This window comes from Quercus suber, unplaced genomic scaffold, assembly GCF_002906115.3.
Source record: "Quercus suber isolate HL8 unplaced genomic scaffold, Cork oak 2.0 scaffold_28, whole genome shotgun sequence".
Lineage (NCBI taxonomy): Eukaryota > Viridiplantae > Streptophyta > Magnoliopsida > Fagales > Fagaceae > Quercus > Quercus suber.
In genome coordinates this window covers 261,228-333,316 of record NW_027069493.1, presented here as the reverse complement: position 1 = coordinate 333,316, position 72,089 = coordinate 261,228, and the positions used below count along the sequence as shown (strand labels likewise).

The 72,089-nt window shown below is 34.2% G+C and overlaps 5 protein-coding genes across 6 annotated transcripts in view; 2 read left to right on the top strand and 3 right to left on the bottom strand.

Moving 5' to 3' along the window:
• The window catches only part of LOC136065734 (outer envelope protein 64, chloroplastic-like), a 1,632-nt gene extending 1,396 nt beyond the window's left edge, over positions 1-236 (top strand). The window contains exon 3 of the mRNA XM_065769296.1: positions 72-236. Within this exon, the coding sequence (XP_065625368.1) occupies positions 72-217 (146 nt within the window). The 3' untranslated portion in view covers positions 218-236. The remainder of the gene's footprint in view (positions 1-71) is intronic.
• LOC111992814 (outer envelope protein 64, chloroplastic) overlaps positions 1-7,013 on the bottom strand; it is a 15,249-nt gene extending 8,236 nt beyond the window's left edge. Inside the window, exons 1-2 of the mRNA XM_065770076.1 lie at positions 6,609-7,013; positions 4,030-4,265 (exon numbers count right to left, since the gene is read on the bottom strand). Of these exons, the coding sequence (XP_065626148.1) occupies positions 4,030-4,265; positions 6,609-6,813 (441 nt within the window). The 5' untranslated portion in view covers positions 6,814-7,013. The remainder of the gene's footprint in view (positions 1-4,029; positions 4,266-6,608) is intronic.
• Positions 7,014-25,445: 18,432 nt separating this feature from the next.
• On the bottom strand, positions 25,446-32,694 carry LOC111992816 (uncharacterized). Of its 2 annotated transcripts, none has more exons than XM_024024675.2 (6): positions 32,232-32,694; positions 31,437-31,571; positions 31,260-31,347; positions 30,475-30,569; positions 28,248-28,316; positions 25,446-25,927 (listed from the first exon to the last, which is right to left on the bottom strand). In XM_024024675.2, the coding sequence occupies exons 1-6, from the start codon at positions 32,572-32,574 to the stop codon at positions 25,767-25,769; spliced, it is 891 nt and encodes a 296-aa protein (XP_023880443.1). In that variant the 5' UTR covers positions 32,575-32,694; the 3' UTR covers positions 25,446-25,766. The 2 variants fall into 2 exon arrangements, with proteins under 2 accessions (XP_023880443.1, XP_023880442.1); XM_024024674.2 differs by having other exon boundaries at positions 28,248-28,415; positions 32,232-32,693.
• A 9,377-nt stretch (positions 32,695-42,071) lies between these two features.
• Positions 42,072-54,642, top strand: LOC111992791 (zinc finger protein VAR3, chloroplastic). The gene is given in 10 exon segments (XM_065770072.1): positions 42,072-42,519; positions 43,338-43,360; positions 43,363-43,454; positions 43,625-43,970; positions 48,539-48,621; positions 48,738-48,808; positions 50,512-50,628; positions 52,868-52,984; positions 53,873-53,971; positions 54,095-54,642. Coding segments are annotated over 10 exon segments (1,404 nt in total). The 5' UTR covers positions 42,072-42,181; the 3' UTR covers positions 54,213-54,642.
• A 3,233-nt stretch (positions 54,643-57,875) lies between these two features.
• Positions 57,876-61,759, bottom strand: LOC111992801 (TMV resistance protein N-like). Its single transcript, XM_065770063.1, has 4 exons — positions 60,912-61,759; positions 60,427-60,816; positions 58,413-60,392; positions 57,876-58,243 (listed from the first exon to the last, which is right to left on the bottom strand). Exons 1-3 carry the CDS (start codon positions 61,683-61,685, stop codon positions 58,464-58,466), a joined length of 3,093 nt encoding a protein of 1,030 aa, XP_065626135.1. The 5' UTR covers positions 61,686-61,759; the 3' UTR covers positions 57,876-58,243; positions 58,413-58,463.
• Positions 61,760-72,089: the final 10,330 nt, after the last annotated feature.

Below are 72,089 nucleotides of genomic sequence, written 5' to 3'. Positions count from 1 at the left end.
TTTGTTTTTTTAATTAATACAACCATCCATTCTGTATTTTCTTTAAACTATGTCTCATTGAACTTCTTCAGGACAAGCATTGAAGCATGAAAATGTCGAGAACTATCTCAAGTCAAAGGTTCCAAGCTTGAAAGAGTTTCACAGCAAGAAATCTAATGGTGAATTTAAAACTTCAACACGATTACTTGCAAATGTTATGCAGTTTATTCAAAGGTGAGGTTGCTTCTTTATGATTTAAAATGGTATTATAGATCATTTTTCATTCTTGAAGATCTTCATCGTTCTTTTTTTTTTTTTTTTTTGGGGGGCGGGGGTTTGTGTGAATGCATGTGCCACAGTTTTCTGATTTAATGTGACAAAGTATAGGAACAAGTAGAAAATGATTAGCATCAAATGGAGAATTGATGTTGGAGAAATATGCAGTTAGTGCTGAGTAAATATTACTATTAGGTTGTCAGATGTATTTAGAGGTGCTATATCTGGGGGGCAATATTTGACATGACTGCAAACACGTTTTTTTGCAGGTTAGTATTTAGTGTAAAAGGGTTTGTGTCAAAGTGGGTCAACCTGCTTTAACAGGATTAATAAATGGTCAATTCCATATTGACCTGCTTGTTCTGATAAAGACTTATTTGTTTCAAGTTGGGTTGACCCCTTTTGACACGAACCCATTTAACCTGCATAAATACATTTCATTTTTATCCAACATAAATTTGATTTTTAAATATAGAATTGAGTTACTAAAATAACTTTAACAGTTTTATTATATATTCTTTGTTGAAACTCTAAAATCTTAACCCAGTTACCTAAAGAAGGAAGGTAGACCCTTTGAGACTTAAAGACTTGATTCTTGGAAATCAATGTGGATGAAGCTATATTGCATTGGCTCTTTATGCTAGTGTTAAGTAATAGTGCTATACTGTTACGTCTATGAACAAGCTCATGTCATTTAGTTTACACTTGTGCTTTTGCAGCATGATTTTGGTATATTCTTAAGTTTCAGCTTTGCATTATACTGAGGTAAGAACGTGGGAAGGCTTGTCTCTTTGTCCCTTTGCACTTCCCTTTTTAATACAATTAAGCTCTTAAAAAATTATGTGATGTATTCAAACCCTGGGTGTGTTATCTTCCCTAGCTTAAATGAACCTTTTTCCTCTTGTACGAATAGGGTGGAGGGGGATGTCATGTGTTCAAGACTCATTAAGATCTGTGGACATTGAGAATTAGGACTCAATAGACATTTACTACTAATCCAAAAATAGAATTACTCAAAACCACAAATAGTNCCCCCCCCCCCCCAAGTTATAAATATTGAATTATTAAAAAAAAATAAAAATAAAATCAAACACATGAATTTGCATTCTTGATTTCTGAAGTTTTTTTTTCTTGGCTTTTAAAACTGAATTAATCTTTTATTATAATCACCAGATTCGATATTGATGGTTATGTGACTGGATTTGGTCATCCGGAATGGGTGAAGACACATGGCAAAGCTTCTTGGACATCTCCTGTGGTTACTGCACTTGTTGAAGGAGGTGCCACTTGCATTGGGAAAACTGTTGTGGATGAACTAGCATATGGGTATCTGTCTTGTACTCATTTTTTTGCAACATTTGCTTGGGCTGCCCAAACACACACACCTTTGCAGTGTGTCCCACTCTAGCATTTGTACGGATTGGAATAATGACTATTGTTTTTGGCACGTTTATTTTCAGTATCAGTGGAGAAAATAAGCATTATGGCACACCCACCAATCCCACAACCCCTGCAAAAGTACCAGGTGGATCCTCCAGTGGAGCTGCCGTGGCAGTGGCTGCTAATCTTGTTGACTTCTCATTGGGTGAGCTTCTTATTAGATTCAACAGCTTATCCTTGTTCCCTTGAATAATTAGTCTCGACACATACATTAACTATGCTGAAAAAGTTTTATTGTTTTGATTTTCTTTTTCCTGTCCCGTCTTCCCTAAATAAAATGAAGAAAAGTGTAGATGGGCTAGTTTTTAAGTAGTTATAGGCAGAGGTAGACATGTGGTATTTATTTTTTAATTTCTGGTTGTGGTGGCCTAAGTATTTAGCTGGTTAAATTGACTGAAATTTTAGTCTATGCAGTCTATAACTTTTAGTTATGTTAAAACAATTAGAAATACCTACAGTTCATGATGTAAAAAAAAAAAAAAAAAATTTCATTTCCCATTTGGCTTTTACTATATATATATATATATATAAAAGAAATCCAACAATGACTAATCTATGTTCATATTAAAACTTGGTGAAATATCAAGTGTTAACAATGATGTTGTTCCTATATACTAGGTTTAGTTGTAACTTGAAAAAGAATGCTATACAATATTAAGAAGTAGCATGCTCATTAAATAAGCATAGTCTAAGTGAAAATGTTAAGATGGATGGATGGGGATACTAGGACATATAAGATAAGAATTAAAGACATCCATTTGAAGGTATGGGTGGCTCCTATTGAAGAAAAGATTTAAAAGTAGGGGTGGCTCCTATTAGCCAAAGATGGGGAAGATTTGCTTAATGGTTGAGCAATTAATGCACCCAAAATAATGGGTGATTTAATTCAACTTGAGAAGTTAAAAGAGGTAAAGGATGGCCTAAAATAACATGGTAGAAGTAGTGGGGTGGGGGGGGGGGAATTTGAACCATGGATGTCCCCATTGGAAACACCAAGAGGTAAATGCATAGGTATGATCTACTAAAACCAACCTAAAGGGCAATGACTAAACAATGATGAACTTCTCTTTTTACTCTTCTAAAAAACAAAGAACAAAAACAAAATAAAAGAGTGACAAACCCAATCAATATGATCTTGACCAAGACTGATAATAACTTGCTTAACAAATCCAAAATAAAATTTCCCCCTTCCTTTATAAGATTTTCACTAATCTTTCTTCTCATTCCTTCTAAAAAAAGGGCCCCTTCAGGCTTTTACCAAAGTAATACACTATTAAAAAGTTGAATTTGAGGATATGAGTGTACCCAATAATAATTAATTTCTATCAATAACCTTTAACTCTCACCCTGCTTGTTTTGGTAGAAAACTTTTTCAACATTTTATAGTTTTTAGTACAGTAGAAAATTAAATTCCATGGAAAATATTTTCACGGTCAACAGTAAAAGCACCAAAGAGAAAAAATTCCAGAATGTTAGCTACAAAACAAACTCCACACCAAAAAACATCACAATGGTAATTATCTCTTCCAAAAAGTTTAGCTCACCACCTTTAAGTACTTTTTATTAGTATATCTTGTTGATTTGCTTAATTCACATATCATTTGATATAGGGGAGTTTTGCGTTTGGAAGTTGAATGAGAATGATGGATTTTGTTATCTTAGGACACGTTTAGAACTCATTAGGGATATATGACACCCCCAAAAAAAAATACTTGACTTAAATTGCTAAATTACTCTCTCTTGGATATTTGATATTTTTGCTAATTAATGGAAGCCATAGTTTCTTTTTGCTGCCAACTTTTTTAAATTCTTTTATAGATGTCATAATGTTATAATCATGAAATGAATGTGGATCCTTTGCTCATAGCATGGCCTTTTCTTTTTTTTCTTTTTCTTTCACTATTTGTGATTAGATATGTGATCATGGCTTAATTTACTCAATTATTTTGTAGTGAACAAACTTAAAAGATAATTAGGACTTATAAGATGTGCATAATATCAGATATGTTCTAAATGTGCAATATTCAACTTCATGGAACCAAATTCCAATATTTGAAGAATGTTTACCCATCCAGTTCCTCCAACCAAACATAAGATCAATCACCTTCTTTGGTAAGACCCAGCAGATCCCAAAGGATCAAAAAACAAAGTTCCACAACTGATAAGCCTCCTTGAAATGAAGCAAAAGGTGATCCAGCACCTCCCCACTATATCAGCACATGTAGAACCAATCTACTATAGTGTAGCCTCTCTCCCTAAGATTATCACAAGTGAGTATCTTCCCCCACACCACTGTCCAAACAAAAAAGAAGACCCTCTGTGGGGCCTTCACACCCCGAATGCCTTTACAAAGGAAATTGACAGAATTGGACCCCTCAAAGCATTATAGAAAGAATGAATATCATACTCCACATTATTCTTCAACCTCCACCTCACCCAATCTCCATCCTCTTTAAGAGGAATATGAAAATCCAGAAGATGATGAAAAGCAGCCAGCAAATCCAACTCACAATCATTAACAGTCCCAGATGAATCTATCATCCCAACTCCACCGCTCCCCCTCAAACTGCCTGAACAACAAATACTCCACTGAAGCATTCTGGTGGAAGTGGAACCAACGTACAAGGCAAGAAAAGCCACTCTCAGGGGTTGGTCACCACAACAACAATCATGCCAAAATCAAATTCAGTTGCCAACTCCAACCTCTAAAATTAATACGCTAAAGTAACCTCTCCCAACCCATCCTAAGACTCTTCAAAAGACCATGACCATAGGTACCCCGGCCTAACAGCCACTTCCTTAAGAGAGCCTGATTAAAGAAGACAAGCTTCCCCAATCCTCCATTAACAATAGGAGTGTAGACCTTATCCCATCCTACCAAATGGTGTTTAAACTCATCCTCCATTCCTTCCCATTAATAAAACCCCTCTCCTCTGTTTTATTCAGCCTCCTACTCAAGACCCACATGACCAATATATAGAGAAAAGGAGGTAGCTAGTTACCCTGTCTTAATCCCTGCGAACTAAGAAGCTACTAAGAGATCCATTGATCAAAACTGAGAACCGAACATTACAAATACTGGCATGAATCCAACCCTTCCATTTCTTCCCTAAATCTATCCTCTCCAACAGATAAAAACCCAAATCCCAATTAACATGATTGTAAGCCTTTTCAATATCCAACTTACAAATTACCCTAGGAATAGGACTCTTAATTCTACAATCCATGCATTCATTTTCAATTAGGACTAAATCAAGAATTTTCCTACCACAAACAAAGACATTTTGGTAATCAAAAATGAGCTTGTCTAACACCATTTTCATCCTATTAGCTAGCACCTTTGCCAATAATTTATACACACTTCCCATCAAGCTAATAGGATTGAAATTGCTAATATTGATGACATTACTCTTCTTCATAATTAAAGCAATAAGAGAAACATTACGGGATTTTTAAAACTCACAGTACCTATGAAACTCCACAAAAACAGCCATCACATCAGATTCATCCACCCTCAAACAATGTTGATAGAATGTCATAGTAAATCTGTTTGAGCCTGAAAAGCTTATCACCTTGCAAGTCCTTCAAAACATGTAGGACCTCATCCTTTATTAAATTCCTGCTCTAACATTGTTTATCATGCTCATCAATACTTGCAAACTCAGCCCATCTACAGGTGGTTTCCAATCCCTTGTTTCTATGTATAACTGTAAAACGACATGTAGAATTGCACCACTTGCTCTTGAACCTTAAACTCCTCATAAACCTACTTTCCACCTCCAGTCCACTCACATAATTTCTTTTTCTATGTGGATTAGCCAACCTATGGAAAAAAACTAGTGTTGTTACCCCCCTCCTTCAACCATAAAGCTCTCGATTTTTTACACCAAGTCTCCTCATGTGTTGCTAGCTGTTCTATCGCAGCACGTTCCTCCCATGTTAAGCTTTGATCACCTTCTTTCACATCTAAACTCAACAGCTCACACATCAAGCTTTTCTTCTTAAAAGCGACAAACTCGAACTCATGCTTATTCAATTGCTACAAGTCCTCCTGTGGAGCCTTCATTATAGGACTAAAATAAAGCTAGAGGATCAAATAAAAGAATACCCATTCCACCAAGCTATAGGGTGGATTAGATTGAAACAACCCTTAAACAATAGGGTTTAAAATGTAATTTCCCTTACTTTCAAATCATGTTTATGCAGAAGGTTGAACTTGAATTTCACTTTTTTGAATATGGAAGCATGTTGAACTGTTTTAAATGGTTTGATATATGTTTTTTTTTTCTATAAGTAGTTTGATATATGTTGTTTGATACCATAGTTTTTTGTTTGGAAGCATATAGCTTACAGTTTTTCTTCTATGTTAAAAATGGTATGTCCTTTGATTTTTTAGTTGCTCGACATAATTTTCATATTCAAATGAAAGTTAGAAATTACACATTCACCAACGGTTTTCGAACCCACAGCCTCACCCTCGTTGTTGCTTTTAAAAGGAGAGGGAACCATTTGAGAGCTACAGAGCTAGAGCTCATAAGGAATTTACGAAATAATATCAACGATTTTTCATGGTAGCCAAACAAACAAAGGGAAATGTTTTCCATCTCATTTTCAGCATCACAGTCAAACACAGGAAAACAATTTACTTTTTTTTTTTTTTACAAGCTGCAAACAATTAATTGGAACTCGAAAACCAAAATCCTGGATTCAATCAATCAAGTAAACCACTCCAACCCTTTCCATTTGAATTCAAACAACAGCAACACAAAATACTAACAAACAGTCACTCAAGTTAGCCCATCTATACTGTAATCAACATTAAAAAAAACACTGCATATTCATATATTTACTAGACCGAACATATCTCGGGAAACAAACAGAATTTAAGAGAAAGAAACTGAGAGCGAGGGCTTACACGTCGGAAACGGCGAAAGTGAGGCCGGTGAGAGGATGAGGAGCTTTGGGAGGAGGCGGCGGAGGAGGAGGAAGCAACTGAAACTTCTCGATAAACGCACCGAAGTCTTCTCTTATAGCCTTCTTCAGCTTCCTCGTCATAATCAGAATTCCGGCCAAGCCTAAGCCCAGCAAAACCCACAGATTCGCCGATTGAGACCCCATCTCTTTCTCAGAACCAAACCCTAGGTTTTTTTTATTTTATTTGAACTGAGAATTGAGAGAGAAAGAGGGTTTTAAGGCTTTATAGGTTGGGACTTGGAAGAGAAGATGGGAATGAGGGGAGGATAATACAGTGAAAACGAGAGACACTTGAGTCTCAAACCAGTTTTTGTTGTTGTAAACTTAACTGGAACACTACATATATTATCTATCCACTATAACTAGTATAATGTACGGTAAAATATGATGAAGCCCGAACTCCCAGGCCCGTGGGCTGTGGTCCTGTGTGCGCAGACCCCGCCGGGAGTGAGCTGGACTTCCAACTTGTAAAAGTTTTTAGATTTTTATGCTTTTTTTTTTTTTTCATCTTCAATTCATTTCCATATAGTTGGACTTGTATCTTAATGGCTCAATTTTCTAGTATTTTCAATAAAGAGATTTATTGTTCAAATCATTCAACTTTGTTGTAACTATCAAATTATTAAAAATTTAAAATTTATATTAAAAATACTCAATTTTATACATAAACTTTCAATTATTATCTTTGAATTAAAATAAAATTGTTAAGGTTTCATCTAGAATAAATGTTTTTTTTTTCTCTTTTTGGTGTAAGGTATGTAACCTTCTAATTTCATTTTAATTTAATTCTAAGATGTGAAATTGAAATAATTGAAAGTTTTGTAAACAAACTAAAAAGTGTCAAAATAAGTTTTGTCATATCGGAGAAATTTCATTTTAATTTAAATTTATGGTCCGTTTGAATTGAGGGGGAGTAGAGTAAAGTTGACCCAAAATTTTTCTATTTTCAACTAACTCTACTATACTCCCTTCCACTCCCTCTCCCCTCAATCTAAACAGGATCTTAATCCAGTCTACTTTCTCATTCCCTATGAGAGTTAATGTAATATAATCCAAAAACCATTGTCTATTTGACATCAACTTTTTTTTTATTGCTTTTGCTAAATGTAAGTTAAAGTATACTTATACTTAAAAAAATGTGAGATTTTTAAAAATTGCACATAAACAAAATAAGATAAAAGTTTTTTTTTAATTCAATAGTTGAATATCTCCATTAGAGACACTAAAAGTCGTTAACTAATAAAGTTACAAGATTCTTGACAAAATAAATTAAAAGTTAAATGGAAAAGTTATGACAAATGAACAATTATCATTTCCTTGTCTTATGAAACTAATTTCTAATACATTTATAATAAAGCAGACTTTTTAATACCAATTATATTTCATAGAAGACATTTGGCATTCAAAATGTGATTTTCGAAAGCATTTGAAAAACTAAGGATATAATAACAATAATTTGATGATTGTAATTTCTAGTCAACTCAATCATAAATTAATTTGTCTTAACTTGATTATAAAGAATAATTATTATAAAATGAACATTATAGTTTGAAATTCTATTGTGTTTATTAAAAAACAATAATTTGATAATTAAAGTAAGAAAATAAATATTTAATTTCCAGTAACCATTTCTCTTATTATACCTTCTTCCACATGTACCATAAATCTCTACAATAAACATCGGACTTTCTCTCTCTTCTCCAAGTTAGTTCACTATGTAATCTTTGTTTTATTTCATGATTAAAATTTTTATTTGGGCGTTGCCAATACATTCATTTGGTTCAAGAGCTCTAGATCTTTAAACTTTATTTAAAAGGCCGAATAGTGATATATGATGTCCTACTCCTAAGTCCTAATAGCAATGTTAACAACCAACTAGAAAGCCATGGTGATGGTTGGGTGCATGAGTGTTCCTTTGTTTTAAACATTTGTTACAGAGACAAGCCAAATATATGCAAACGCAAAACCAAATCTCTGATCTGTGACTGCAAAATATAAAGGATTTGTTCATAATTTAGTTAAACCTATGAAAAAAAATTTAAATGCAATAACAATAATAATTGGCATTCACTTCAAACCACATTAGAAAAAAGCATTGATCATTAAATTGCAACCATGAAATTCTCAGACATTATTAATATTCATTGACAACACACCCATTCCATTCAGTTTTGCTTTAAGGAGTTCATCCAGCCAAAGATTACCAAAATGCATGCACAGCCAGAAGTGGAGGAAATTGTGGCATGTTCAATTAATTCCAATCCAAACCTAACAATCATAATGTAGAATAGTAAATGTTTTACAAATTGGATATCATCAGAATAACTGCAACTCTGCCAGAGTATCACAATCCAAACCCGACGTTCTATTATTTTGTATTATTGCCTAACATTACCTATGGTAACATATATCATTTCAGTTTCCATATAATCAATTGTAATAGCAAAATTTAGCTTACAAGAAATCTTTGCCACAAAACAGAAAAATCTTCTAATTGAAAGGATGAAGAATGTTTCTTGTAATAAATTCTTTAAGTTGTTTTCTTGTATCAAATATACTCAAGTGGTAAGCGAACCTACAAACCCTAGGTACATAAGAAAGCATGCATGATAAAGACACATGATTAGAAAGAAAGCCAATAACAAATGCCAGGTACAGAAGAAAGATGCATGTGAGCATTGAATATAGCCAAAATCACCAAGATCGACAACGTTGTCCATATGTTGTCTACGACATGAAATAACTTAGGATGATCCTGTAAAGTAGAAGGAGAGTTGATAAAAACAATTAAATTGTTATTTCTATCAAGACTTGTTCTTAGAATTGATAACGTGAGTTGATAAGAGTTAAGTTGTTGTCTGCCAATTGGTAAAACCCAATTGGTCATGTATAACTAGTCTTAAATCAGTCAACCGGAGCCATTTGATTGTATCAGCTGGTCGGAATTAATTATCATGAAAAATTTCCCTTAGAAGTTATATTTTTACTCATGATTTAATTCAATAGATGAATTTGGAAAAAAAAATACATTTTTTTTAACATACCTTGTCATAATCAAATTGGGACAAGCTAGACCACCACCTCAATGCCACTCTAAAACTAGCAAATTACAATCACGTACCATAGTTGAGTCCAATCCGGTCTTTACTTCCTATATGATTAAAAGAACTAGGCAAAGACCAACCATATATCTATATAAGAAGCAACAAATCTTATAGAAAAATTAAACAACATTTTAGTTCAACTTTCAAGCCATGGAAAACTTGTCGCAGAAAGATCAGTTATACTTAGAAAAAGAAACCCACCATGACCAAGTACAGGAAGATCATTTAATCTTCACATGCAAAATATGCATGGATCTCATACAATCAAACCAGAAATTCAAACAACAGTAACAAGTGTGTGCAGTGTGCACCCTATTTGCATGGCATGGACTGCATATCCAAATACATCGAAGTCAAGATTAAGGATAAGGTGGCCAACATTAGATGCCCTAGCAAGAACTACGAGCAATTATTGGACCCTCTCTTTGCAAGCAAATCATATCAAAATCACTGCTTGATGAGTTGTGTGATATTCTCTGCGAGTCAATCGTTCTACAGGTTGAAAAAAGGTGCTACTGCCCAAACCGTGAATGCTCTGTGATGATATTTAATTAACGAGTGCCAAACTGGGACACAATCAAAGTGTCCAATGTGCAAGAAGGACTTTTGTTTTCAATGCAAGACTCCATGGCATGCAGGGTACCGATGCAACGAAAGTGGGCAATCAAGAGATCGCAGATCAGAATGATGTTGTATTTGGAAAGCTTATTGAAGAGAAGAAGTGCATGAGTGATGTAGATATTATAATTGCAGTCAAGTAATTGAACGTGTTGATGGCTCCTACTCTCTCCATCATAAAATGCAGGTATTTGCTCTAAACAACTGAAATATTGTTGTTGGATTCTCTTCTCAACCATGTTATGCATATTGCACTACAAATCATACTCAAAAATATTTTTTTCATTAACACTTAAATGGTTTAACAATACTTGAAAAATCTAGAAGCATCGGTAACCTTTTAATGTATAATGAAATCATAAGTTCAATTTTATATAATTGTTAAGTAATAGTAATCATCATTGTAAAGTGTTTAATTTTATATAATTGTTGTAAACACTTGATTTTGCACCCATGATTTAATCAAGAAATGTGACTAAAATGACCATTCATGTACCCAAAATTCATAATTGCATTACATATATTAATTTATTCATTACATATCATAAAAATGATCTTGAGATTCTAATGGTTACGACGGTATGCCCGATTTTCAAATCGGACCGTCAGATTGAAAGTTATCACATGATCAAGTTTGCATGATCAGCAATGCATTGTGTCCAGGTAGAATCAACCATGCATGATTAATTTAAATTAATTATAATTTGGTTAAACAATTAAAATTAATTAAATAATTTTGTGATTGGTTGATATTGAGTGTCAAAAATAGGCTTGCTTCCATGGGAATAAAGGGGATAATTGGATAACACTAAAATTGTGAATAATCCAAACTTTATCAAGACTTTTAAAGTATTCATCTACAAGATAATTGTTGCTAAAAAGACCTGAATTATCCAAAAAAGAGTTTAAATTTTAGAATACAGATTAAAAACGCATCTAAATGCAAGTCATGGCTCAAAAAATCTCAAAAAAAAAAAAAAAACCAAAATGGACTTGAACTAAAATGCTGGCCTGGAGCCCAAAAGTGTCGTTCGGCACTTTCCAAGTGCCAAATGGCATAAATCCGGGCCTCAACCTGAGGGCATTTGGATTAGGTTACAGCACATCCTTTTCAACTTTTTAGAGATAAGGACGCGTTCCAGTACGTATTCTAATCATCTAGCTATTTTTTCGAGTCTCCCAACCTCTATAAATAGATACTGGATCTCAAAATTCAACACACTTTTTCACGCTCTCTGATTTCCTCTATTTCTGACTCCTTTTTCTGGTATTTTTTTTTTCTCTAACGTTAAAGACGTTCTAAAGACTTTAGTCTTAAGAGTTTCTTTTTTGTAAGCAAAGATTTTTATGTTTCAAAGATAATTACATAAATTTCTTTGAACCCTAAAATATCCCCTCAAGAAGAAGAGTGCATCCATGCAAGAGGTTGTTTCTTCTTACCCTTTTTATTCTGTTTCTCTTATTCTGATGATGTATGTTTAAATATTCTTTTAGTTTAATTTTTTTAAATATTCATATCATGTATTGTTAATATATTTTTGTTAAAACATGTTCTTGATATCTTTGCTATCATGATTTTTTTTTAGTTTCGAAAATCTGCTCATCATTACAACTTTTTCAAAATAAAAAACTGATTTGCATCTTCATTAAATGCATATCTGAATTTTTTTTCAATCAAAAAACTGATTTGCGTCTTCATTAGATGCAGATTTGAATTTTTTTCAATTAAAAAAACTAATTTGCATCTTCATTAGATGCAGATCTAAATTTTTTTTCAATCAAAAAAACTGATAGATGCAAATCTAAATTTTTTTCGATCAAAAAACTGATTTGCATCTTCATTAGATGCAAATCTGAATTTTTTTTAGTGAAAAAACTAATTTGTATCTTCCTTAGATAAAAATATGAATTTTTTAAATAAAAAAATTGATCTATATTTTCTTTAAATGTAGATCTAAATTTTTTAAACATAGCGGATTTTGAAAAAAAAAAAAAAAAAAAGGGAAATGAATATTTTTGTTTGTTTTGTTTGATGCATGTAGCATAGGTTTATTTCATGAATATAGTCCTCTTCTAAAAAATATTTTTTCTTATTTTATTTTACATAATAAACAGATCTGATTTTTTCTATATACAAATCTAAATTTTTTGTTACAAAAAATATCTAATTTTTTTAATACAAACTAAAAACCAATTTTTCTAGTTCTCAAAAAAAAAAGATCTGATATTTTTTAAATTTTATTTAATAAACATAGATCTGAATTTTTTCCTCCAAAAACTATTTTTTTTACATATACAAAATAGATTTGATTTTTCTAAACCAAATCAAATTTTTTTTATCATAAGGCAGATCTGAATTTTCTCAAAAGAAAATTCATTCATAATAGACTTATGTGACTTGGTTTAATTAAGTTTTTCATGTGTGCAACGTATCATTCATGTCATGCATAAAAAGAGTACATCGGTCACGAGAGTCTAGAAGACCAAACTCTGTCTGGGTGGAATGAGTGTATAACACCTTCTCATTCTGTAACCTAGCCTCCGAACTTAGTGTCTTCGGATAGATTAGACCTAGGCTTTATCTTTGTTTTTATTTTGGGTAAATTGTAACTAGGACAAAAAGTCATTTATTTTTAGTAGTTTGTAACTAGGACCCAAAGCCATGTAATACTCAATTAATCAAGTTTGTATTTCTTATTCAATTAATGGCAATGAAGCATTTCAATCATGTAAATTTGTATTTAATTTTTTTCTTATTTTTTTGTATAAAAAAAATAAATAAATAAGTGGCGACTCCACACCACTTACCCAAAAAGAAAGGTGTCTTGAAAAAGCACTTGAATCTCTTTTTTTAGAGCACCGAAATTTCTCTAGTATCTCACAGTGGCGACTCCACTGGGGATGCCGAGGGATAAGTTTCGTGTTAGACTTAAGTGACCAAATATGTACCCTTGTTTTGGCATGGTCTTGCATGATATTGTTGTTTGTTTGTTTATTTATGTTTGTGGAGATATTGTATGATATTTTGTTGTTTGTATTGCTTGTTAAGAGCTTTCCTTAACTGTCATAGTGTGTGTCATCAAAACAACAAACATGTATGCACCCCTTTCAACAACATGTGGTGGTAGTAATCATGGATCACCGGTCTTCATTACATTCGGGTACCTAGTGGCGAAATCACCAACTTATAACCTAAAGTCACTGGATCATTTCTTGTTAACTGTAAAGGACAGACCATGCCATTCGGACCAACGCAATGTTTATTACATTACAAGTTGGGAGGTGTAACGTCCTAGCTATGGGAAAAAATGAAACAACAAACCCACCCTACAAGGTAATAACTTAGAACCTATCCTTAGGTCAGTCCATGTTAAAATTGCATTGCATGTTGTGTGTGTTTGTTTGGTTGATTGATTGATGTAGATGGGGACCTAGCTTTGATTAACCCAACGAAGTCTGTCATTAGGGGGAAATTTGGTCAAGATCTGAAGGAAGGCTGCAAAGAGAACCAAAGGCCGACACTCAAGCCAATAGCTCTAATTCCAAGCCCATCACTCCCATTACAGTACTGAAGCCCGTAAGCATAAAAGATACTCCGCTACTGCATCATCCCAATCCCATATTTGACCTACAAGGCAGTTCAAGCCACAAGAAGTCTGAAGCTCCTAACAATATGGTAAAAAAAGGAGAACATCCGAACACCAAAGAACCTATGAACACTCAAGAGCTACTCAACACCATGGTAGCTAGTCAAATCCAACTAAGGGAGGTCATGAACCTTATGGTGCAATAGTTTCAGAGTTTGAAGAGTAACCAAGAAGAGAACAAGGCTGACCATAATCCACCAACCATGGAGTGTGAGAAGAAGATCACCAAAATAATGAACAAAATGGAAGAGATGATTAGAAGAGCTCGTAAGATGGAAGACCTCATGGATTACGAATCCCTCTCACTTTTCCCTAATGTAAGACTACCTCCCAAGTTCAAGATGCCGACCTTGGACAAGTTTGACGGGACCGGTTGCCCGTAGTCCTATATGAAGATGTATATAAGGGCTATGTAGCCCTTAGGTGCAACTGAAGAAGTACTTGTTCAAATGTTCCAAAACACTCTAATCGGAGCCGCTCTTAGATGGTTCCTCAACCTAGATGACAATAGAGTAAGAAGCTGGGAGGACATTTGCCAAAAGTTTCACAAGCAATACAAATACAACATAAAAGTGGACATAACAAGGAGAGATCTTGAGACCACGAATCAAGAGCCAAAAGAATCCTTCTCTACCTTCATTTCCAAGTTCATTCCTAGAAGGTAATTCATTCTCCTCGTCATTGCCACCACGTTGTTGTTGCTGTAAGGAGCAAAACCAGCATAGTGTGTATTACTTGTTAAGAACCTAAGAATAAGTCATTGACTCTAGATGGCTTTGAGATTGAGAAGCCTGGTTTTGAAAGAATAGAAGAAGATGAGAAGAATAAATTACCTTCCGAGAATGAACTTGGTAATGAAGGTAGAGAAGGATTCTTTTGGCTCTTGTTTTGTGGTCTCAAGATCTCTCCTTGTTATGTCCACTTCTATGTTGTATTTTTATTGCTTGTGAAACTCTCGGCAGATGTCCTTCTAGCTTCTTGCTTTAGCGTCATCTAGGTTGAGGAACCATCTAAGAGCGGCTCCAGTCAAAGTGTTTTGGAACATTTAAGCAAGTACTTCTTCAGTCATACCTAGGGGCTGCATAGCCCTCATATACATCTTTAAATGGGACTTCAGGCAACTGATCCCGTCAAACTTGTCCAAGGTCAACATCTTGAACTTGGGAGGCAGTCTCACATCAGGGAAAAGTGAGAGGGATTCGTAGTCCATGAGGTCTTCCATCTTACGAGCTCTTTTAATCATCTCCTCCATTTTATTCATTCTTTCGATGATCTTCTTCTCACTCTCCATGGTTGGTGGATTATGGTCAGCCTTGTTCTCTTCTTGGTGACTCTTCAAACTCTGAAACTATTGCACCATAAAGTTTATGTCCTCCCTCAGCTGGATTTGACTAGCTACCATGGTGTTGAGTAGCTCTTGAGTGTTCATAGGTTCTTTGGTGTTCAAACGTTCTCCCTCTTCTGCCATAGTGTTAGGAGCTTTAGACTTCTTGTGACTTGAACTGCCTTGTAGGTTGAATATGGGATTGTGATGTTGCAGCAGCTAAGTATCTTCTATGTTTACGAGCTTCAGTACCGCAATGTGAGTGATGGGCTTGGAACTAGAGCTACTGGCTTGAGTGTCGGCCTTTGGTTCTCTTTGCAGCCTTCCTTTAGATCTTAACCAAATTCTCCCCTAATGATAGGCTTGGTCAGGTTAATCAAAGCTAGGTCCCCATCTACATCAATCAATCAACCAAACAAACACACACAACATGTAATGCAATTTTAACATGGATCGACCTAAAGGTAGGTTCTAAGTCATTACACTATAGGGTGAGTTTGTTGTTTCATTGTTTCCCATTGCTAGGACGTTACACCCCCCCAACTTATAATGTAATGAACATTGTGTTGGTCCGAACGGCATGGTTTGTCCTTTACAGTCAACAAGAAATGATCTAGTGATTTTAGACTATGAGTTAGAAAGTTCGCCACTAGGTACCTGAATCTAATGAAGACCGGTGATCCATGGTTACTACCACCACATGTTGTTAAAAGGGGTGCATACATGTTTGTTGTTTCGATGACACACTATGACAGTTAGGGAAAGCTCTTAACAAGCAATACAAACAACAAAATATTATACAATATCTCAACAAACATAAACAAACAAACAAACAACAATATCATGCAAGACCATGTCAAAACAAGGGTACATATTTGGTCACTTAAATCTAACTCGAAGTTTAGCCCTCGACATCCCTAGTGGAGTCACCACTGTGAGAGATGAGAGAAATTTCGGTGCTCTCAAAAAAGAGATTCGGGTGCTTTTTCAAGACACCTCTCTTTTTTGTAAGTGATGTGGAGTCGCCACTTATTTTTTTATACAAAAAAAATAAGAAAAAAATTAAATACAAATTTACATGATTGAAATGCTTCATTGTCATTAATTGAATAAAAAATACAAACTTGATTAATTGAGTATTACATGGCTTTGGGTCCTAGTTAAAAACTACTAAAGATACATGGCTTTTTGTCATAGTTACAATCTACCCAAAATAAAAACAAAGATAAAGCCTAGGTCTAATCTATCCGAAGACACTAAGTTCGAAGGCTAGGTTACGGAATGAGAAGGTGTTAGACACCCAATCCGCCCAGACAGAGTTTGGTCTTCTAGACTCTTGTGACCGATGTACCCCTTTTATGCATGACATGAATGATATGTTGCACACATAAAAAAACTAAATTAAACTAAGTTACATAAGTCTATTTATGAATGAATTTTCTTTTGAGAAAATTCAGATATGCCTTGTGATAAAAAATAAAAAAAATTTGATTTGGTTTAGAAATATCAAATATGTTTTGTATATGTAAAAAAAAATAGTTTTTGGAGGAAAAAATTCAAATCTATGTTTATTAAATAAAATTTAAAAAATATTACATCTATTTTTGAGAACTAGAAAAAATGGTTTTTGGTTTGTATTAAAAAAATCAAATCTATTTTATGACAAAAAATTTAGATTTGTATATAGAAAAAAATTTGATATGTTTATTATGTAAAATAAAAAAAAAATAGGAAAAAAGATTTTTTAGAAGAGGACTATATTCATGAAATAAACCTATGCTATATGCATCAAAAAAAACAAACAAAACTATTCATGGCCCTTTTTTTTTCAAAATCCACTATGTTTAAAAAATTTAGATCTACATTTAAAGAAAATATAGATCAGTTTTTTTATTTTAAAAAATTAGATTTGTATCTAATGAAGATGCAAATCAGTTTTTTGGTTTAAAAAAAAAAAATTCAAATCTGCATCGAATGAAGATGCAAATCAGTTTTTTTTTATTAAAAAAATTCAAATCTGCATCTAATGAAAATGCAAATCAGTTTTTTGATTGAACAAAATTCAGATCTGCATCTAATAAAGATGCAAATTAGTTTTTTTTATTAAAAAAAATTCAGATCTACATCTAATGAAGATGCAAATCAATTTTTTTATTTTGAAAAAGTTGTAATGATGAGAAGATTTTTGGAACTAAAAAAAATCATGATAACAAAGACATCAAGAACATGTTTCAACAAAAATATATTAACAGTACATGATATGACTATTTAAAAAAAATTAAACTAAAAGAATATTTAAACATACATCATCAGAATAAGAGAAACAAAATAAAAAGGGTAAGAAGAAACAACCTCTTGCATGGATGCACTCTTCTTCTTGAGAGGATATTTTAGGGTTCAAAGAAATTTATGCAATTATCTTTGAAACCTAAATATCCTTACTTACAAAAAAGAAATTCTTAAGACTAAAGTCTCCAGAACGTCTTTAACATAAGAGAGAAAATACCAGAAAGGGGAGTCAGAAAGAGAGGAAATCTAAGAGTGCGAAAAAGTGTGCTGAATTTTGAGATCCAGCCTCTATTTATAGAGGTTGTGAGACTTGAAAAAATAGCTAGATGATCAGAATACGAACTGGGATGCGACCTTATCTCTAAAAAATTGAAAATGATGTGTTTTAACCTAATCCAAATGCCCTCGAGCCGAGACCCAAATTTGTGCCATTCAGCACTTGAAAAGTGCCATTCAAGTCCATTTTGGACTCTTTTTCTTGTAGATAAATACTTTAAAAGTCTTGATAAAGTTTGGATTATCCATAATTTTATTGTTATTTAATTATCCCCTTTATTCCCATGCAAGCAAGCCTATTTTTGACACTCACTATCAAACAACCACAAAATTAGTTAATTAATTTTAATTATTTAACCAATTATAATTAATTTAAATTAATCATGCATAGTTGATTCTACCTAGACACAATGCATGCTGATCGTACAAACTTGATCATGCGATGTCTTTCAATCCAATGGTCCGATTTGAAAATCGGGCATACCGTCATAACCATTAGAATCTCAATATTATTTTTATGATATGCAATGAACAAATTAATGCATTTAATCATGAATTTTGGGTACATGAATGGTCACTCTAGTCATCTTCCTTGATTAAATCATTGGTGCAAAATCGAGTGTCTACAATTGTTAAGTAATAGTAATCATCATTTTAAAGTGTGTAAACCTAATGCTTTTTATAAAAGTGTATCAAATTTTAGGCTTAAATACCATTTTTGGCTGATTTTCATTTTGGTCCCCAATTTCTTTTTTTCCGTTTTTGTTCCCCAAAAATGAAAAAGTGCTCTCATTTTTAGTCTTTACCGTTATCTTACTAACAGAAATTACCTACATAATACACGAAGTACACAGTTAGCACATTAGACGCTAAAGTGGTGAATAAAATAATAATTTAAAATTATGTTTGGTATTTAATAAATGCCATGTCAACATATCAAAGTCTTAATTTTTTTAATTAATTTATCAATTTAACCTCCCCCCCCTCCCAAAAAAACTGAAAACCAAAACAAACCCAAAAAAATCATAAATGAATACTGTACAAAACACAACCAATCCACATAAATAAGCCAACTTATCCAAAAGAAAAAATCAATTTAATTCCAAAATTTTAATCAATATAGTCAACCCATTGTAGCCTTCAAAACAATCAAACCACTATCTTAGATCTTCAATTTCTCAACCAAACAAACAACAACAAACAAATCCAACTCAATCCCTCAACCATACCAATAACAACAAACACAAACTCCCACCCAAATTTGAACAAAATTCTCATAAAACCCATTAACCCAGCACAACCTCCCCACCTTCACACCTCAAAACTCTCTCTCTCAATAAACCCCCTTCATTGAACCCTAAGCCCTCCTCACCAACCCAAATTTGAACAAAACCCACAATTCCTTACCTTAAGTTTAGGATTGAACAAAACCCAGATTTGAAAAAAATTGATCAACTGAAAATGGGTCTAGGTTTGCTATTGCTGTCTCAAAACTTTAAGGGTGGAGCCACTACATGAGGTGGCAACCTTGGTTAATGGTAGTGGACAAAGCTAAAGGCTTCGAACATAGTTGGGATTAGGCCAGTGAGAGAGGAAAAGAGAGAGGGTGAGATAGAGAGAGAAGGTTCTACAATAAATGGGTGAGAGAGTTTGACAGTGGGTTGATCTTTAGGCTTGGTCGATCATGGTGGCTTAGAGAAAGAAAGAGAGAGATTTTGAGACAAAAGAGACTGAGTTTGAGATGAAGAAGAAAGAGAATTTGAGATGAGAGAGAGAGGGATAGGAGAAATTTAATTTGGTTTTGTGGGTTTGATTTTCTAGGTTCTTTGATTTAATGGGAAGAACATGAAAAGTTATCTTCTAGGTTTTTCATGTCTTTCAAAAAAATAAATAAGTTTTTTTTTTTTTAACTAGAAGTTTATAATTTGTTTTTATAGTTGTATCTAATGTGGCTTTTTTTATAATTAAAATGTTGACGTGGAATTTTTTAAATGTCAATTAAATTTTTATTATTATTATTTTAAGAGAAATACTATGTCCACAACATTTTCACAACAAATCCTAAGTGTCAGATTGTTACTAATTGTTATTGTTGGGGCAAAAACGTAATCTCAGTGGTAGGTTCAAATTTGAACTAATAATAATTAACCACCTATGATTTGTTATGAAAATATTATAAATATAACACTTCTCTCATTTTAATGGTCACATCAACGTCTAACGTGCCAGTTTAGCATTCCATGTGCTACATAGGTAATTTCCATTAGTGAGATGAAGGTAGAGAGTAGGGACTAAAATGAGAATGATTTTTCATTTTAAGGGAACCAAAAAAAAAAAAGGTCACTAAAATGGAAATTGACTGAAAATGTAGGGATGAAAACGGTCTTTATGCATAAATTTTGTAATGATGTGATCTAAATATCCATGTCACATTCTCCCTTAATATATTCCAAAATTTAATAAAAACAAAACAAAACAAAAATCTATCACCAGAGATGAAGATGAAAATTTTAAGTTTAATTGGAATCTGCCATAGATAGTAGCGATCATATCATCACCAATTATTTTCCTCTTTAGGTCTTAGAACCTCACAATTTTGTTCTTCTCCCAAAGCACACAGAAATGGTAGAAAAAATGCCTTTACAGGGACATCACCCTTTATAAGCACATCCACATGTGGATTACTAGTAGGGATGGCAAATATAACCCGCTCACGGGTACCTGATCTGACCCAACCCTAATGGGTTGGCTTTTACCCAACCCGTTAAACAATAGGGTCGTGTTTGGATTTTAAAAATCAAACCCAAAACGGGTTCAGGTCAAATCCAGGTTTTATGCATATCCAACCCGAACCCGACCCATATACATGTATAATATTAAAAAAAGTTTAAAACCCTAGTATAAATACTCTATTTCCTTTTCAGATTTCATTTTCTAAACCTAACCCTCACCTCTCAACCGCCTTCTCTCTCTCTCTCTCTCTCAAGCTCTCACTGCTAACCACCCTCTCACCCTCAGACGCTTCCCTCACGGTCACGGCCTCACTCAGCCTCACAGCCCCACAGCCTCGTTCAGCCTTACGCTCCCCTCACAACCTCACTCCGCCTCGCCGCCCCTTACCTCTCTCACTCTCACTCTCACTCTCGTTTTCTCTCAGCCGCCCCTCACCTAGTCACCCTCACTCTCATTCACTCACTGACCCACCCTCACCCACCCTCTCATCACGTGGTGGTTGTTGTTTGTCACAAAGGAGCACGGATCTCGTGGTGGTTGCTGTTTGTCACGGAGGAGCACGAGATTGTTAGATCTAAGCATGGGATTATTAGATCAAAGAGAGATCAAATGATCAGAGGACGAGATTGTGTTTCTATTTGTGATTTGTTTTTGTTTTTTTTTATAAGTGAAAAATCTATATTAACAAAAAAGAGCAAAAAAAAAAAAAACTGATTTGTGTTTCTGTTTATGTTTGGGCTTGTGATTTGTGTTTCTTTTTTTTGCTTTTTTTTTTTTTATGAGTGAAAAAATCAATATTAACAAAGAAGAGCAACCAAAAAAAAAAAGCTAATTTGTGTTTGTGTTTGTGTTTGGGATTGTGATTTGTGTTTCTATTTCTATGGTTGTGATTTCTGGATGTAAAATCTTTTTTTTTTATTGGGTCGAATTGGGCAATGGCTTTAAATTAGGCCTGGAAGTAGTTGGACGGGGCCCGCGCGGCCCCTGGAACCTAACCAACGAGTTTGGGGTTAAGAAAATCACTTATTAAATGGGCCGGGTTCGAGTAACGGGGAAAGGCCTACAAGTTGGGTTTGGGCATCAAAAAACTCGCCCCGAACCCGACCGGTTGCCATTCCTAATTCCTAGCTAGGCGATGTGGGACTTCAGGATTGCATCTCTCTTTGGTCCTTCACAATCCACCCCACTTACGAGCACACGCGTTCTCACGTGTAAGGCCCGCACTTAATGGTTTTGATACTATAATTATCATGAGTACCCAAACCCATAACTAGGATTTAGATTCTCAACCTATCAAAAGTACTAAAATTCAAATAATGGAATAGGGCTTAACTAAATACACATAAGAAATCAAACGGTCAAGTCTCTCAAATAAAATCCATCGAACTAAAATTTATAAATTCTCCAAATATAATCTCAAATATTCTCACAAATACTAAGTTCATTATCCTAAGAAAACATAATAACATAGCTGTCAACGAAGTCTTCAATCTATGGCTTCAATGGTCATCCACCAAAGTCAAATGGTCATTCCAACTTCCTTTGAAGTCCAAGACACAAGCTCTCAACATGTGCTCTAAAGTCTAGATAGTCCTCTCAGATTGTCCATTTGTTTGAGGGTGGCAACCAGTGCTAAAGTTCAACTTAGAACTCGAGGCTTTTTGCAAGCTATCTAGAACCTCAAAGTGAATCTCGAACCTCTATCAAATACAATTGGAACTGGCACCCCATGCAACCTCACAATCTCATTAATATAAATTTCTGTCAGCTTGTCAATTGAGTAGTTCATGACTTCATTCGAATCAAAATGAAATGGACAGATTTTGTTAACCTATCCACCACCACCCAAATAGCATCATGATTCCTAGGTGACCTTGGCAACCCAAATACAAAATCCATGGAGATTTTTTTTTTATGAACACAAAATCCATTGAGATATGTTCCCACTTCCTCTCAGGTATGGATAGAGGTTGCAACAACCCTGACAACCTTTGATGTTCCACTTTGATTTGTTGGTAAACCAAACATTTTTTTTCACAAATTGAGCTATTTCTCTTTTCATGTTGTTCCACCAATAAATCTCTCGAAAATTACGATATATCTTGATTCTACCCGGATGCATTGTTTAAGGCAGACGATGCACTCCCTCCAATATCTCCCTTTTAATCAATGAATCATTAGGTACACAAAGCCTATTACTGAACCTCAAAACACCGTTCTTGGAGATATTAAATTCAAGTCTACTACCACTACGCAGTTTTCCATGATCTTCAACAAATGAGAGTCACCAACTTGGGTAACATTATTTTTTATCAATTAGAGAAGGTTGAACACTCAAACTTACCGAGTAAGATTGGGAGTCTCCAGTGACTATCTCTACTCCAAGTATCACAACATCAGCAGTGATATGCTTCTAGGTAAGTAACAATGCAGTTGAGAAACCAGACGACTTTCAACTAAGTGCATATGCCACAACATTGGCCTTACTAGGATGATAATTTATGGAGTACTTATAATACTTAATTAGTTATAGACATCACCTTTGCCTCAAATTTAATTCCTTTTGGGTGTAAATGTATTTTAAACTTTTATGATCTTTGTATATTTCACATCTCTCACCATACAAATAATGCCTTCAAATCTTTAATGCAAAGACATATTAGTTTGTTTCCTTTATTAGCATACGACTTCAGTTTAGCATTCAACTTCTTGTCTCTTAAAATTTGAAACACAATTCTCATGTGCTCGTCATGCTCTTCCTAGCTTTTAGAGTAAATACAATAACAAGTCTGTCAAGGTAATCAAGGTAACAAACTAATATGTCTTTGCATTAAAGATTTTGAGGCATTATTTGGATGTGAGGGATGTGAAATATACACATATCTTAAAAGTATTTTTTTTTTAATCATAAAAGTTTAAAATCCATTTTCATCCAAAATGAATTAAATTTGAGGCAAAGGAGATGGCTAGAACTAATTAAGGATCATCAATACCCTACAAATAATCATCTTGGCAACGCCAATGTTGTGATAGATGCACTTAGTCAAAAGTCATCTGGTTTTTCAGCTGCATTTTTAATTACTCAGAAGCATATCATTGCTGAATTTGTGAGACTTGGAGTAGAGATAGTAACTAGAGACTCCTAGTCTCACTTGACAATTTTAAGCATGCAACCAACTGTAATTGATAAAATTAAGGCTACGCAAGCTGGTGACCTTTATTTGTTAAATATCATGGAAGAAGTGCATAGTAGGAGCAGACTTGAATTTAATATCTCCAATGATGGTATTTTGAGGTTTGGTATGTACCTAATTATTCATTGATTAAAAGGGAGTTATTGGAGGAAACGCGACGTTGGCCTTACATGGTGCATCCGGGTAGTTCCAAGATGTTTCGTGATCTTCAAGAGATTAATTTATTGGTGGAAAAACATGAAAATGGAAATAGCTCAATTTTTGGAAAAATGTTTTATTTGACAAGTCAAAGTGGAACATAGGAGGTCGTTAAGGTTATTGCAACCTCTATCCATACTTGAGAGGAAGTGGGAGCATATCTCCATGGATTTTGTATTTGGGTTACCAAGGTCGCCTAGGAATCATAATGCTATTTGGGTGGTGGTGGATAGGTTGACAAAATCTTCCCACTTCATTCTGATTCAAATGAACTACTCTCTTGACAAGTTGGCAGAACTTTATATTAATTAGATTGTGAGGTTGCATGGGGTGCCTGTTTCAATTGTATCTTACAGAGATCTAAGATTCACTTCGAGCTTCTGGGATAGCTTGCGAAAAGCCTGGGGTTCTAAGTTGAACTTTAGCACTGCATGCCACCCCTAAACATATGGACAGTCTAGGAGGACTATCTAGACTTTCGAGGACTTGTTGAGAACTTGTGACTTGGACTTCAAAGGTAGCTAGAATGACCATTTGACTTTGATGGATGATCGTTGAAGCCATAGATTGAAGACTTCATTGGAAGCTTGTAATTATGTTTTCTTAGAATAGTGAACTTAGTAATCGTGAGACTATTTGAGATTGTATTTGGAAACTTTATAAATTTTACTTTGTTGGATTTTATTTGAGACTTTTTTCTCTTGAGAAATAAACACACACACACATAAGAGAGAATGAAATGTATTCTAACACAGAGGCACACTATAAACTCCACTCAAAAGTCATGATTTGTTTGAGAGACTTGATAATTAATTATTTCCTTGACAGTTTGATTTATTATACATGGATTCTATTATGCTCTTGTTACATTATTTGAATTTTAGTAATTTTGACAAGTCAAGTATCTAAAATCTCAGTTATGGGTTTAGGTTGTGACTGTTACGAAATCAAAGTGTGCCCTGACCAGAAGTGTGGGCCTCACACTTGAGCACGCATGTGCTCGTATATAGGGTGGATAGTGAAGAACCAAAGGGAGAAACAATCTTGAAATCTCACATCGCCTGAGGAAGCACATAGGAATGTGCTTATAAGGGATGATCTTCTTTCATTGTGTATAGACTTTTTCTCCCACTATTGTGTGTTTTGGGAGGAGAACAAAATAGTGAGAGTTTGAAACTCAAAGCGGAAAATATCTACACTGCCAAGGTGGGGCCATTCATGGACACCAGACACACCCATGCAATTCAGTTCTGCTTTAAGAGTTCATCCAACCAAAAATTACCAAGAAAAAGCCAGAAGTGGAGGAAACTGGGGCATGTCAAATAATTCCAATCCAAACCTAACAATCATAATCTGGAATAGTAAATGTTTTACAAATTTGATATAACCAGAATAACTGCAATTCTGCCGGAGTATCGCAATCAACACCCGACTTTCTATTATTCCGTATTATTGCTTAACATTACCTGTGGTAACAAATACATTTCAGTTTCCATACAATCAATTGTAATAGCAAAATTTAGCTTACAATAAATCTTTTACCACAAAACAGCAGAATCTTCTAATTGAAAGGAAGAAGAACATTTCGTGTAAAATCTCTGTCATTTCTCTGTATCAAATATACTCAAGAGGTGAATGAACCTACAAACTCTAGGAAGGCAGATAAAAGCAATTAAACAACATTTCAAGCTTTTATATGCAATTAACCAAAAATTTAGGCTTTAATCCTTGAAGACTCTCCCACAGCATTCTCCATTCTTGTGTACCAGTCACCAATGCGAGTGTGCTCCACCATATCTTTACCAGACCTCAAGTAACGGATAGGTCTTAACACCCCATAAACAGCAAGGTCGGCTAAATTAGGCTTAGAGCCCCCTGACCCAATAAGAAATAAACACAATTGAACAATATGGTCATAATGGGAAGAAAAAAACAGGTAACAAATTTTACATGTTAACAACATGGACATGTACCAACATAAACAATATTAGTATTTTTATTATTGACATAAATAATACTGAATTTCTTTTTTAAAACAATATTACCATTGACATAAAGAAACAATTTAAAAGAGAGAGAGAGAGACAGTCATCAATGGTGAAGTAGATTTTACTCCTTTAAATTATGAAATACAAGAATAACAAGAACGCAAATTGTTGTGACAAAAAGGTCTCAAGTTCAAGAAGTTGTCAAAAAAAGGGTGGGAAGCAAATCCTGCTGGTTTTTTGTTTATCAAGAACACAACATTTTGAACAATACTATTGCTAGAGAGCTTTTTTTTTTTTTTTTGATAAGTACTATTGCTAGAGAGCCTAGGTTGTTTTGTTTTTTGTTTGTCTGGGACAGAGTGGCAATGCCTAGAACTGAGGCAAAATTGGTGGCAAACTGGATGGGCACGCTAGAAGTAGCAACATTTGGAAGACCATTCCTTTGTCTTAGAGGATTCACAATGGAGCTGCTAAAATAGTTTTTTAGCTATTTTAGCAGCTCCAACACCAAAAATCACCCTGCATCCAAGTTTCTAAAGCTAAAATTTTTTGACAAACTATAACAAGTTGTTACTTCCTTTTTATTATTTTTTATTCCCCTCTCTCTCTCTCTCTCTCTCTCGCACTCTTTTCTCTCGGCCCTTTCCTCTCCTCTCAAAACTCTCTCTAGCGCCGACAACAGCTCTTGTGGATGGGTTGCCTCAGTGGGTTCGTGGGTCGTGGGTGACAGCTCTATCAACGGTGACAGTGGATCATGGTTGATCTGATTTTTGGGTTCATGGGTTGCAGTGTTGATATGGTTTGGGATTTTGGTCACAGTGGTTGATTGAGTTTGGTTTGAGTTTTTGGTTGGGTTGATCACAATGGACCAGCCATGGTTGTCTGAGTTTGATCTGGGTTTTTGGTTGGGTTGATCATTGTGGTTTTTGTTGACCGTGGATGATCTAGTGGGCTTTTGGTTGGATTGATCATAGTGGGTTTTTATTTTTGATTGGTTGTCGGTGGTGGATCATGGTGGTTCTAGGTTTTGATGGTGCTATGGGTGATGTGACCTAGTGGGTGATCATGGTGGTTCTGATGGTTGCTATGAATTGTGGATGATCATCGTTGTGCTTTGGGTTATAGGGAAATTAATTTTTATTGGGTGTGATATATTATTTTATTGGGTTTTATGTAAAAATAGGAGATGGGATGTTGCGTGTATTGTTAAGTGATGAGTTAAAATAGAAAGTAACATTTTGAGGTGCTAAAAGCTACATTTTTCAGCACCTCTGCTGTGAATGCTCTTTTACATTGTGCATTTGGATGAAAAGAAATGCACAAACTTTGAGGCTTGTGAATGATCAGTTTTGGTATTTAAGTTTCTGTTTTAAGGGTAATTTAAGTGGTTTTTTTTTTGTATTTTTTTCATTAATGAATTTTATTTACCTATCAAGAAAATATTTCTACTCTTTTGGATTATAAATTCTATGATACAAAGGGTCATTACCCAGTGTTGGTTCCATTTTAGGGTTTTGAAAGAGACTTGGATATGGTTATATCCCTTATGTATATCTTCCACCTCCTCCCCCCCCCCCCCCCCCCCCCTTCTTTTATTTTTTTACAAATATGTACATCTTCCTTGACATACATGTTTTTTAGAGATATTTTATAGCATTCCTGACTTTATAAGCTTAGAAGAACATTTGACATTACAATAAGTTTGGTTGTTCACCTAGTTCTGCACTAGATTGATGATGCAAGACCATGAGTCATGTAGAATTTTGTAGTTCTTTTGGCTTCTTCATTCTTTTTATTTTACAAACAAGGGTATCTAGACCTCTTCAAGTATCTAACTATTCCCTCGAGCATGTGCTTTTGTGCATGAAGTAGTCTATTTTCAATAAAATTATTCTTAACTATAAAATAAATAAATAAAAGTCAGTGTAGAATTTTGGACAGGCCATATCACGAACTGATATGGAGTCCACACTTAACTATCAATTCAAATGATAATGTGAAAACCATTTGATGGAAAAACTCCAACTTGCACGTGTTTGTATCTATATCATTGATTGCAAGCCAATGAATTTTAGCTCAAGTGGCAGCCCCTCCCCACTTAAGATCAGGGTGGGGGTGAAGTCATTGATCATCAATTGATTAGATAATGTGATGCATGCTAATCTTTTTTTGACATAATGCTGAGAAAATTAAACTCGAATTCATACCAAGGAAGTCCCTGCCATTTAGACCATCAACCCATGTTTCTGCAGCCTCATACAGTGCAGCACGTTCATCTGTAATGTTATATTTCTTCTTCAATTTCTTGGACACAAAATACATAGCAGCAGCTCCAGCATATTTTACAGTAATTTTTTCAGTAAAGCTAAAATTACCTACAAGCATAGGAGACATGCATATGATTATTAGGATTATCAACCAAAATCTAAAGCTCAAGTTCAAAATAAACCGGAGGATCTAAGAGCAGGAGAAGAAAAAATTATATAAAAGCAACTAGAATGATTAGTTGGTGGCATACCCCCCTTCCCTCCTTTCTATAGAAAACACACACAAACAAATCCTTCAGCAGCTGTCTTAATCCTAGAATGAATAAAGATCCAACAAACCAAACATAGAGGCAACATCAACCATGAGTCTAGAAAGACATAATAGACCAAAGCTTTGACACATGTTTGAGCAAAAACAGAGACAGAAGTGAAGGACCTTCAACCTAAGCTTAAATGCCATAAATGCAACTCCTTTTTTTTTTTTTTTGGTAAAACATAAATGCAACTCTTTCAACAAATCAAACATAACCTCTTTGTGAATTAACATTAGTTCGCAATTTCTGTTTTATGACACATGGAAGAAGAATGCACTACCACTACCACAAATGAGAAGCCAGACAAATTTACTAACAAATTCTAGTCTTCAATTGATCAGAAAGCAAAATTAGGAAAGATTAGTTGATACACATTCAAGGCCTAGACAAAGCCTCAAAAAGGGAATCTCATCACAACAGGCACACTATTACACATATTTCCATTGATAAGACACTGACCTTGGAAACATGCACTCCCGATAGAAACCCTTCTAGAAGCCAGGTAAGTTATGACACAGGCGCTACAACCCTAAGAGGTTAATTTTTGAGGATTATACACCAACAGAGTATACTACTTATAATTCTGCCTTTAGTGGTAGTAACCAAAAACGTCGCTTCCTTTCTGTCTTTTCTGTAAGAGGAGACTGAACTTTTTGCGGTTAATGACAACCTAAATAACAGTAATCAGAAGGCCAAATTGACAATGTTTTCAAAATATGAGAACAAAATTGAGAAAATTGAAACTTTAGGGACCAACACTACCCAGAAACTTCTCCATAGGGATACCACGTGAAAGAAAAAACTGCTTAGATTTTTTTTCACCCCAGATAAATAAGAATAGATTTTTTTATTTTTTATTTTTAACGTAGGGAGTAGGAAAACTTTCTAAAGAAGAGTCATTTGAACTCCTCTCTAGCAACAGTAAAGTACATGGGTATATAAAAGAAATCCCTAAATGAGGCGTTTGGTATAGAGTAATATTTTAGGCTTCATGGGAATGTTTTAGGATTCCCTAACAACCCCATTTTGGTTGCAAATCACACAAGCAAATCAAATGCCTATGGATATCTAGATTCCCACTCAATCCCATTTTTGTAGGAATGTGGATTCCCTTTTTAAAAAGTAAGTATACACATTCCCGTGATTGAAAAAGTGGGTATACATTTTTTTTTAAAATTAACAATTTTGTCCATTCCTCCCTACACTTTAACCAATAAAAATATTTAAAAAATTATGGATTTAACTTTATTTTTAAAATTATGGTTAAGAATTGGTCTCTTTTTTTTCTTTTTCTTTTTTCCTTTTTATATTTCCTATTAGGGATTGAGTTAGATGCTAAAAAAAAATAAATTACTTTTATTAAAAAGACATGATGCTGTGATTGCCATGAATAGAAGAACAAGAATTTAAATAATTATTTTGTCTATTATACATGTCATTCAAAACGTCCAATTATAGTTATAGTGAATTTTCCATGATTTATACTCATTATTTATTTGTTGGGAAAAAAAAAGGACTTAATATTGTGTTAAAAAAGGCATCACATTCCCAAGAATCTAGACAATAGGGTAATGTGGATTTCCCAAACCAGACACCCCCTAAGAGATTACAATCTGAAGTACACACAATCAAGAAAACGAAAAACAAAAAACAAAAAACAAAAAACAAAAATCCAAAAAAAAACAAAAATCCAAAAAAAACAAAAAACAAAAAATAAAAACGAGGAGATTTAAGCATCACAATTATTGATAGAAGATGTATCAAGTACCTACTTTTTTCCATATTAAGAAATGAAAATTCAATAAAGTAAAACCTAAATTAAATAATAATATGCAAATCTGCATAAGCCTCACCATTGCTTGTGATATAGTCAAAGGACTCAAGTGCCTCAGAAGTGTTTCGGTATATGTTTGGTGATAAGATATGCACCAAGTGATTGTCAACCCACCTATATCATGCAGCCTCAAATTAGCAAATTGGATGTGTCAAAACCATGGTTGTAACCTTAGTTCCTAATTCAACATTAACTATAAATATTATTAATAGAATGCCAAATAAGGCAAAAGTATGCAACTCAAGTAGAATCTATTAAACAATAACAAGTTGTAGTAGAGAGGGAGAGCATTATTTTAAAATGTCTTCACATCAAAGGTGGTTTTTTTTAATATTGTTTTTGACAATTTTTTATTATATAATATACACATAATGTAGCATGTATATGTCTAAGAATGATATACATATGCAAACATTCATACGAAGGCATAATAGAATTTTCATAAATAACATATGCAAACATATTTTCATAAATAAAATAGAGCATTTTCCTATCAACTTGTAATACTCATACAAAATGTACCGATATTTCCCATAAATGAATGAAAAATCAAGTCCCAACAGCCTGGCTCTAACAATCAAAGGTCAAAGTACACTATGAAGATGGGAATAAAAGATGTGTGACCATTCTTCATGCCTCTAAGAGATTACTAACAGGTGAAGTATTATTATAATAATCTCAAACTTCTCGAAGTATAGTGTTAACCAGAATTATTTCATGCAAAATACAAAAGTCTTCAGATCATGAACATATGCTTAGCCAAGAAAAAGAAAATGAACATATGCTATCGCATAAAAACTGTACCCTCGCCACTTTTTCTCTTCATCATTATCCGATTTTGAATCGGCCCTTTTGTCTGAATGAATCTTGCCACCCAGCTTGTCAATAATAGCTGCAAACACGCCACATATGAGTTTGATGGATGCTTGAATTGGAACTAGAAAAGTTAAAATACTTCCACAATCACTCAATGACAAGTACCAGATGAGTCGATCAGTTGTTCCCCATCAACCATTAATATCGGCACCTTCTTATAGTCAGACCACTTGATTTCTTTCTTACTAATTGGGTTGACCTCTACTACTTTGTATGGTATATCATAATAGTCGAGAAAGGCTGAGATGGCAAAAAATATCACCTTGTAAAAAAACTGAACACAAAACACCACAACACATTAAGAAAGTAACTAGCTCAGTAATGACATTATCATGCAGTTCCTTTACTTAAACAGAATTTTCCCCCCTATTTTAGAAAATTAAGAGATTAAACAGAAAATCAAACAAACAAAAAAAGTTGCTTGAAAAAATTCCCCTATTCACCCAAATTATTATAAATGGATTCAACAAAATCCGCTAAATCATTCAGAATTCAATGTTGCCTACCAATCACCTCTCCTAGACCCCGAGAAGTTGGAGCTTTGTGCATTGGGTACGACCCCATTATCCCAATAAAGTATTGGGCAGCAGAGAAAATGCAGGAATTGAAATTTCCAGCATTTCAATTATCCGAATCAAACTGGCACAATTGATTTGGATTCTTCAATTTTTGTTTTTTCACTTTTATTTTCACCCAAAAAAAAATCCTAATTTTTTTTTCCTTTTCTTTCCTCTCCTCCAATCTCCATCATCCATTTCTAAAAAATACAAACACATACATAGAAACCAACACAAACAATTCAAAGCAAAACAAATCACCAATTCAGGAAGTTTAATTTGGAAGCAATAAACTTTATACAAAAATTTATTTCAAAGAATTAAAGAAGAAAGAGATCCATACCTTTAACTTTATTGCAGAAGGGGCAAGCTTCGTACTGGTAAAGAACCACGTCCTTGGGAACGAGTTCCGGCGGCGGTGGCTCCTTCGCGTGGACCTCTTGGGCGGCGGCGACGGAGATCAAAGCCCCGGCGACACCGAGAGACAAAACTCGCGCCGGTGATTTACTCCACCAGCGGGTGTACGAACCCCCCGAGCTACTGCTGCTTCCGTAGAGCGCCACCTGGAGAAGCCTCTGGTTGTGGTGGACAGCTGTGGAAGTGGCGACACCAACACCGACGCCTCCGTGGGCGGTGGCGAGGGTTCGGGAGAGGACGGAGGAGGCGAGAGTGGAAGCTCTTCTCATTGCGTTGAGTTGAGATGAGATCTTTCTCGTGGCCACGTGGTTACTATAAAGATTTTCGACAAGGGTTTTGATGGGGTTTTTGGGCAGTGGCAACTGGGTCACTTCTCGCTGGATATTGACTTCCTAGAGATTTCTAGCGTTTATTTTGGAGAAATGTTAAAAACAAAAATTATTTTACAATATTTTTACAAAATGTTAATGTGATCAACTTTTTATTAGATTTCATGTACGACTATTATTAATATCACTTTTTTATTTATTAATAATCACACACCATATCAGTAATTTATAAAAAAAAATTGTAATATAATTTATAATATTATTTTTTGTTTAAATGCTATGAAAATAGGTGTTAGTTAAAAAGTGTTAATGAAATATGAGACTGAAAACTGTTATTTAAATACCCTTACCAAACACCCCCTAATATCTTTTTATTAAAAACGCTTTGTTGCATTATATTTGTATTTTCAAAATATGAGAAAAAGTCAAAATAAAAAAAAAAGTAAAATTTAAAAAATTTAGTTACATAAAATTAAAAAGAAAAAATGTGGCTTATAATTTGTTTCCAAACACATACCTTGTGTGGATTACTGCAGTGGGTTTGGGTTGAAAAATTTTATAATCACAACTTTTTTTTATCAAAATTGTGATGTGAAAAATCATAAATGATGGAAAACAAATGGTAGATTAATATAAAAATGATAAACAATCTAATATAACGTCTTGTCAAGAGTTTTAAAACTAAAACTTCCTAAAGTATCCAACAAATACGACCATGCCCCACAATTTGAATCTCCCCCTTCCACATATATTTAACATGTATCCTTTTCACATATAGAAGATAACAAAAAGAACTTCAAGCATTTGTTTTTCTCCCTTTCACAGTTCCAATGCATATAAGGGAAATGGGCTAGTTACCATTTTGATCTCTAATGTTTGTTCTATATGTTAAAATGGTTTTTAATATTTCAAATGTGTCAATTTAATCATAATTTTTTTGGTATTATGTTAAAATAGTCTCTGCCATTAAGTGGTGGATGCAAAAAGTTGACAATGATATATGTCACCTTGATTAACACGTCCTTAATTAAAATAATAATAAAATAAATAATTTATTTTAAAAAAAATATTTAGGCACAAGACAGATCAAAGAAAAGCAAAAATATTAGAAAATGAATGGATAAATTTATCCTGCACCTAGCGCATGAGATACCAACTCAAAAGAAATTAAAGGTTTTGACAAAAGGAAGCAGAAAATCTAAGTGCAAATATTTGTACTTGAGCTGGTGGTCACTGGTCTCCGTCTTGATTGCTAAAGCAATTAACACCAACAAGAACAGTAGACCATTAGTTGGTTAACACCATTATTTTACCTTAAACAAACAACACAAATAGCAGACCAATTTAAATATGATTTCAATCTTGGGTTCAATAACGCACTTTTTAGGCTCAAAAAGCCGAACAAAGGCCAAACCTGTCGAGGAAACAGGTACTCAACCAGACTAGATAAATGTAGATTTTACTCGATCTAATAGGAAATTTGGGTTTTGGGTGGATTTTTTTTCCATGCCCGAATCTAGCAGATCGGGTATGCTATTACTTGGCTCAACTCGCCATTTAATACCAAAAAAAGGAAAATAAAGTTTTTTTTTTTTGTGCATTAGCCCTCCTGTTCTTATGATGGTTCAAGATTTTCCATCAATTATTTGAGAGCCCCCAGAAAGTGTATGAGACAGAAAGAATATTCCATGGAAGCCCACAATGCACCAAGTTTGATTCCCTTGTCTGAAGGAATCTAAAAAACCACAGCCTGGTAGTGACAACCCATGCACTAGTTTCTTCTTGGTTAGTAAGATTAATTACTAAAGCCGACAAAGAAATTAAGTAATTAAACCCTCTTTTTAAACTAAATTACTAATATAGTAATATAATTTCTTTTTATTATGTGTATTGTTGCAGTAAACTTATTTTCTCTTTAAAAATTAAGAAGTCTATTTTTCTTTTTGATAGATAGGATCGAAATATTACCATAACTACTGCTTTTGAATCTTCTAAATTCTAAATATCCTACATGGCTATATTAGTAACGTCGCTAACGTTTAATATTGGAAGCATATCAACATTAACTATTTTTGTGGCAACGTGACTCTTGTGTGTTTGTGTATTTAGAGTGGGATGTGTATAAGTCACTTTTTCTTATTTTTATTTTAGGAGTTGCCATCAATCATTACTTTTACATTAGGTGTGATTAGTCACCTAGATATCTATTTTTATTTTAAGTTACCTAATTAACTGAACCAAATTTTAAGGATTTGTAAATTAAGGTAAACCAAAAGCCTTTAAACCAAAGATCTTCGACTCGGAAGTTTGGTTACATGTGGAGAAGGTATTAGGCACCCCACAATGCCTATCCGAAGATAGTACTTTATTTTAATTTACTCCAAACGTTAACTTTTTATGAAAAAATAGAATACTTGACATTTTGATTTTTTTTTTTGAAATGGTTTTTTCAAACAATATAATATAAATATATATAGAAACACACATGTGAGTAAATACTTACATATAACTAGCATGTGAATATTAACTCCAACAAAATATATGCAATCAAGGCATGTGAAGTATGTACATAAGTAGCATGGGAGAGAAAGAGCATACAAGTATACTTTACAATAGCATGTGAGTATTTATTTACTATATAGCTAGCATGTAAGTACTAAATGCTATATAAAAATAATCCACAACATAAAAAAAATAAAATAAAATAAAAAAAGGGTTGGAAGAGTAGCACCTTGTTGTCATCCACTATTTTCTCATTTTTATTTATGCAAAAAGATTACAAAAATATACTCATAATTGCCAAGAAATGTTAGGGACAATGTAAACTTATAAGGTATTCAAAGACTCAAGAGAAAGAGCCTTGAACACAAATCCACAAACTACAACTATTCTAAGAAAAGGCTTGGAAATAAAAAGTTACAACGTTAACTTTATTATTTTGGAAAAGCACATTTTGTTTTTCTTAGAAAATGTTTTATTGTGAATACTAAGCTATACAAACATAACATAATAAAAAGAGACGGTTGGAAGAATAACACATTGTTGTCATCCACTATTTTTTCGTTTTTATTCATGTAAAAAGATGGAAAAAAGAAACTCATTAGTGCCAAGAAATGTAAGAGACAATGTAAGCTTATAGGGTGTTCAAAAAATCAAGAGAAAAAGTCTTGAACACAAATCCACAAACTACAACTATTCTAAAAAAATGCTTGGAAATAAAAAAATTACAACGTCAACTTTATTATTTTCGGAAAGGCAGATTTTTTTTCTTAAAAATTTTTTTTTTTGAAAAGAAAAACATTTTTTAGTGGTAAAGGTGTTTTATGAAAACATTTTCTTTTTGAAAACCTCCCTTATTTTTTTTTTTTTTGGAAAACATATTTTTGTATGTAAAAAAACATTTTTGAAAACACTTTAACAAAACTTTGAATTTTTTTTTTTTTTTGGTTTCAGGTCTCCTCTAAAAAACAGATTTTTATTTTTGCAAACATTTTTTTGAAAACAGATTTTTTGTCTTTTGAAAAACAGTTTCAGGAAAAAACAGATTTTTTCAAAATTTTTTTAAACAGTTCAGATTTTCAAAACAGTTTCTGAAATCATATTTTTATTTGAAAACAGATTTATAAAAACAGTTTTATATTATCTTTGAAAAACAGTTTTAAAAAACAGATTTTTATTTTTAAAGCAGTTTTTTTTGGAAAGCAGATTTTTCTAATTAAGAAAACAGCTTTAAAAACCGTTTTTAACAGATTAACAAAACAGTTTTTACATTATGAAAACAGTTTTACAAAGACAGATTTTTTTTTTTAAAGCAATTTTAAAAAAAGAACAGTTTTTTTAAAAAAAAAAAAAGGTTTTTTTAAAAGGTTTTATATTTAAAAAAAAAAAAAAGTTTTGGGTTCTCCCTTAAAAACTGATTTTTTTTTTTTTAAATGTTTCAGAAACTTTTTTTTTAGAGGAGAGGAAAAAGCATTTTTTTTTTAATTGGGGTTTTGTTTTTGAAAACTTTTAAGAAGAACAATAGACATTTTAAAAAGTCCTTTAAAAAAAAGACTTCATTTTTAAAGAAAAGGGTGGGAAAAGATTTTTTTTTTTTTTAAATATTTTCTTGGAATAGTGTGTAGGAGAAATGTTTTACCCAAACATATTTATTTTATGACACATTATTAACGAGAAATGTAAAGGGATAACAAAAATAAAGTGCAGAAAAATAAATAGCTTGAAAAATAAAGAGATTGAAATTTAAAACGATATAAAAGTAAAGAACTTGGAATTTAAAAGACATAAAAGGAAAGAGCTTGGAATTTAAATGACATAAAAATAAAGAGTTTGGAATATTTTATAGATTGATTAAAAAAGTTTTTTTTATAATAATAATTTCTCTCTTAAATAGATTTTAATCTCTTTCAAGTCTTATGGATACTTCAACATAAAGAAACGAGAGTTCTAAGCTATCATCATTCTTACGAGACATACCCATATTGTGCTCTAATGGAGGTCTAAAAACCATTTAAGAGAGATAGTAGAAAATCTTTTTTTTTTTTAAGTGTCTAGATATAGTGTACACACACGCGCAATAAAGTAAAAGGGCAGAGGGGACGTGCAAGAAATTAAAGGGGATGACAAGAAATTAAAAGGGGATGGGGATTACTTGAAAGTAAATGGAATGACATAAAATTAAAAAGCAATAATAAAATCCCTAGATGCCTAGGTGGGATGGGATTTCTTCCCCCTAAGGGTACTTCCCATACATAGCCTAGGAGATGGTCCAATACCCATCTAGGGATACCAACACAATAATAATAACCAAACAACAATATGAACATTGAAATAAAGGGATAGATATATACACAATATGTACAAAAACATAGTAAAAATAAGCAACTATGAACAACAAGTAAAGTAAAGAAAAGATTTATATATATAAAAATGATGATTACAATAGTAAAAGGGGTCAGATGTGTTTAGTTATTAAGAAACTAATCCATCCCTATAGCCTTACCCACAAAGATTACAAAAAAGAAAAAGATGAAGCCTTTGGTGTAGGGTTTCCTAGAGAAGGAGAGAGAATTTTTTTTTTTTTTTTCTAAGGCTATTTTTCTAGAATTTCCTCACTTTTTTTTTTCCTGATTTTCCCTCACTTTTTTCTCTCTATTACTCTTTTTTTTTTCCACACAAAACTCTAATTTTCTTCATAAAAATGGGGGGTATTTATAGGGAGATGTGGAAATGGGAGGCTAGCATTAGTGTATCAGGACATGCTAGTGCTAGCCTCCCACTTTTGCCACATCATCAGCCATTTTTCATCTTGTTTTGATTTCTAGCTTGATCTTCATGAGGCTGTCTGGAGGCCTTTCTGAGCTCTATTTTCTTCAATTTTTATATGATATAAATCTCTAGATATCTAGTTTCCCATGGTCCTAGCTTCATTCAATTTGGAGCTATAGTCGTCGAGATATCACGCTCAGAATGAAGGTGACGCAAAGTTGAAAAATTTTGGACGTTTTTTTCTTGAAAAAATCAAGTCTACCAATCCAAAGCAGATATCATTGAGCCCTTTTGATGAAAATTAGCTAAGACCTTGTTCTTCAAGATGCTCCAACCCGCTCAATATAGTTCTTGTCCAATCGATATAGTTTATTATGTGAAGTCAGGTAAAAAAATTGCCAGTTTTCTTGATATATACAGTGAAGATTTTATTAGGGTTTCAGTATTTTGTAATATCTCATTCGTTTTAACTCCGATTTTGGCCTGTAAACTATCATTTCAAAGAGGAAAAATATGCTCTACGAGCCGGTCCAAAATTCAACACGATCCAACAGTCATATCAAAAAGTCAACTTTTTTACTATACTCGGTTAGGGTTTTGGTCTTAATAAAATTTTCAAATGTTATGACTTTTTGATTCACCATTGAAACATGTTATATTTATTTTTACCCTTTTTGGCTTTGAAATTCATGATTTTGCACTTTTTTTTTTGAATTTTTGGTTTTTTTTTTTTTTTTTTTTACGTGTGAATCGGGGCTGGACAAAATATGGCATCAACAATCCTAATTACATAGGATAGGAAAATTATTGAATATTTTAGGAATACCATAAATGCATATTTCTCCCTCACATGAATTATGGATCCTACTATAAATTTAATTAGTGGGACCTATTATTATGTGAGATGACGAAATATGCATTTATGATACTTCAAAAGTATTCTATAATTACTCGGTAGGATGTAGCTATTCAAATGACATGAGGTTTAAAAAGTATACTATTTGTTAAGGAAAGGTATATTGTTGACATTTATTTGATACTTGTCACTAACGTTTAAATTTTGTATTAGCTTACTTCAGTATACTCACAATGGCAGACTTTGATTTTGGTAAAATGAAATTTTTAGTAAATCTGAATTTCAGTTTAGGAATTGGAAAGAAATGAAAAGACATTTATGCACTATTTAGTTTTTTCTTTTTTAAAGAGTTTTAGCTTATAACATCTGCTTCTAATGATAGCTTTTTATCATCAAACGAAGACACCAATTGATTTTAGGTGTAGGTAGTAATCAAACTCTAAATCTCTTATTTGATAATAAGAAACTTTATCAATTGAGTTAATTTTGAACCCCAATTGCACCATTTAGTTGGATGTGATTTTGGGGCATGGGAAAATGAGGAGGGAAAATACAAGAGAAAATGATAATTGATACGTTTTGTGGGGGGATGGGTTTTTTTTTTTTTTTTTTTTTTTTTTTTTTTTTTTTTTTTTTTTTCAAAATACAAGGGAAAATGAATAATAAGGTGGATTTTGCAATTTGATAGGTCCTCTAAAAACAATAAAGGGGGAGCTGGAATTGTTTTTTTTTTTTTTTTTTTTTCTCTCTCTCTAAAGGAATAAGGGAAATAGTAGCTATATCCTTAAAGCTCGATTTTCCATGCACCAACAACATGGTAGAGTATGAATCCTACCTCACAAGTCTAGATGTAGCATGTGAAATGGGAATCAAACATCTTTAGGTAATAGGATATTTGAATCTGGTTGTTTCCCAAGTTAAGGGAAATTTTGTACTCAAGGAACCATCGTTGGCTTCATATAGAGCCATAGCTTAAATGTTGGAAGACTCCTTCGAAGAATTTGACATTGAATAGTGAACACTCTCTAAGGTTTGACAGTCACTTTGTCGATTCTCTAGCCAATTTAAGATCTAGAATTAGCTTTGAGGGAACAACTACACATGCCACTATCATAAAGAAACATGTCCTAGTCATATAAGTGTCAAGGAAGAATTCTTCGATCAACCGCTGGACCAACCCACCAAGGAAGCATTGTTGTCTCCATCCAATGAAGATCAACTGAAAATACTCAAAGATTATGCCTTGATAGTAGGGGAGTTATACTCAAAGAATATGCCATGAATTGCCCTTGTTGCAAGAAGAATTTATAGATTTATCTATCTATAATAATTAAAAATAATTTATAAATTTATCTCTTTGTATTAATTATAAAAGTGATGTAGAGAAAATAATAGAATAATGATAATTTTTTTTTTAAAGAAGTGGTAATTGTATGTGGCTAAGGCCTAGTATTTGAATTCAAATAAAATATAGACATTGAATTTAAATGGATTGTGAGGTGAAGGTTGTTTTTTTTTTTTTTTTTTTTTTTTTTTTTTTTTAATTTAATAAATTGTGAATTTTTTTGAATGTGTATTTGAAAGTGGTGTACTGGGGTTAGTGGGTTTTATTCTACGTTTTTGTCCCTAAGTTTTTTCCATGCTTAAATTTAGAGTGTAGGTTACTGGATGAGGTATTTTTAGCCTTCATATAAGTCCATATTAAAAAGGGAAATCTTGTTATAGATAATGTAGATAAACAACCAAAAAAATATATATAAACAACACAATAAAAAAATAATTTCACTATGAGAGAGAGAGAGAGAGAGAGAGAGAGAGGGAGAGAGAGAGTAAAAAAGAATAAAAAGAAGTAGCAAGTTGCTAAATTTTTTTAGCTTTGGCAACCCAAATATAAGGTGTTTTTCTGTGTTTGTGTTGCTAAAATAGCAAATTGGGAGTTTTAGCATTTTTTTTAGAGAGTTTCAATCTATGATGTCTGCTCTTGATAATAACTCTACATCATTAGACCAAGACATTAATTAATTTTTACCATTCTAAATATGAATGCTCTTATAGCATTAACTACTATTTTTTTATAATCTCTCTCTCTCTCTCTAAAATTGCAAGTTGAACAAAATAAGCTTGGGGTTAAGGGCATTTTCTTTATGATGTTGGCTTGGTGTAGATTTGGTGGTTATGGCGCTAAAAAGGACCAAGGAAAATAGATGTGTTGGTTCTATGGTGGCTAGTTGCATCGGTGTTGGATTCAATGAAAATTTAGAGGTATGGTAGTGGTGGTATTGGTGTTTTGTGTGTGTGTTTATGGTGGGTTCTTATATGTGTATTGGTCATGGTGGGTTATAGGCTAGGTTGACCGATGGTGTGTTGAAGGTAGGCTAGCTGGGCACAGAGAGAGAGAGAGAGAGTTGCATTGGTGGCTATTATTGATGCAATGAGGATTTCTTAATTTTTTTTTTTTAAATAGAAAGAATTATTTTAAGTTATTTTAACGGGTGATGAGCTAAAAGTAAGAGATGAGATCTAGAGTGAAGTATGAAATGGTTTGTTAAAATAGCAAAGTGGTATGTTGATGTGCTAAACTAACATTTTTTTTAGCAAACTTGACTATACATAAGACTATGAGAGTGTTAAAAAAAAAAAAAATTAAGGGTATAAGTCCAAAATTAAAGACTTTGGGGAAAAAAAATCTCTTAAAGTGCAATTTGTAATTTAGTATTTTAGTCAAGAACCCATCTCCTATAGTCCTATTATCCAAAATGAAAAAGAAAAGGGACCGTTTGGTAATATTGTTCTAATTACGTTATTTATATTTTTTAAAAATATATGTGGGTGAAAAAAATGTGTAAAAATACGTGTAATATTATTTAAATATTAAAAATTATTATTCTAGTTACACTACCAAACAACCTTATAATCTTTAAAAATTAGGGATTGTTTGGTAACATTATTTAATTAATGTTATTTGTATTTTTCTAAAACATATTAGGTAAAAAAAAATATATATATATATATATATATTTATATATTTTGGAGAAAGTTTCAACCTATGACGTCCGCTCCTGATAATAGTTTTTTATTATTAGACCAAGACACCAATCAGTTTTTAGTGTGGGCAGGGATTGAACCCTAGATCTCTTATTTTTTAATGTAGGTGGGGATTGAACTCTAAATCTCTTATATAACTATCAAAGACTTTATCAATTGAGTTAACTGTAACTAAAAAAAATATATAAAAATATGTGTAATATTATTTAAAAATTAATAATATGTGTTTAAAACACGTATACCAAATTGGGACTTAATTATCTTCCAAATGGTGGTGAGAAGGAAGGAGGATATATTTTGTAAACCCTGCCTGCGTATCCATTTATAGTAAAACCTCACTCACTCTCACAAAACCCCGGCCGCTGATAAGAAAGAGAAATGTCAGTCTCAAAATTCTTACACTTGGGAACCGCTCTCTCCCTCCATAACCGCTTACCTCTCTCCCCACTCCCACGTCTCTTACCAAAAGCCCTACAGTTCCACCCCCGCTACTGTTCCACCGCCTCCTCCGCTGCCGTCGCCGCCGCCGACAGCACAGAATCTCTATGCTCCCCCGACCCCCACCCGTGGCCCGAATGGGTGACCTTCGTGGACCGCTTGAAGTCCAAGGGTTACTTCACCGAATCCTCCTCTCCAACCGATAGCGTTTACAAGGACATGGGAGTCGTGAGAGACGCTTGCCTTAGCTTCGCTCGTGACCGATACGATGTCTTCAAGTAAAACTTTATTCTTCATTTTTTTTTTTTAAATTCCGAAAACAATGACTAATTACATAACATGCATGTATAAATAGAGCAAAACAATTAGCAAATAGTGGTTGTTCTATTAGTAAGAGGTCGGCTTGGTGCGATTGCAAGACCCGGTAAAAGAGGGAGCTTTGTGAACCAGATACGACTTTTTGGTACTTTGTAGTAGTAACTAGTAAGAGTGAAAAAGGAATTGGGCTAGAGCAGGAGAAAGTAGGTAATTATGCTAAATTCTTGAAAGAAATGGAATGTTGGTTGATTTTTGTTTAGCTCGTGTATACTTGCTTGTTTTGTACTCACTTTATTTAAAATAAAGGAAACGAAGGAAAGTTTGTCTACTGAATATATGTTGAAGGATTTCATGACTTTTAATAGCAAAGAACATTGTAGCTTAGTGACATTACCTGTTCTTTGTTATGAGGAGAACTAGGGTTCGAATCCCTCCTCCCCCATTGTTGTAACTATCAAATTATCAAAATATTTCATGGCTTGTAACAATACTACTATCAGGAAAATCTAGTAGGACAATATTAACATAGGTTAGGCAAAACAAATGTTGCTTTGAAAGTGAAGCTCTTAGTCATATAAATCTGCAATGATGCAGAAGTCTAATGCAATATATGGATTTTGATAATGTGGTGTGGTGACATGGCTCAAGGCCAGCCAAGTCTAAGGCCTAAATTTTACGTGTGCCATGTGGTTATTGAAGCTAAATCCACATAAGCATTGAGCTAGGTTTTATTATTTTAAATAAATCTTTAATTTGACCTTCCCTTCTTGTTATGCAGATCATTGTCTATAGACGATATTCAAAAGTTGTTGAGTGTGGATGTCCTAATCTTTACCGGAAAGCTGTTAATTCAGGAAAAAGATTGAGAGCATACGTGCGATTGGATGAAGGGGATGTATGTTATTTCTTTATTTATGATTTTAATTCTATTGTTTAAACTTTTAAGACATATCTCAGAAAACAGAAATGGTTGTACTGTATTGAAAAGTCTGAATTATTTTTCTTTTGCTATACTTTAGAAGACATTTCATTGCCTATGTATCTGATGTGTTTACTTATGTTCAGGTCTGTAGTACTTGCAGTCTGCGGGGATCTTGTGATAGAGCTTATGTGATTTTGAAGGAAACTGAAGCAGATGCCCGAACTGTGGATATAGTGCGTATATTGTTGTTCTATGCCCTAGATTCACTTGTTCTTTCAGGAGGAGAGAAACCTCCTGGTCGACAGGCAATTGAATCTTCTGCAAGGAAGTTGCTTTCTGAGTTGATTGAACTGAGTGAAACATCCCCTGATCCTGCACTTCCAAAGCCTGCTGTTAAAGCTTTGAAACAAAAGGATGACTCTTTGGATTTCATGGATGATGTACCGTCACAAGATGTTGAAATGAAGAGAGGGATTGGATGTGTCCTAAGTAAGTTAAATAAAGTTTCTTAATTATGCTTGTTTGTGATCAGTTAACTTGATTCTCTGCTTTTTGCTTAGTTGTTTGAGAAGAGGAGGATATCTCCTCTGCATGTTAGGGAGTCGAAGTAAATGAGTCTTAACGAGAAACTAGGAATCTTAACAGCCTGTGACAGTTAAAACCAAGAAAAGATATTGATATCAAATGATGCTCTCTCTCTCAAAGACTTTTCTGATTGGTCTCTCTCAAAGACATTTTAAGTGCTGCCCCCATCTTAGTTTATGAGTCACTTTAAGAGATTGCAAAAAGAGGAGACCCGGAGACAATATGCATGAGTAGAACTACTTGCATATATCAGAAAAAAATTAAATGCATGAGTAGAACTATTAAACCACACCCCCCCCCCCCCCCCCCCCCAAAAAAAAAAGGAAATAAAAGGAAGAAAACTAATTTCTCTGCATTTAATTACTCATGATCACCTTAAACTTCACATTCTATGTTGCAATAAACTAGGAGATGCCTTGTCTACCCAACTAGATATTTAGGGCATCATGTGATCAGGATTTTTATTTTATTTTATTTTATTTATTTGTCTTATCTGCATCACAAATAGTAGGTCCCTTTTGTTTCATTTAATCATATTTGGTGCTTCTATTTGTCCATATTGTAACATGTTGGGTTTAATTTAGAAGCCCAATGTTTTTGTACCTATATAATCAGTGCTGAATGTATGGTATTACCTACTGAAAACTCAGGGGTCTGTTCTGTGTGCAAGAAAATGTCAAAGGAGGATTTCTTTTTGTGTCAACAAATTGACATATGACTGACTTGGTTCCTTAATATGAGGAGACCATGAGATTGCTTGTTGGCAGCTGTGCCAATTATGATATTGTGCCATTCCTCTATTATTGGTTCAATTGAACTGGCATAAGGAGGTTTGGAGAAAAAAACTAATAGTAGCCTTGGATATTATTAAAATTCCTCAACAATGTTATGTGACAAAAGCTTCCCAAAATCTAGTTGCGCTAGAATTGGAGCTTTTGTTGTCACTGTTTTGATGTTTTTTTTTTTTTTTTTTTTGATAAATAAAGATTGTCAAACCGAGTACATTGGGGATGTACTATGGGGGCACAAATCAGGAAACAAAAGAACAACGATCAAGAAAAATAGAAAAATAAGAACAAGAAAAGTGAGAAAAGACCACACTCCAATCAAAGAGAGTGTGTACAAAAAAAGACTTAAGCTCCAGCAAAGAACGTTCACAACTCTCAAAGCTTCTAGCATTCCTTTCACGCCAAATGCACCACATCAAGCAATCACAAATTTCCAAACATCAATGTGACGATGTCGTGCAAACTTTCCTTGCCAAGCCTCAAACAACTCAAGAACAGTATTAGGCATAACCCATTGAATACCAAACAAGCAGAAGACCAAAGACCACAACTCCCAAGCTATGGAGCAATGAAGAAGTAGATGATCCACCGACTCCCCACACCTTTTACACATATAGCACCATTCAAGCACTATCACTCGTCTTTTACGAAGGTTGTCTGTTGTTAAGATCTTACCTAAGAAAGAAGACTAAGAAAAAAAAGCCACCCTTGAAGGAACCTTCGATTGCCATATCATTCTTCATGGAAAGGAAACAAGAGTAGGAGGGTAGAAGGAGCTATAATAACCTCTAACCTCAAAACATCTATTCCTTGCAAGCTTCCAACAAACCTTATCTGAGCCAAATCCCCCCACTGTCGAAGAATAGACCAACCCCATAAACCGGTCAAAGGCTTCTTCTTCCCAATCTTGTGGTGGACGACGAAATTGCACATTCCAATGAAACCTCCCCGCATACCAACCCATAACTTCAGCCACCGAGGAATCCTCAGACCTACTAAGGCAAAAAAGCTCTAAAAAGGCCTCTTGGAGAGTACAATCCCCATACCACACATGCTTCTAAAATTTCACTCTAGTCCCATCCCCCACATCATAAACAAGGAATTTAGAAAAGTTCAACCAGCCACTTCTAATGTATCTCCACAAGCTGACCCCATAAGGACTTGTCACCTTTTTTGTACACCAACCATTCCAAATGTTCTCATATTTTGCCTCTATAACCCTCCTCCATAAAGCATCAGTCTCCAAACCATACTTCCACAACCATTTTCCTAGCAAAGTAGAATTAAAGTTTCCTAGCCTTCTTATACCCAACCCTCCATCCTGCAAAGGCCTACAAACTTTGGCCCAATTAACTAAATGTATTTTAGGTTCACCACCAATCCCATTCCACAGAAAATCTCTTTGTAATTTCTCCATACGCTTTGCCACCTTACTTGATAAAAGAAGAAGGGAAAGAAAGTATGTAGGTAAAGATGAGAGTGAGCTTTTAATAAGTGTCGCCTTACCCCCTTTAGATAAATACATTCTCTTCCAACCTGCTAATCTCCTCTCCATTATCTCCAGGATAGGATTCCAAACAGATAAATCTTTAAATTTTGCACCTAATGGAAGACCCAAATATTTCAAGGGCAAAGAAGAATGCCCACATCCTAGCAGATCCACCAAAGCCTCCAAATTGTATACCCCACCAACAGGTATCGACTCAGATTTTCCCAAATTAATATGAAGCCCTGAAACCTCCTCAAATCTAGCCAGAATTGCCCTCAAATTAGCAATTTGAGAAGGTTCAGCATCACAAAAAATCCGAGTGTCATCTGCGAATAAAAGGTGAGACACCATTATTGATGTACTAGCCATACTACTCATAGAAAAGCCTGAGAATTGCCCGGCGGAGGCAGCCACATCTAACATACGACTTAATGCCTCCATAACAATATCAAACAACAAAGCAGATAGATGATCCCCTTGCCGAAACCCCCTAGAACTTCCAAAGAAATTAGATGGGCTACCATTGATCAGAATAGAAAACTTTACGGTTGAGATGCAATACCTTACCCATTTTCTCCATTTCTCTGAGAAACCACAACGCTGAAGCATATACAACAAAGAATCCCAACTTTCTTGAGTTTGTTTGTGGTTGTTTAGAGCCTTTCTTTTGTTTGACCACATATCAATTAATCATCAACATAAACAACCACAAACAAACTCAAGAAAGTTTTGAGTACGGTACCTATGTCATAACCTGCACATGAAAGTGCTCAATGCATTAAAGAGTCCAAATGGCATTACTAGCCAATTGTAAAGCCCATCCTATGTCTTGAATGCAGCTTTCCACCACTCATTCTAATTTGATGGTAACCCCCAAATCTATTTTGGAGAGCACCTAGGATCCAATTAACTTATTGAGATTATTTTCTAATTGAGGAATTGGAAATCAATACTTGATTGTGTTCTTTTTAATGACCCTACAATTTATACACATTCTCCATAGTCATCCTTCTTAGATGTAGGCAAGGCAGGGATAGTACAAGGGCTTTTGCTTTCACGCACTAAACCTTTGGCAATCAACTCCTCGATCTATCTATGTATTCGTCTTCTTGTTGTAGATATGGCATTCTATAAGCAGGTAGATTTAGCAGATCTTCCCTTGGTACTAATCAATAGCATGTTGAATGCTTCTCATTGGTGGCAAAACTTGTGGTAATTCATCACTAACTAGCTCCTTAAAGTCCACTAAGAGCCGTTGAACCTTAAGGGCACAATCATCAAACTCCAAAAGTTGTACTTCCTTCCCAACTTTGCAAATCAAGGCAGACATTACTCATTTACTCCCATATCTTAAAACTCAGCTTCAAACTTTGTAGCAGTCAAGAAGCCATTAGCCTTGTTGTATTGAGGTCCCGTTTGGGTGGGTGATTATGGGGGAATGCAAAAAGGGGAAATAGTGCCCTTGTTTGGTTGGGGGAGTGATTTTGTTTTCTCCCCAAATTGGGGAGAAAGAGGGGCTTAGATGGGAATTTACACATCTGCCTCTCTGCTCCCTCCACATTAGTTTCCTTTATTATTTAAATGTAATAGGGCATGGGAGTAAATTTATACAAAATCCATTTTTTATTCTCTCATTTTTCTTTTCAACCAAACAAAAGAGTTTTCCATTCTTACATTTTTCTACCCAAACCACCCCCTAGCCAAACACAAATGAGGGAAAACTAATTCTTTTTTATCCCCTCACTTTTCCATTCTCCACCATTTTCTATTCCCTTGCTTTTCCATCCCCCAATCAAAGGAAGCCTAAGTGAATATAGTGACTTATTCCTTGAAAGGATGCAAGTTATAGTTTTTATTACCCCTTCAGATTGAGTAAGTATTGGCTCTAATGTGATGGATCATGACACTGTCAATGAATGGAATCTTTCATACAATTTCATTGCATAATCCGTTACAGAAAATGGTTTTGTACCTTCTTTTCATGTGCTCTTATGTGCTAATTTTTGGCTTGCCTTGTTGAGCTTGTTGCTCTTCAATTTTTTTCTACCATTGAAACACAGTACCCTACTACCCTTCAATTGAAGCATCACAAATAGCACCTATCTTCACTCACGGGCTTCCAATCAAAATACGCCTCTTAACTAGCTTTTTAGTCTATTTGATCCCCTACATGCATCTTTCCAAAAAAACATCAGCAACTTCTATTTTGATTCCCCCATCATTCATTCAAGCAGACATACCAGCTAATCCTCCTATCCACCTTGTGCCACATGTACAGGTACAACATCATGGAAGAGGACTTTTTTGGGCTATGTGGAGCCTGGTTTGTGTTTGATTCAATTTGTGACCTGATTCTACTTGGACACATGATGATTTTAAATGGGTGATTTTTAGAGGCTTAGTCCATGGAGTAGAGGCTTGGGCCAACAGGCCCAAGGCCCCTTTTTTGGCCCCATTGTTTTAGGGTATATATCTGTTGCTTCAAATTAGACTTTACTGTTGTATTGAAAAACTGTATTGTATGGCTGCCCTTGTATGTTTCTCCCTGACATAGTAAAAACGCAGCAACTCCATGGATGTAGGTAAATTGCTGAACCATGTAAATATTGTGTCGAGTGATTGTTTTCTCTTTGTGCGATTTTTCTCAATTTTTTCATCTCTCACAGGTTTAAAATTAGGTTAAATTCCTAACAGTTTTCTTCTTCTATATCCTTATTCTCCTGACCACCTTCCAGAATATCTCAGGGTTTAATTGCCTATCAAAATCTCCATATGGGCTTTAGCTTGTTTGTGTTGCTAAAGAACTTGTACAACTTGCAAATAAATCTTCAATCATATGCCTCATCTCAGCCATCTCTGTTTCTTGGTCTTGATTTCCTCTACCCCATGACCTCTGCAGCAACCCTTAAAGTTGCAATTTTTGACACAAATCTGAATTTTGTAGATCTAGGATCTTTTTCTTTGATAATAGTTGATGTGGTGGGGAGAACTTAGGTCTAGTGTAGAAGTTGAGTTTAAGAAGAAACTCCAAAAACAAATTAGATTAAAGCGAAGAAAAGATAATTGGATTGAAGATGGAACAATTAAATATCAATGTCTAGACTCAAAGAGCTCAAGACTTATTTGTATATGAAAGTTCATGAGGTAGATAAGAAAAGTCAAATAAATACAAAATAAAAGTCAAATGCTAACTTCGTTAAAAATCAGATGCTAGTTGCATGACCTTCTAGTTTTAAAATGCGAAAGACTTGATACTATATTAAACATAACATTGAGAAATAAAAGATTATTAGACACACACTGCATTTTCCTACCATTTCATTTGTAAATATGACTTTTATTGATGATAATAGAAATACATGGAGGGTCCTAATCTCTCCCTTGGCTGGGTTTTGGATTGGTCTAGTTCAAAGACCGTTAACAGCACTAAGCCTTTTTTAATCCCCCATTCCTCCATTTATTAAAACAAAAACAAAAAAAATCTCCTCAACCCATTCCTTTCATCGCTAAAGCTGATTTTGGATGGATCACACAGACATTATTTTGATGATATTTCAATATGTGTTGTTACTTCTGTTACTTCAGTTTATTTACCACAAAAAGAAGTAGATATTAGTCTATTTGGATTGGTAAACTGAAGTTGGTTGAGATCATTATTAATTTTGTCTACTTAATATATAATGGATGTAAATAGAGTATAGACAACAAGAAATTTGCAAAATAGTTGGTTTTTTTATTGGTTAATTTACTTTGTTATTTGTATGACAAGTGCCTTCCATAAAAAGCGATAGGTCGCATGTATGAGTCCATGAATTAGCCTCTACAAAAAATGTTGTGGATAAGGCTGCCTTCCATGACCCTCCCACAGACCCCACAAAAGTTGGAGTTTTGTGCACTAGATACGACCTTTTTATTTTTATTTTTTAACTTTGGAATTTGTTTGTGTGATGAGATCACTATAGAATGAGCTCTAAAATGATGGGAAAATTTAATGCCTTTGAGAATTGGGCCTGTTTATTGGAAATTTGCTTTGCTATGATGTCAAAAAATTTTATATTGCATTTCCTTCCTTCCCACTGTGCTTGTAATAACTCATTCCTTGCTTTCCAAAATTTTCATATATGATTTTATTTGTCCATCAACTGATTCACTTGCTATCTTGTTGCAGATGCAATTTTATGAACTTCTCCAGGAATAAACAGTGCCGAGAATGCAATGAAGATGGCCCTAAAAGAGTTGGTATGGGTGATGTTGAAATGAAAAAAGGAGATTGGACCTGTTCTCAGTAAGTCCCCTTGTGTTTTATCAGCAGTGTATCATAATTAATGATAAATCTTTAACAAGGAGTTGTATTTTCCTTACAACAAGTGGGGGTGGGAGGATTTGAACCCAAGTTCTCCTCATGGGAAGAATTTGGCAATGCCACTGAGGCACAAAGCTCTTGGCAGTTGTTAAGCTCACTTTTCTAACCATTGTCTGTTGACAATCACCTGATAATGCCATACGCTGTTCTATATGTAGGACTAACTTTAATGTCATGATTTTCTAATTTTGGAATTGTTTAGTTGATGCTGCTGAAAATGCCTTGAACTGTGTGAAAGATTTGCCTGAGATCATTCTCAAGCAGGTTGTTATTGTCATTGCCTTATTATGATATAGTGGTGTGGATCATTATTTTACCTATTCAAAAAAAGATTTAGTGGCGAGATACAAGGTTCATATTTCAATGGGGATGTGAGGTGTCACATGACGTCTTTCATAAATACTATCATAGAGGCCAGGCTTTTCTTCTGTACCTTTGTGAATGTGATATATTCAATTTTCATTTGCCTTCTGGCATTTGGGTGAATGTAGATGCAGCTTGAAGAAAGATTCATGCTGAAAGTGATATTTGGAACCGGGTTTTTATTACCAAAAATTATTTGACTTGACTTCTGCACCGTTGAAATAAATAAGAGTTGGGTATATTGTAATTCTGGAATAGATGCTTAAAAAAGTAGAAATTGAAGTCATTTCAACAGGAGTATGGTATCCAATTGTTGGTTGGGAGAAGTTATTATATTGATTTCATGATGTTGTGGGACTTTTTTTGGACTTATTTCTCTTACATAGGTCTATACTATTTTAGGATGGTAAGTTTGATGTGTAATTCTACCATGTTGAGAGGATCCAATGGTGAACAGCGTCAATGCAAGAGTAAATGGTGTAGTAAAGTTTTGAGAAGAGTTGCATTTTTTGTTTTGACAGCTGCTTTGGGAAAATCTTATCAATAAGAGAAATGTTTTGGTGGTTAGAATGGTAAAATTCATTGTCCAATCCTACTATGACTCGTTGAGAGGATCCAACAATAAATTGTTTCCATTAAGATAGATGGCATGGAAAATTCTGATAGGAGTTGCCGTTTTTGTTTAGGGCTGCTTTGGGAAAAATCTAAACAGTTGATAAGCTAATCACGAGGAGTATCATTTTGGTGGATTGGTGTTTCATATGTAATAGCCAATAATGCAATTGATCATCTATTGATTCATTGCACTGTTGCTAGAGAGCTATGGTCTTTTATCTTCCCACATTTGGGATATGATGGGTATTGCCAAAAGGATTATTGAGTTCTACCTTTGTGGAGAGGAATGTTTGGTTGAGATCGTGATAGTTTCATTTGGAATGCAGCTCCTGCTTGCCTTATTTAAACTATTTGGAGAGAGAGGAACTATCACACATTCAATGAGATTGAGATGATGATAATGGAATTTAAATCTTTCTTTCAAAGATATTGTGTGAGTGGATACTTGCTTTTGAAGGTATTCCTATTCTATCTATTGTAGATCTGATTAATAAACTTTTGCATACAGCCATTGTATCTTAGGATTCACCCTTTTTCAAATAAAATTTTCCTACATATAAATATATGTATGTCAGGTAAAGGTAGTCTGTTGACTATCAGGTACTAACTGCTGATCGGATGGTTTTTATAAGACTTTAGTTTATCGTAATTTGTAGCTTTTAATGGTTTTTGGTCTTCTCTTCTCATTCTTTAAAGCAATTATGAATTTTTATACTTCATTATATGATTTCTTGTTGATAACTTTTCATAAATTATTGGTTTGACAATTGTTTCAATCAGGCTTAGAACCATGCTTTAATGCTTCCACTTTTCTTTTACTTGTCAGTCAATGATTTTCTCACTCTATCACATGCTGATGGATGTTAGTAAATGCAGTATAATATTACACATAAATTTTTGCTTTTATGGTTTTGCCTATAAATACGTGGTATAACATATAATGTTTAGTTATATAAATTTTTTTTTTTTGGACAAGATATTTAATGTATATGGTTTGGCAATTAGTGAAACTTTATTTTTCATGTTTGATATACTACTACCAGTCATGCTGATGACAACTTCTCTCCTGTTGTTCCCTTCTCTGGTTTTCTTTCTCTAGTCCATGCTGTCATCAATTGCTTGACTTTAACGCGTCACATACTTTTCTTGGTAAGCTGACTGATGCCATTGGGATTTGTTACAGATGCAATTTCCTGAATTTTTCTAGGAACATACGTTGCCTAAAGTGCAAAGCAGAGGGGCCAAAGAGGGTTAGTGCAGCCGAGGTTGAAATGAAAAAAGGAGATTGGAACTGCGAGCAGTATGTTTCCTATATTTCTTTTCTGGCCAATCAAAATAAACTTTTACTTTTCTGGAGAATGAGCGCTAACCTGGCACCTCCTCCCCTTTCAAGTGTTAGGTGGAGGGTGAGGTGGTGGGTGCAAGACCCACCGGATGCATGTAACTTATCAATAAAAAAATGATATAAACCTCTATCACTACTTAGTGTAGCTCTACTCTCTTAAAGGCTATTAATAGCTTTTTGTGTCATATTTGGTGTTTACAGTTTTGTATTTTCCTTATATGGGTGCTTTTCTTCCTTTTTTTTTTTTGGTGGGTGGGGGACCTGTGGAACCTGTGGATTTGGAATTATTTTGTTCTGATCAAATCTATTTTGCTGCAAAGCGTTCAAACAAAATATGCTTCAAGCCAAATTAAAAGAGTTATGCATGTATATGTAATGGTCCTGCTTGAACACATTTCTTTGTGCATGCATGTGAAACATCAAGTTTGAATAATAGAAGCTACAAGATGTGAAAGAGATTCCTTTAGTTGCTCTTGAGAAAAGTCCTAGTTTACCAAACCTGCTTATAGTATGTCCTCAATTCATCATTTATAAAAGTATTTGTTGTAGACTCTGCTCTTGTGAGAATATTCTGCTTCACATCTTTTTTTATTTATGTAATTATACTTCATTTTTTTGTGTGCAATGAATAATAAATAATAATAACAAAAAAATCAGGCCAATCTCTACCTTGGTTACTGTAAGAAGTGTTAAGAGGAGGACTGAGAATAATCCAGTCATAGGATTATCATTTTTGATGAGGATTATGATCCATCTACTTTTGGTCATCACTGTTTCTGTTAGGCTAATATATTGTTTTTTTGTGAATTGGTTCTATCCTCATGAATTAGCTTCTTTCTGTAGGTGTGGTTTTATGAACTTTGCTAGTAATAGGAACTGTTTACGCTGTCGAGTGGCACGTCCTAAAAGACAGTTAAACCCTGGAGAATGGGAATGCCCCTCGTGAGTTTCTCTCTCTCTCTCTCTCTCTCTCTCTCTCTCTCTCTCTCTCACGCGCACACACAGCTCATATCAAATTTCAATATTGACTGAAGAATTTATTAACACATGGGTTGCTTTCTGTAGATGTGATTTCTTGAATTACAGAAAGAACATGGTATGCCTGAAGTGTAATTGTGAACGCCCCAAGGAAGCTGCAGCAGCTTCTGAATATGAGGAGCAGTTATGGAAGCGGCCTCACTAGTGGTTTTTATCAAAAGATCAAAAGACTTGGTTTTTGTGTATTTTTCCCAAGACGTGACCTTGGATGCTCATAATATCAGGTTGGTGACCAAAGAGTGCAAAATTAAGCTGAAAATATTGATGACCAAAAGAGAGCACAATTAAGCAGAAACAGCTCGTCTCTCATCAAGCTCTGTTTATTATGATGTTTTTTGGGCTTCCACAACTACTTGATTTTGGTCTCTTACCATTCTGTTAGTTCTGATGTTTCTCCAATTCTGAGAAATTCATTGTTAGGAAGGATTTGGTGGTTGTCAGATTACTTGAGTAATGTATAGCTTGCGAATGGAAGTAAGCATTGTGTCTGTAGATTCCTGTTGTTTCCATACTGTTAAGGTTCTCTGCTTTCACTAGACATGGTCAGTATTCACAAATCATCTGATTTAATAGCACATGAGTGGTCAATATCCCTGTAGCTCAGCTGTCACTTAGTTTTTACAACAAAGTCGTCTACGGTTAAAATCTACCGCCCCTCACTTTTGAATTATCAAATAAAATGAAATAATAAAGCATGGGTAATTGGAAGAAAATGTGCGTTAAAAATATATATATTTAGAAGATTTAGGTTTAGGCTCCAAAAGTTTCTGTCAATATTTGGGCTGCAGAAACACGGAGCATTGGCTAAGGTAGTTTAAAGGCGTTAACATTCATGGCAGTTGAATTTCCGAGAATCAAAGAGTAATTAAATAAATAAGAAAAGAATTATGGTCAAAATGCAAAAAACACCCATGAGGTTTAGGTCCATTGCAAATTGATCCTTGGGGTTTCAATTTTTTCCTTATAACTCCCTCGTAGTTTCATATCTGAAATTGACTCTTATATGTTGGAAAATTTAATTAAAAATAAATAAAGTTTCAATTTTTCCAATCTTTTGTCTACCAAATATATTTAGAAGGATTGTATGACTTTTAATAGCCAGAATTATCAAAAATGAAAAAGAAAAAAAAATCATGATTCATAATAATCCTATTAGGACAATATAAATCAGTTTAGCCAAAACACATGTTGCTTCAAAAAGTGAAGCTCTTGGTCATATTAGTCCTCGATGATGAAGAGTCTAATGCAATATAATGCAATATTGGATGATGAGAATATGGCATGGTGACATGGCACAAGGCTAGCCAAGTCTAAGAGCTAAATTTCACCTGTGCCATATGGTTATTGACTTAATGTAGCCAAATCCACATAAGCATTAAGTTGGGATTTTATTTACTTATTTTAAATTTCTTTAATTTAAGGGTTTGGTTCCTTTAAAAAAAAAAAAAAATCACCTTTTATTTTAATGAGAGATTGCCACATTACCAACTAACTAAATAAAAGGTGAATATTAAAACTCATTACCACTTATTATTGTATATTTAAAACAAAAAGGACATGTTCAATTAAAGATGTACTAGATGTAAGCCAAACCCTTAATTCAACATCACTGTTTGTTATTCAAATCAGTGTCTATATATGATATTCAAACAATTATTAAGGGCGGATGTCCGAATCTTTACTAGAAAGCTGTTAATTTAGGAAAAAAATTGAGAGCCTATGTGCGATTGGATGAAGGGGATGCATAGGGACAAAGCGAGACTTGGACAAGGGGGGGTTGCCCCACCCTATTTTTTTTTTTTAATATTAATATATATAGGTACCAATTTTTGCAATTTTGTTCTATAAAATTGCACTTTGCCTCCCTTTACAATATCATTGATTCTTTTAAGAGTACTACTATAGTTACAAACTTTTTTACAATATTTTTACAAATTGTTGAGATAGTAAATTTTTAATGGTTTGCATCTGAGTTCATTACTTACATCACATTTTTACTTACTAATAATCACTCACCACATTAATAATTTGTAAAAAAGTTTGCAACTTTAGCATTTTTCTCCTTTTAAAGGCTAGATCTAAGATCTAAAACAAAATAAAGATCTCCAAAAAATTACCCAACAACAAAAATTACCAATAATGTAGCTAAAACAATTAAGTTCAATTAACCAATTTTACCAAAAACAAACAACCTGGCTCTTTAACAAATTTTAAACCAAATAATTTTGTTCATACCTAGATGCACACATAAAAAACATAAATAAAAAAATAAAAAACTATTAGCTATTAAGCAACAGAGCCAGAGGCTAGAGTTGCTGCACGCAACCAACAGTAAGCTGCCCCCTCTAACTTCAAGTCCTGGCTTCGTCCTTGGGGATGTATGTTATTTCTTAATTTATGATTTCAATTATTTAAATTTATCAATGTATTGTTTAAACTCTAAACTTTAAATTTTAAGATAGAACATAGCTCAAAAAACATAATTGAATGTATCGAAAATGTTGAATTCTTTTTCTTTATGATATTTACTAGATCCACGACTTTATTTATCTATACTATTATTTAAGGGGCTTACCTTGTTTGGGATCCTCAATTTAGATGCCCAAAATACCCTCAAATTTATTAGTTTCTAAGGCTTAAATCATAGGATTAAATTGTAATCTTTGTGGGTAAGACTATAGGGATGGATTAGTTTCTTAATAACTAAACCCATCCTGCCCTTTTACTATTGTAATCATCATTTCATATATATAAAAATCTTTTATTTACTTTACTTGTTGTTCATAGTTAAGGATTTTGTTTCTCAAAAAAAAAAAAAAAAATTAACAACAACAACAACAACAATTTTTTTCTCCCACCTCCACATTTCTCTCTCACATTAGTTGTCAAATACTAATACAACTTCTTTTTGAAAAAAATATAAAAAATAAAACTGCTTTCTTTTTTCCCCACAAACGTCCATTTTTTTATTATCACTAACCTATTTTTTTTCCCACCTCCACATCTCTCTCCCATTAGTAGTTAAGTATTAATACAACTTCTTCTTAAAATAAAAAATAAAATAAAACTGCCATGAATAAAATGTAAACTCAAAAAATAAAAAATAAAAAGCCTCATCACACGTGGGAAGCACATGTGATGAAGCTAGTATTTATAATCAACATGATTACTTGATTTACATGATTAGATCCGTACATGTTAAATTATGTTTTTCATGGAAGATTTCACGCTAACCCATACTTACCCATTTTCCATCTCTTGAATAAAACTTGCAATGTTTCTTTGATTGACATGATTAAGTAATCTTGGTAATATATAAATCAATCCATGGTAATTTAAGCATGTAGTTAGTCTCCTTATTCCATGAAATGGTGAATATAAACATGTGTATTTGAGATTTAATGAATATACTTGGAAATGTATGATAACATGCATGTAAATTAACGGGCATGAGATTAATTGCATGTGAGAATAATATATGTGATAAGAGTAACGCTATATATATAAACTATTTTACAACATTTTTACAAATCGCTGATGTGCCTTTAATATTTTTCAAATAGTTATTGTAAATAAAAATGTGATTTTAGCAATGGGCCCATATTAGAACTAGTAAGAATTTGTCACATTAGCATTTGGTAAAAATGTTGCAAAATAGTTTGTGCTTGTAACATTACTCATGTGATAAATTCTATCTTATTTCCATGAACAATTGTGTTGATTTTACTTTCCTTGTAGTTTTTCTCATGAATTAGAATAAGGTGTGAGTATTTATTTATATATTAACATTGTAGTTAGCACTATATCACACATTAGAATAAATTGATCTAATATGTTTTCCGAAATTACTATGCAACTTGTTTTGAAAATAATCTAAAGAGAAGGTCAACTTTGGGAAAAAGGGCCCAAATTTTCTTCACTCCATTTAATTACACATTGATGTGGCATGCATCTATTGTAATCTCCTATGGAAAATTATAGCAAATACCATATATAGAGCAGCAAAATTGCCGACCCTCTAACAAAATTGAACAAAAACGATGAGCACACAATCAATTGCACATATCTTCTATCACTTTGGTTTCAAAAGAAATTGCACACATCTTCTCGCCTGCTAGCAATGTGATAATATCTCCTTGCTAAAAAAAAGTCCAATAATTTCATCGTATCCAAAATCTGGCAAGTAGCAAAAATAAGAATCACAAATTACTGAACTAGAATGGCCCATGTCACAAATTAAAAAAAAAAAAAAAGTATATGCAAAATTGCCAATGAATTAAAAAGAAAAAAAAAAAAATACAGCTACAAACAAGTTCCATAAAGAAAGAGAGAGATTGTGACTTACACCAAAAATCAGGAAAAAACGAACCTTGCAACTTCATCAAAACTGCCACTTTCATGGGGATTCCTCTTCGTCACAGTCAGAGGTTCCTTGTAATTGTGTGCTTGAATTTCCAAACAAATTTCCCAAACTTGGAATGAATCTTTCAATTAGATTAGAGAGTCGAATCCTCTTTGGTTGTGGTATGTTTACATCATTAGAGTTAGAGGTACCTTCTCCACTAGGTCCAGCCTCATCCCCACCAAAGTCATCATGACTTCGCTTAATTTTGGTATTTTTTGTTGAATCTTCTAAATCATCCTCATAAGGAGTGATGCTGCAGCTGCTAGGCCTAACCATATTTTTTTTGAGATCTTCAACATCCTGCTCAAATACCAAATGGGCACCACATTTTGTAACCTCCAAGCCTAGACCATCGGTTTCAAATGTGATCTCAATCTGACTGAATCCATTATCATCGACTTGATTCAATGCTTGTTTCCAGCCCCTATTGAAAAATAGAGAGGGAAAATATTGCAACCAAAGGTGATCCGATTTAATCTTACAAAATTCATCAGATAAAGGAAATTCCAATATGGTACATTCATATTCGTTGGCTCTAATGGAACACACAAGCACATGTGTAATTTTGGAATATCTCCAATTAGGTTGGTTAACTGGATGATGCTCTTGGAATATAAAAACAGCACATATAGCAATTCCCATCAATTTATTACATAAATCTGATGGCACTTGTGCATTTACTGACTCCCCCACACTTTGATGGCTAAACCAGCTTGGAATTTCACTTCCAGGAATTTGGAGTCCACATAACTCTTCGTCTAGCTTACAGTGTTTCTGAAACAAACAAATCATGATACTTAGAACTTTACATGAGAGAGAGAGAGAGAGAGAGAGAGAGAGAGAGACCTTGATGAAATAACGTCTTGGCATTGTTAACAACATGTCACTGTAGCCTTGATTCTCAATCAATTTTTCACAATTGAGAAGACAAAAATATGGATAAAAATCATCTTCTGGTCTTAATGATAATGTTTCCAATGAGGTACACTCTGTTGCATCAATTTCTTTAATATTTAATGGAAGCTTGGGCAATGATTGAAGACTCGTGCAACCACTCAAATAAAGTTTTTGCAGTTTAGATAGTTCAATGATGCTTTTAGGAAGGCAAACAAAATTATTTCCTCTTAGATTTAATATTTTTAAAGATGACATGGAGCCAAGAATATAAGGAATTGCCTGAAGATTGCAATAACTTAAATCCAAATCAGTCAAAGACCATAAGCCTGATAAAGAATGCTTTAACATAGCCATGGGATTTGGACTTCTTCTTCCGTGCATTAAAGGAAAACTGAGGAACTTATTTGATGATTTAGGTGATAACTCTTTACATCCATGGAGATATAGTACTTTTAGATAATTTAAGGAAGGTAGCTCTCTTATAGCAGTTTCACTTAGATCAAGCTCCTCCAAACCTTCAAGATTCCCCAAGTTCTCTGGTAATTTGTAAAGTTTTGAGCAACCAGATAAACTGAGAGTTTTTAGAGACGTCAAACTACAAATGGCATCAGGAAGACTTGAAAGCTTTTTGCAGTATCCTAAATCCAATTTAATAAGCCCAGTTAAATACTCCACAAATAATGGTAGATCTTTGATAGCAGTCTTGTTCAAATAAAGCTCTGACAAACGTGACATATTTCCCACAATCTCAGGAAACTTCTTCAATCTTGAACAACCAGAAAGAACAAAAATTTCAAGAGATTCCAAGTTGATCTTGTGTGGAAAGCTTTCAAGGCATTCACAACCATTTAGATCCAATCGAATAAGCAATTTAAGATTTCCAAGAGATTCATGAATCTTATACAATCTTGTGCAATGTCGAAGAATTAGTTGCTTAAGATTTGGGACTCCACTAAGGTTCGGGGTTTCAATCAAGTTTTGAGAGTCACTTAAGTCTATGAGTTTTAACCCGTCTAAATTCTGCTATAAACAAATAATTAATTAGATAAACTCAAGCCTTAATGAAAAGGAAGAGAATGCACATTTGCATAAATGAAAATCTTACCATAGTTCCTTTCCATAGTTGTTTGATGTTGCTGCAATGCATTATGAATTCAACAAGTTTGTTTGGTTCGAAACTTGTTGGCATAGATTTTAAAGGATATCCATGCCATTCTATAATGCGTAACTCATTAGGGAGATAATTGAGTCCTTGTGGAAGTTGCAAATTACCTTTAATTTGGCCTTGCAGTATTTGCACATTACCTCTAATGAGGCCTTGTGGAGCTTGCACATTACCAATTTTAAGCAATCTCAAATTTTTCATCTTTGAGAAGGCTTCAGCATTCAATTGTTCCTCTTTATGAATAGGTATTTTTAGAACTATGCCTTCAACTACCTCTGTTCCCTAATGACCAAGAATGACGAGTTTATAAAAATTGGAAATTATAGAAGAATATATATATATATATATATAATTTCATGTTTTGATTAGTAACTTACTGTATTATTCTTCAACACATGAAGGATATCGTCATAAAGCCACAACCTACTACGTCCACCCGGCTCTTTAGGAGATTCACGACGAACAATTTCTTGCCCCATTTCTTGTAGCAAATCATGCATCCACAAAGTTCCCATTTCATTAATGGTAATGAGACATTTGTCCACAAGAACATCAATATTGTAGTCTGGATAGTAACCAAAACTTTCTAGTATATCTCTTATGCAATATACATCATCTCCTTTGAAGAAGCATGCAATATCTAAAAATAGTTCTTTTTGTGTATCCATTAGCCCATCAAAATTTATTTTAAGTATATCCATAATGTTGCTATCAAGTTCTGCTTTTAGTTTATCTCGAGCACTCTTCCATGCATCAATTCTTCTACCAAATAATGCAGAACCTAATACTTTAAGTGCTAAAGGAAGGCCATTAGCATAATTCACAAAATCCTTAGACAAATCCCCATAATTTTCCTCAGGATGGGGTTTCTTGAAAGCTCTACAACTAAAAAGCTCCAAAGCTTCATCATCATTCAACCCTTTAGTTGTATATATATCATCCATTCCATATCTTCTCAACAAATGGCTATCTCTACTTGTTACAATAATTCTACTCCCTAGACCATACCAATCATGTTTTCCTGCTAATGCTTCTAGTTGTTCTTCTCTGTCCACATCATCAAGAAAAATAAGAACCTTCTTATTACGTAATCTGTTCCCTAAAAGATTGACTCCCTCACGAACATCCCATATGTTTATCTTGCTTTCCATAAGGATTTTAGAAAGAAGTTGTTTCTGTAAAGAAACTAGACGTTGATTTTTAGTTTCTTCTCTAATATTAGCAATAAAGATGCTAGTTTCAAAGTTACTAGCAATTTTTTTATATATTTCTTCTGTGAGAGTTGTTTTACCCATCCCTCCCATCCCGCAAATCCCTACAAAGCGAACACTACTCAACCCTTCATTCAAATATAGATCCAACATTTCCTTCACTCGGGAGTCTATTCCAACAAGGTCCTTAGAATTAGTACTTGAGAATTTGCAATTCAATTCGGTAAATATGCTTTTAAGAATTTCTTGGATAACTATTGATTCATGCCTACAAAGAAGATAGCAAAACAATCATTTTGATGGGACAAAGTTTGTCACATTATGAACATAAAACAGTTAGCATAACTATAATCTTAGCAAAATGAGACAAAGTTAGCCACATTATGAATACAAAATATTTAAGATAAATACAATCTTATTTCGTTCAGTAGTAAAAATGAAATTCAAAAAGTGTATAACATAGCACTATTTGAGGTCTGATTTGTTTGGCAAATCATACAGACTAATAGAGAACCAGGTGGTTACTTATTTAAGGAGTTATAAGAGTGAGCTTAATTTTATTAGTCCTTTGTCTTATGCTTCTTTGATTTTTATTTTCGTACACTTTTTTTTTTTCATAATAAGAAAAAGATGATAACTAATAGACCACTGAACTATTTAAGCTTCGGGCCTATTTTCTTGTTCATGACGTTTTTTAAAACCAGCTCATCAAAGCTAATGTGCAGGAAATGTGAATTAGTGAGACAATGAGGCTAAAAAGATTAGTCATCATCAGTTGTTGTGATAAGTGTCATGGTTATGGTCGTGCACTGTTGCAAATCATATCAATAGCCTTTTGAATATGAAATTTACAGCTTTCAAAATACTTCCCATCTGTTTATTTCCAAAATGTAATTTGGCCATGATCATTTTTAACTTGGTTTTTTATTTGTTATAAAGATACTTGTTAAACTTATTTCCATTTTAACATTACCTTATTGACTCCTAACTTTGTTAATAAGATCACCTATAATCTATTGATAATAATTTCAAACACCTGCTAAAATCATATGGGAATGGAAAATCTACGACGAAAAGAACTATATATGGGATTTTTTTTTTTTGATACAAAACACACACACACACACATATATATATATATATATCAGCAATACAAACCGGCAAAACTTAATTATGAACTTTGGAAATTATAAGTGTGGAGCCAAGGAGATTTAGAGCAAGTTAGGCTTAGGCCGGAATCTGAAAGGGCCCAACCAGATGTTCAAATGGGTATGTGGGCTCGGATAGACCGAGGAAAAAGATTGTCCAAAGAAGCAATTGGTCCAAGGCTGAGGGAAGAATAGACCAACGAGGTTGAAGAGTTGTTGTACCAAGCCGATTGTGTTGGTCCGAGGAAGGTAATAGTAATTTGCCCCAACAAGAATTGGAGGAAGCTTCCTGACAAAGCAATCGCCCCCTCCACATTAAATGCTTTGCAATAACTAATCATCCTACATTAATGACTGAATGATATCTAAATAGTGCCATAACAGCCTGTTAACTGCTCATCATGGCCTCAAAAGGAGGGAAGGAGAAGGATGGAACAAGTATCTTGCATGAAGAATCATCTACCCCCAGGTGGAAGGCCAGGATCGAAGCATTAGAACTATAAATAGGAAGAGATCCCCTATGTACAGGGATCTGATCTTGAAAAAGAGAGAACACTTGTAATATTGAGAACAACCCAAACCTGTATTTTCACCTAAGTGTAAACATTTCTCGGAAATTCCAAGGAAGAAGAAATAAGATTCAAGTCTTAACATATCACACAAACTTGACTTCTGAGTTCTGGCACTATATTTTCAATTCTCTTTGTGGAAATACTATTTTAGACACAACTGTTGGTCCTAAAAGCCCATCTCTAACAAATTAATTGTCTTGGATACAAGACCAACCCATCAACTAGGGTCTTCAGATTTTAGCCTATACAATAAGCTTGTTAATCATATATGGGACAAACTGGCAAAACTTAATATAGCTTCTCAAGTGCAATACATTAGATTTTTCTAATTAAATTCAAATATATGACTGCATTGACCAACAAAACATAAACAATGTTATCTTTTCTAAGGACAATTAAATTTAATGCAACTTTGTGTTTGAATTTAATTCGAGGACTAAATATACCATGCTCAAGGTATTGTACCTAAATTTTAGCCTTAAGTATATATGTCTAAGTACAATTGTCCTAATCATGGCCTGGTATGAGTCTTACCAAGTTCTAGCCTTTGTTTGTCCATATTGAGTAATTCAATAATAGAATACCGTGCCTCAAAGGTTCTTCAGCCAAAGTCCAACTTGATCTTATAATTTCCCAAGTTCATAATATACATTTAGGGGACAAGCTGAAAGTTTCTCTAGTTGGATTGGACTTGAAAAAGCTAATAAAATTAGTCTTGTTAATGAACAGGAAAGTCAGCAATAGAGTTTTAGTGTAGAAAATTATGATATTGATAATAATTTAACAAAATTACTCTGCAAAAGACAGATGTTACCTATCATGTAAATGCCATCCAGAGATATTGCCCACTTCTTTCAAAGCAACTTTCCATGCTTGTACATCTTCTGTGCTAACTTTGGGATCTTTTTCATGTTCAGCAAAGGCTTCAACGAGAGTTCCCATCTGGTTTCGTACATCAGAGGGATCCAAATGGTAAAATACTGGCAAAACTGTCAACTTGATCTCCTTCATGCATCTAACAATCTTTGCTAGTTCAATCAAGCACCACCTTGAAGAAGCGTAGTTTGGTGAGAGAACAACGATGGCATACTTAGACTCTTCTATTGCTTTCAAGAGTTCTGCTGAAATATATTTTCCTCGCTCAAGTTCCTCATCATCCCTAAAGGTGATAATACCTTTCTGTTTCAAAGCAGTATAGAGATGGTCTATAAAAGTCTTGCGGGTGTCAACACCGCAAAAACTAATGGCATGTTTGGATGTTTAAAAAAGGAGGGGGAGTAGAGTAGAGGGAGGGAGAGTAATGCAATTACCTTGTTTGGAAGTTTTTTAAAGAATGAGGGGGAGGGGTTTGGAGGAGTTTGGAGGGGTTTGGACTCCCTCTAACTCCCAATTTTAATTCCCCCAAATTAGAGAGATTTGAAGGGGGAGTAGAGTATATAAACTATTGACCAAGTAAATTACCTAATTTACCCTTATTATATTAACAAAATTACACAAGGGGAAGGGCTAATTATTCCCTTCCCCCTTACTAATTTTAAAAATATCCAAATAAGGTGGAGGTGAATCATTCTCCTCTACTCTCCTCCCCACTACTCCCCTTCCTTCTACTCTCCTCTACTCTCCTCTATCTCTAAACTTCCAAACAAGCCATAAAGAAGACATCATATTTCCAAGAAGAAGAAGAAGAAGAGGAAGAGGAAGAGGAAGCTGTTTGAGTGGCCATGGAAGCAACTGGAAATTTACCAGCTTGTAAAACGATGTACCAGATAACCAGAGAATGTTACAGAGTTGGAGAATATAGGAACAAAAATAAGAGAATTTTAGTGTCTATCGATGAATTTGCAAATTAGGATTGAGATTCTCTGTATTTTCACTGGTAGGCACTATGAGAAAGATAGTCAACAATTCATTTTATTATTAGTGTTTGTGTGCAAGTAGCCGCCCTCCTCTTCCTGGTCCAATCACCATCATAATTGTTAAAGGGAACAAGCATATAAAAGTCTGCACATGTGCAAAGGTTTTAGAGTTTTAGGTAAGCAAGTGGCACCGACTAACCCCACTAGCTGCTTTTTATATATATATATATATATAAAAAGCAGCTAGTGGGGTTCGTCAGTGCATATATATATATATATATCAATTTCTCATAAAATATTTTCAAAAATAATTGATTAAGTGTGCTTTAGGCATACATTAATCGGACTCAAATATATATAAAAAGAGTGGGACAATTATGTGTCAATTTTGTTGGGGACAAGATTGTACAGTAAGAAAGCTGCAGCCTGCATATGATTTATTGGTGCACCATTTGTAATCCAAAATGTCTTGGAGGGCTAAACTGAAATCTATACAAATATATAAAAATGGACTTACAAACATAAAATGTCTGCTATGCCAGGAAGGACTCGTTGTCCCTCTCTCTCCCTTCTTCTTCAAAACTGTTCCACATCACCAGCCGGTCTTTTTCAATTAAATGGTTGTTTTCAGGTTACCACTAGTTAGGGCCATATATAGCAGAAGCACTGTTATACATATATTTTTGCCTTGTGGCTTGCTGCTGATGCTACAAATAGAATATTGGAATCGAACGTCCATGACAGGAACAGGACTACATAGGTTGGCAGCAGATGTCAACAGTATTTACAGTAAAGTCCGTTGCTTCTGTTGTAGTCACAGGCTATGGCCATAGCAACAGCAGTGGCAGCCCATTGCCACTCTGTTAGATCAAATAAGAAAAGTTAAAAGTTAGCTGCCAAAGGCAATTGCATATTGCTTCTCCTGATACCAGGCAGGAAATTTTATCTCTTTGTTTTGCCTTTTCAGTGGCGGAAAGAAATCAGTTTTTGAAATGCTAACCAAGCATTACTCCTGTATAATTGTCACAGCTACTGCCAATAAATGCTTAACCAAATTATGGCAGGTGAAACATATATGCAGCTCTACAATCCCATAACAGAAACTTGATTCGATTTTCAACCCAAGAAACAAATTAAATTATAGGAAAACTTTGGAGTCACTAAGGGTCCGTTTGGATACAGCTGAAAATTGAAAACTGAAGAACACTGCAGTAAAATAATTTTTAAATGTGTGAATAGTATCGTGAGACCCATTTTTAATGAAAAAGTTGCTGAAAAGTGAAATTTGTGGGTTCGTAAATAGTAAAATTTGTGCTGAAAAGTCAACTATTGCGGCTACTGTTCATTGAACAGTATCCGCTACAGTAAAAAAAAGAGTTGAAAACACGTTTAAAAAAAAAAGCTGAAAAAACGCAAACGTGATTCAGAAACGTGCCAACCAAACGAGCACTACGTCCACAACAACTAGAGAACCTTTTAAGTTCATGTGTTTCAGACATATAAGCCGGTCATGGTTGTGTGCGATAATTTATAATAATTTTAAATGAGGCATTTTCATATATTTAAAATTAATTAAAATAATATTTATTTAATTTCTGATATTAAGTTTTCATTTAAAATTTATCTTTCTTACTTTTTGATATATATAATATTACTAAATGAATTTTTATATTCAAATTTCGTTAATATAGTAGATCTTAAATAGAATTTTAACCATTTTTGTAATTTTGAAAAAAAATCATTTTGTAGATGCACCTATAACCAATATTGTTAATAAAATTTATTTGTCACATAATTCAATAAATTAATATTATCAAAAGTATGATAATTGTAAGGACCATATTGGAGTCCCTAGCCCAAAAGATGGAAGGACTTAGGCCCAAAAAGCCCAAAATAATGAATCTGTAGAGAGTGGGTTGGAAAACTGGACTTTAATGAATCAGACAATAAATAATGTAGATCTTGATGATAAGAGAATGAAGATAGACAAGTTTTAACTAAAGAAAATTGTCATCGGTAAAGTCTGAGGAGATTAGTTCTTATATATATATATATATATATATTACTTTCAAGTTAGGTTACAAATGCAATTCTTGATTGTTACAGTCTTTTTCCCTTCCTTTTCCGATCTCCCATTTCCCAGGGGTTTCTTACATTATATATCCCCATTTCAATGATCTTAGCCGTCCATTTGGTGATCATTCAGGCCACTCATTGAGTGCTTGTCCCATCGGACACCCCCTACGGCCCTCTGTGAGTTGGGGTAGCCAAAACAGCACTGTTCAAGGGTCTTCTCTACATAAATGTGACCAGAAAGTTAGCTGCAAAGTATTCAATGCGGTGGCAGCAGCTTTTCTTTAGATATTTCCTAACTCCCATTTTTTTAGTACTTTCATAATGCACGTCCCTATCAGTGGAATTTCCTAGAAGGTCACTTTGAACAATAAGATATATATTTGATCTGTGCTTTGTTTATTCGAGGAGATACTTCTCCTCGGACCACCTTTCCCAACCTTTCCATTTGCATCTTACTTATGGGATTCTAAGCTTAACACCTTCTCTACTGTTTATTCGTCTTTAGGCCAACCAATGTCCTTGGCTAAGGCCCAATGCCCAATATATAATTTTGGGCCCTTATCCTTACAATAACCTCTCAAAATTTCGGTTTTTCTTTCCTTTTATCCGAGGAGGAAAAGTGGGGTTTTGATTTTTAAGAGTTAAGTCCATTTATTTATTTGATTTGCACACGTGAGAACACCGTTTCTCATGCTTCATAATTGTTCTTGACGCTTTGGAGCCTGCAATGCGTCATTAATTGCTCCAGGCGGCGCTTTGTTCCTCACATCCTACGGTGAGACGCAGATCCTACGGCTGGCTTTTCTCCTTGAATTTTGAGCGGGATAACTTCCACTTAATTTCGCCTCTTATATAAGACACCCGGTGGAATCACTTTTCCCCATTTTACAAGTTTTCAAACTCTCATAAAATTCCTAGCTTCCAAACCTTCAAGGCTTCCCAGATTTCTAAAGTCTCCAAGTCTTTTTCTTTAAGAAATTTAAACTTTTTAGAAGTATCAAAAGTAATACACGTGCTCATTCTTGTAAGTTTCTTCCTTTTTAGGTTCTTTTCTCCTCAACCAAGCCCTCCATTCTTTATTCACTTTCCTTAAAAACTTCACCCATTTCCCTTTAGCTTAACCAAATGGGTAGGTTTAAGCACCTTGTAGACTTTCCCGCCGGTATGGAGGGCTTCAGGGCTAAGTACCACCTTCTGCAGGGAGTAGCCCTGCGGTATTGTGCTCTAGACCAAATAGTCATAGATAGGAAGGAAGGGGAGGTCGTTATTCCTATGATCGCTTTCATAAAAGGAGGAATGACACTTCTCACGGGTAGGGTGACCTGAGAGTATCTAATCAACCATAGGTTGAGTCCTCACTAGTGCGTCCCTAACCCATTTAGGGTCTTGGGTAGTGTAGATGCTCTCAATGAGCAGATGGGCTTGGGAGTCACGTGGCATGATGTCGTTCACATATACGAGTGCCACAAACTTGCCGATGCAGGATATTACCTCAAGTCCCGGTCCATCATTATTAGACTGGTATCGTGTCTTCCTAAGTCCAACAAAGACATGAAGGATGACTACTTGTTCGCCTTTGGGGAATGGTATAGCGGTCTTTACTGCCCAACTCAGGAGGGAAAGCCAAGTGGGGTACCCTAGGTTTAGATCCCTTGGCATGGGATTTAGCTCTTTTAGCTTTACTACCTTTTCCCTTTAACACTTCATTTTCCTTTAACGATGGGTTTCGTGGATCTGATCGTGATTTGCTCCTCGGATGTGTTTGCAGATAAAAAGCACGTCGCTCCAAGACTTGGCCTGGTTAATGTTCAGGGTCCCAACAAAGTACTGAGATCAGAGATATTTATAAGTGAAGACAGGCAACTGCGAGTTGTCCACTTAATACTCGACTTTGAGCCCTTGTCAAATAAGTTCTAGGATATAGGCTAAGCAATAAGAGCGGGTGATCCCAAACTAGCTAGAATAGCGTTTCGGTGCCTGGCTTCTTAGCCCGAGAAGATTTGCCACCTGTTGAGCTGCCCTTCCAACGTATTCCTTGTGAGGTAGTAGTTTCGAGGGAAGAAACAACCTTTTCACGCCTGTCCTTAGAGGCTGAAATTGACCAGTTCCACCTCGAAGAAGAAGGAGAGGCACCAGAAAGGCTTGTAGAGCTCTCAAATTATGAGGTTGACTTTGACAGATCCTCCACGGCTCATCCTTCCAGGCTTGTAGTTGCCCAGGTTGGCAACAGCTCAGAGGAGGAAGAAGATATGACCTCGAACTCGATGAGAGGCCTAAAAGACTTTATTGCTGGGAGGAACAAGGGGTCATCGTCCAAGGAGGTCCCAAAGACCCAACTTCCTCCTAATCCTCCCATTCCCCTTCTTCCTTCCCCTTTCGGCTTGCTTCCTTATCCAAACTTGTAGAAGAAAAAGAGTAAGGAGAAGGACATTGAGGAGGGGAGTCGACTAACCCCACTAGCTGCTTTTTATATATATATATATATATAAAAAGCAGCTAGTGGGGTTCGTCAGTGCATATATATATATATATATCAATTTCTCATAAAATATTTTCAAAAATAATTGATTAAGTGTGCTTTAGGCATACATTAATCGGACTCAAATATATATAAAAAGAGTGGGACAATTATGTGTCAATTTTGTTGGGGACAAGATTGTACAGTAAGAAAGCTGCAGCCTGCATATGATTTATTGGTGCACCATTTGTAATCCAAAATGTCTTGGAGGGCTAAACTGAAATCTATACAAATATATAAAAATGGACTTACAAACATAAAATGTCTGCTATGCCAGGAAGGACTCGTTGTCCCTCTCTCTCCCTTCTTCTTCAAAACTGTTCCACATCACCAGCCGGTCTTTTTCAATTAAATGGTTGTTTTCAGGTTACCACTAGTTAGGGCCATATATAGCAGAAGCACTGTTATACATATATTTTTGCCTTGTGGCTTGCTGCTGATGCTACAAATAGAATATTGGAATCGAACGTCCATGACAGGAACAGGACTACATAGGTTGGCAGCAGATGTCAACAGTATTTACAGTAAAGTCCGTTGCTTCTGTTGTAGTCACAGGCTATGGCCATAGCAACAGCAGTGGCAGCCCATTGCCACTCTGTTAGATCAAATAAGAAAAGTTAAAAGTTAGCTGCCAAAGGCAATTGCATATTGCTTCTCCTGATACCAGGCAGGAAATTTTATCTCTTTGTTTTGCCTTTTCAGTGGCGGAAAGAAATCAGTTTTTGAAATGCTAACCAAGCATTACTCCTGTATAATTGTCACAGCTACTGCCAATAAATGCTTAACCAAATTATGGCAGGTGAAACATATATGCAGCTCTACAATCCCATAACAGAAACTTGATTCGATTTTCAACCCAAGAAACAAATTAAATTATAGGAAAACTTTGGAGTCACTAAGGGTCCGTTTGGATACAGCTGAAAATTGAAAACTGAAGAACACTGCAGTAAAATAATTTTTAAATGTGTGAATAGTATCGTGAGACCCATTTTTAATGAAAAAGTTGCTGAAAAGTGAAATTTGTGGGTTCGTAAATAGTAAAATTTGTGCTGAAAAGTCAACTATTGCGGCTACTGTTCATTGAACAGTATCCGCTACAGTAAAAAAAAGAGTTGAAAACACGTTTAAAAAAAAAAGCTGAAAAAACGCAAACGTGATTCAGAAACGTGCCAACCAAACGAGCACTACGTCCACAACAACTAGAGAACCTTTTAAGTTCATGTGTTTCAGACATATAAGCCGGTCATGGTTGTGTGCGATAATTTATAATAATTTTAAATGAGGCATTTTCATATATTTAAAATTAATTAAAATAATATTTATTTAATTTCTGATATTAAGTTTTCATTTAAAATTTATCTTTCTTACTTTTTGATATATATAATATTACTAAATGAATTTTTATATTCAAATTTCGTTAATATAGTAGATCTTAAATAGAATTTTAACCATTTTTGTAATTTTGAAAAAAAATCATTTTGTAGATGCACCTATAACCAATATTGTTAATAAAATTTATTTGTCACATAATTCAATAAATTAATATTATCAAAAGTATGATAATTGTAAGGACCATATTGGAGTCCCTAGCCCAAAAGATGGAAGGACTTAGGCCCAAAAAGCCCAAAATAATGAATCTGTAGAGAGTGGGTTGGAAAACTGGACTTTAATGAATCAGACAATAAATAATGTAGATCTTGATGATAAGAGAATGAAGATAGACAAGTTTTAACTAAAGAAAATTGTCATCGGTAAAGTCTGAGGAGATTAGTTCTTATATATATATATATATATATATTACTTTCAAGTTAGGTTACAAATGCAATTCTTGATTGTTACAGTCTTTTTCCCTTCCTTTTCCGATCTCCCATTTCCCAGGGGTTTCTTACATTATATATCCCCATTTCAATGATCTTAGCCGTCCATTTGGTGATCATTCAGGCCACTCATTGAGTGCTTGTCCCATCGGACACCCCCTACGGCCCTCTGTGAGTTGGGGTAGCCAAAACAGCACTGTTCAAGGGTCTTCTCTACATAAATGTGACCAGAAAGTTAGCTGCAAAGTATTCAATGCGGTGGCAGCAGCTTTTCTTTAGATATTTCCTAACTCCCATTTTTTTAGTACTTTCATAATGCACGTCCCTATCAGTGGAATTTCCTAGAAGGTCACTTTG

Excerpts from the sequence above, each read along its gene's own strand:
- LOC111992816 (XM_024024674.2), bottom strand. The coding sequence starts at position 32,574 with ATGAGAAGAGCTTCCACTCTCGCCTCCTCCGTCCTCTCCCGAACCCTC. Across the intron at positions 31,572-32,231 it reads CTTCTGCAATAAAGTTAAAG|CCTTTCTCGACTATTATGAT; the intron begins GTATGGATCTCT and ends TTGCCATCTCAG. Across the intron at positions 31,348-31,436 it reads ACAACTGATCGACTCATCTG|CTATTATTGACAAGCTGGGT; the intron begins GTACTTGTCATT and ends GCGTGTTTGCAG.
- LOC111992801 (XM_065770063.1), bottom strand. The coding sequence starts at position 61,685 with ATGGAAAGCAAGATAAACATATGGGATGTTCGTGAGGGAGTCAATCTT. Across the intron at positions 60,817-60,911 it reads ATGTGTTGAAGAATAATACA|GGAACAGAGGTAGTTGAAGG; the intron begins GTAAGTTACTAA and ends CTTGGTCATTAG. Across the intron at positions 60,393-60,426 it reads TTCTCTTCCTTTTCATTAAG|CAGAATTTAGACGGGTTAAA; the intron begins GCTTGAGTTTAT and ends ATTTGTTTATAG.